Source organism: Canis lupus, chromosome 31, assembly GCF_048164855.1.
Source record: "Canis lupus baileyi chromosome 31, mCanLup2.hap1, whole genome shotgun sequence".
NCBI lineage: Eukaryota > Metazoa > Chordata > Mammalia > Carnivora > Canidae > Canis > Canis lupus.
The window spans coordinates 11751312-11822308 of NC_132868.1; the positions used below are offsets into that span (position 1 = coordinate 11751312).

The 70997-nt window shown below is 48.1% G+C and overlaps 2 protein-coding genes and 1 long non-coding RNA gene across 5 annotated transcripts; 1 reads left to right on the top strand and 2 right to left on the bottom strand.

Moving 5' to 3' along the window:
• Window positions 1-28591: 28591 nt before the first annotated feature.
• LOC140621962 (uncharacterized) lies at window positions 28592-31746 on the bottom strand. The gene is made up of 2 exons (XR_012021704.1): window positions 31499-31746; window positions 28592-31018 (listed from the first exon to the last, which is right to left on the bottom strand). It is a non-coding gene; the product is annotated as an uncharacterized lncRNA (long non-coding RNA).
• Window positions 31747-48560: 16814 nt separating this feature from the next.
• LOC140622030 (uncharacterized) lies at window positions 48561-51379 on the bottom strand. The gene is made up of 5 exons (XM_072807450.1): window positions 51256-51379; window positions 50378-50646; window positions 50069-50205; window positions 49519-49599; window positions 48561-48695 (listed from the first exon to the last, which is right to left on the bottom strand). Exons 1-5 carry the CDS (start codon window positions 51377-51379, stop codon window positions 48683-48685), a joined length of 624 nt encoding a protein of 207 aa, XP_072663551.1. The 3' UTR covers window positions 48561-48682.
• On the top strand, window positions 51324-56432 carry IRX2 (iroquois homeobox 2). Of its 3 annotated transcripts, none has more exons than XM_072807382.1 (5): window positions 51324-51623; window positions 52921-53326; window positions 53566-54279; window positions 55065-55143; window positions 55839-56432. In XM_072807382.1, exons 1-4 carry the CDS (start codon window positions 51378-51380, stop codon window positions 55115-55117), a joined length of 1419 nt encoding a protein of 472 aa, XP_072663483.1. In that variant the 5' UTR covers window positions 51324-51377; the 3' UTR covers window positions 55118-55143; window positions 55839-56432. The 3 variants fall into 3 exon arrangements, with proteins under 3 accessions (XP_072663483.1, XP_072663484.1, XP_072663485.1); XM_072807383.1 differs by lacking the exon at window positions 51324-51623 and adding an exon at window positions 52324-52500; XM_072807384.1 differs by lacking the exon at window positions 51324-51623 and adding an exon at window positions 52601-52757.
• Window positions 56433-70997: the final 14565 nt, after the last annotated feature.

Sequence of the window (70997 nt, forward strand, 5' to 3'; positions counted from 1 at the left end):
GATGATAACAACCACTGTCAGACCCACATCTTCCTTCCCTGGCCCACAAGCCTGCTGAGCTGCCTCCCCTCAGACCTGTGGCCTTGGGGGCTATTGGCGGTGTCACCAAGGAAGACCCACCAAGACGAGACAGTGAAGGCACCCCAACCATGTCACTCACGGCCCCTCTCCACCCCTTTCCACCTGCAGTCCTCAGTGCCAGCCCAGAGCATGCAGGTCGACCAGATGGCCCACCCTTCACTGGCACCTTCTCTGTGCTTCTTGGTTCAGTATTGCATCCTTTCCATCCTGAAGGCCAGAAATGTCAAGACCACTCTTGCTTTCACTGTGCGCTGGGGCCACAGTGCTCTTGCACTGTCCTTCCCCTGCCTTACCTGGCCTCACCATCCCATCCACCCCTGCTCATGACTTCCCCCTCGGTGACTCACCCCAGGCCAGCCCCAGTTTCCTGATAAAATCAAAATGCATTCACATCACTTTCTGCCTAACAGATCCACAAATGAAGTGCACACTCTCTCCCAGGGCATTCAGGGACTCAGTGTCCTGACCCCACCCTTGCTCCTGGCTGTGCCTTCTTACGGACCGCGTATGTCCCCACCCATGGGCCCTGGGGCTCAGCAGAAACCCAGCCTTGCGTGAGAGGCTTCCCTTTCTGCAGGTGTCTCCCAGGCCTCTGGGTTATTCCTTTCTACATCTATAGTAGTGCTGACTTTATGAAAATAATGAGCACAGCACTCTTTAAGTGGAAAATGTGCTTTCACAGCAGATTTATTACTGTCTGCATAAATCCCTTGTCTCCCAGAGGAAAAAATAAAAAAGACAGAAAGCAAGCACCCTGAGGGCAAGAGTTGGATTTTATTTTTATTTTTTTAAAGATTTATTTATTTATTCATGAGAGACACAGAAGAGAGAGGCAGAGACACAGGCAGACGGAGAAACAGGCTCCTCACAGGGAGCCCGATGCAGGACTGGATCCTAGATCCCGGGATCACGATCTGAGCTAAAGTCAGGTGCCCAACCGCTAAGCCACCCAGGCTTGCCTAGAGTCGGATTTTAAACATCATTTTACTCTGCAGCACCTGGCTGTTTTGTTGTCTTGAAACAACATTGACTACATGGTCCTGGTATCTTCTAGGAGCCTCTGATGGGTTCGGCCTCTGGTCACAGGTACTATGGCCCTGACCTCCTCTGGGTCACTCTGAACGTCAAACCTCAGAGAGCTCGGTGATGTGACAAACTCTCCTCTATCTGGAAGCACTGATGTGCTTATCCAAACCCACCCCTGTCCTCCCAGGCAGCCCTCAGGTGCAGAGGGACCCCAGCCAGGAAAAGGGCCAGGGTGGGGAAGTCTCCAAAAGTCCACATTTGATTCCAGGGTTGGCAAGTGACTCAATTCAATGTAGTAGGGAGAGCTATGTTCCCAATATTGGGGCAAGAAGCCAGAGGCCGGGCTTGAGGTCAGGGTGAAAGGCCAAGAGCTCAGCATTGTGGGGAGGTGGGGTCAAAGGGAAGGGGGAGTGGAGTTAGACACATTCTACCCTAAGTGCTCACGACATGCAACACAGGGCCCCTGTGCTGTGAACCAGGGTATGGGCAGGTTCAGGCTGAGGGAAGAGCTGGCAGGTTCTCCTGGGCCTCTTTTCAGAGACTTTTCCATCCCCGTGACCCATTCTTGAAACTTGCAGCAGGATCATCAATGCTATTGGATTACTCTCTGTGCACTAAAGTACATGCATGACAACGATGGCTTCCGTCATCCTTCCAGGGTCTGCTCTGGGGGAAGCAGGTGGTAGTAGCACCTGCAGTGAAGCCCCTGGCAATGGAAGGTCAACGAGTACTCAACCCCATGGTCAGCAGAGCCCTGTGACCCCATTCGGGTGGATGAACCTGGAGAAAACACCTGCTCAGGACCGTACCCTGTCCTCAGGAAAGTACAGAGTAGAAGTTGTTCCTCATTCACCACAATGAGAGAAGTGATTCTGGGCTGACAGCCACTAGCAGACGAGGGCAATTCTAAGACAATCATAGCTAGACCAGCCAGAGGCTTGATCAAGCCATGCCTGATTTCCATACCAACTTCTGGGCTTGTCTATTGTGAGAGCCAGTAAGCTCCTCTTATTAAAGCAAACAAACTAAACCACAGGACAACAAGGGGCAGGGAGAGATCTAAAATGCTATTCTTTGATTAAAAATGAAGCACATTTCTATATACATGGCAGGGCTGATTAGCTGAGGGAAGCCAGCACTGTGGCATTGGGGAATTCTTGGTGGGATGCAGATAATTCCTCACAGAAATGTCGTGGCTAGAGATGCTTCCACAGCACGTGGAAGTGAAAACAAAGTCAACTCCGCTCTCGGGAGCCTGGAGCTTCCCAACAAGTGCTCACTGGCGCGGATGCGTCGGGGTCAGGGTTTCTGCAAAGACCACAGAACCTCCGTAGACCTGAGTCTCTGTTCCGTGTATGAGCTGGAAGGAATCGCAGGAAACAGCAACAGAAACGTCAAAAGGCTTTCTGGGCGTTTAGCTTTATGACTTCCAGAGATAGGAGCTCATTAAGTGTTTGGTGGACACGTCATTCTGGGTTAAATGTTCAAATTTAAAATGTCTGTGTCCACCTTTAAAACCACCCCTGTTGGGGATCCCTGGGTGGCGCAGCGGTTTGGCGCCTGCCTTTGGCCCAGGGTGCGATCCTGGAGACCCGGGATCGAATCCCACGTCGGGCTTCCGGTGCATGGAGCCTGCTTCTCCCTCTGCCTGTGTCTCTGCCTCTCTCTCTCTCTCACTGTGTGCCTATCATAAATAAATAAAAAATTTTAAAAAAAATTAAAAAAATAAAAAAATAAAAAAATAAAACCACCCCTGTTAGGAACCTCCCCCAAGACCATGTATCCTGACTTCACCGGCGCGGTTGCTCCGTAATCCCGCTGGGAAGTTGTCGCTGGGGCCACTGGGCAGAAATCACTGGGAAGGAGCAAAAACCAGCACTTCCTTCCCCTTCTGCTCCCTTGGCTTGTTCCAAATGGATTCACGCAGGGTGGAATGAGGCTCCCACCCATGGGACACAGCGTGACACGGAAGCGAGTTTTCAAAGGGCCAGAGACATTACCCTGAGCAGGGAAGTGACACAGCTCCTGTGTGGGGCCGGGGCGCGGGGCACAGGGTGCAGGGCTGGGCACAGAGAGTGGGGCTCAGGGTGCGTGGCTGGCACACAGGGCACAGGGCTCAGGGCGCTGGGCTGGGGCGCGGGGAGCAGGGCTCAGGGTGCAAGGCTGGGACTCGGGGTGTGGGGCTCAGGGCACTGGGCCAGGGCATAGGGTGCAGGGCACAGGGTGTAGGGCTGGGGTGCAGGGCACAGAGCTGGGATGTGGGGTGCGGGGCTTAGGGTGCTGGGCTGGGGCACGGGGCGCGGGGCACCTGTCCTGCCCATGGCAGCTTGCGCAGGTGCTGTAAGCATCTTCTCATGCAGCGGACGGAACCTGCCAGTCACAGAAGCACTCTGTAAATACGCCAGCACTACAACTACTTTTCCAAGCAAAAGATACAGAAATTTAAAGAGAATATAGAGGGATAAGTCCATGGCATCAAGGGAGACCCGAGGATGGCGGGAGCCTGGTCGGCCACGGGGCTCCAACGGTGACCCCTTCTGGTTTGCGTTAAGTTTTCAATTAGAAAGAGTTTGGTTCATTATCTTTTCTTTCTCATGCCAATATACACTATGAAATAAAATATAAAGATATTCCCTGAATTTGAAATAAAAAATGCCAAGACTCAAACCTGTCCTCAGACCTGCTGTGTGAAATGTAAATACGCCGGCGAGCATGAAGCTAGCACCCCACTTGCCCGCCTGTGAGCAGGCTCTGTCCTTGGGGCCTACGGGTCCCAGGAGACCATTTGCCATCACGTCGGCTGAACCATCACAACCAGAGCTGCTTTCTCCGACAAGTTGGGAAGTCGGCTTGCAATCTGCGTAAAAATATATCAAAATAATAAGCAAGGAAAAATGCTATCTCCGTAGCTGAAGATGTAGTTAGAGTCAGTCAACTTCACTATAGAGAAAGCAGGTCTGGAGGCCGCGGACCTACCATGGTTACCCCTGAAAACATGCCTCCCCCGAGAAACCCGTGTTGTTAAGAGCGGATGGATTAGCCGTCTGGTGGCGCTGCAGCAGCCCTCTCCACCGGAACTCAATGCTCGGGTGACTTCATTTCCCTACAGCATCAGATAGAAATCCACTCATGGGTAGTCAGCCTTGGAGTGATTCCACAGGACAGAGGACATCAGAGGAGATGAACACGGGCAGCAATCACACGGGCCTGCAGGACATGGGCTCACGCAGACACTGAGGAGGTACACGTGAGTGCGCGTGTGCTCACGTGTGCGCCCAAGTCCACGCATGCTGGATGTCTGTGGAGTAGGCGGTGTGTGCATGAGTGTGTGTGCATGTAGGATGCCACCGTGAAGGGTGCCAGGGGCTCCCAGGGACCGACTCAGCCCTGGTGAGCAGCGCGGATGTTTGCCCACTGGTCAAACGTAAAACCATTCTCTGTGTCCTGCTTGTTCCAATCCCAAGGCTGCAGGGGAAAGAATCTTGAGCTGCAAGTAATGGTCTAGAGCCAACACGTCTCCCTGTCTCTTGGTCTGTGTGCTTCCTGTGCCCCCTCAGACCTCTTCCCCATGCACCTGAGCCAGGGCCTTCTAGAACCTACTTCCCCTGAGCTGGCGGTGCCAAGGAATTGACAAGCAACATCCTCCTGGGGCTGGCCCTGAGCAGTCCTCCAGGGGTGGGGGAGGGAGTGTCCCACCTACCCTTACCCCTAAGTCCCACCCCCTCCTGGGGCATCATCCAGGGTTCCCTTCATGGTTTGCTGGACCCTGTGCCCAGCGGGGCTCCTCCCCTTCCAGGCCCTGTGCCTGCCTCCCCGACGGGTCCTTCAGGAATCCCCCCGACGCAGGACGCCTAGGCCCAGAGCCAACTCTGGGAGAACCCAGCCTGAGGCAGCACAGTCTCCTTTCAGGGCTTCCAGGCTTTCCAGACTCTACTGAGGTGCTCCCCAGCCGATGTGGAGACCCCCTCCCATGGGCGAGCCGGCTCCCAGCAGGGCTGCCACCCACTCCGGTGACTGCGGCCTGTGGAATCGCTCTTGGCTTGAACAGCCACCACGGTGCGCAGCCCAAAGTCCTCATCCCGTGGATGAGCGTGTGTGTGCACATCCCGTCTGCCCACGGAAGGCCATGGGTTGTGCCCATCCTGCCTTGATTCTGCACGGCACCACACCTGGGAAGCACCCGCTGAACACTGGAACGAGGGGCTTCCCGTTCTCTCAAGACATGCTTCCCTCGAGGTTGCTTGCACCAGGCTGCGAACGCTGGCGACCAGATGTGCTATTGTGTAGAGGACGGCCGCTTCCTACCGCACTGCGGTCAAGAGTGACCAGTTCTTGCAGTGCATAAAATTCAGGTTTCAAGATCAGATTGCTCACAAAAAAAACAGTTGGTGATACACCGCCCCCCTAAAATTTAAAATATCTCTTATATTTGCTGACCATGATTTGATCTACAAGAAGACAATATAAGATAAGTAAAAATAATAATAATAATAATGTCACTAAACATATGAGATTAGTTTAAAAAGGAAATATTGGGGGCACCTGAGTGGCTCAGTGGTAGAGCATCTGCCTTTGGCTCAGGACCTGATCCCGGGGTCCTGGGATCAAGTCTCACATCGGGTTCCCTGCACGGAGCCTGCTTCTCCCTCTGCCTGTGTCTCTGCCTCTCTCTGTGTCTCTCATGAGAGAGACAGATAAATAAAATATTTTTTATAAAGGGTAAATATTGTAACAAGGCTCCAATCCTAAATATGAAATCGGTTAAAATCAGCATATCAAATGAAAATCTGATGAAATGTTCTCAGTAAGGTTGTTGAATTTTGAGAGGAATGACCCAAAAAATTTTATTCCACCATCATCAAGGTAAAACGTACCTAAGGATCTTTTGGAGCTCAGTTTTTATGGCACAGCTATAGCATGGCGTTTGGGGAAATTGAGGGAAATGCACAACGGCATGTCCATCTGTGTCCCTTACATCCCACAGCAGGTGGCTTGTGATGGGGACAACACCATGCCTCGCAGAGAGCCTCGAGTATGTGCTGGCTCACCTGGCCTCGGGGGGCAGCCTCACCGGGTTCCCCGGGGGTTTCTCCACTTGGAGCCCAGGCCCATCCCTGTCTGGCTCCCTTCCACTAGGTATTGTTTGGCTTTACATAAAACCAGATCCCAAAAGATTTTAGAAACCTTAAGAGATGTTTCAGTGAGTTTTGCCCCAAGAACTTTTTGTCTGCAAATGCGAACCAGTCCGTTAAATGAGACCATTCCCACAGGTGCACCTGACCCTACAGCAGCTGCGGCCCCGGGGAAAGCCTGGAGCTCCGTCAGCCCCCATGACTGAACAGATAACTTCCAACAAACGTTATGTGAAGGGGAACACGTGTGGTCCCAGGACACCTTCTGAGGAACGATTCTAAGGACGCCATGGAGGCCATGAGCCTGTCAGGCCCCCAGTGTGGCACCTTCCCCCACCCCACCCAGGGCCCGGGGATGAGAACAGGGCACGGGGATCATTCCAATGTGGCACAAATCACGGTGCAGAGAGGCGACGAACAATAATCTTCATGGGTATCTATTGGGGTATGTATGTTAAGCCTCATTCTAAGATTTGGGTTGTTTTGTTTTGTTTTTTTTTTTTTTTGTGGACCTGCCATTAATTTTCATTAGATTGTCTTGGATGTACTATTAGTGCTTTTCAAAATAATAAGCATCTATTTACACAGGTCACACAGAATTCCAAGTCCACCATGATTTTGAAAACAAAATGATATTCAGAAAATTCTGAAACAGCCACAAAATCAGCCTACTGAGTCTTCAGATAAATGTGCCTGGCCAGACGACGTCCCCAGCAGTGCAACGGGGCACCATTGGCTGGTTGATGAAGCACAATTGTTATGCCACCCCTGAGATTGACCTTGGGGGGCCTGCTCGCCACTGGGCTGGGGCTCCAGGGGCACCCCACTCCTCAGATGAGCTGTGACCACCTCTTGCGGGAAATTACAGAACAGTCTAGATTTGGTTCTCATTTCTTCAGGAGCATTTGTACAAAAACAAGGACTAAATTAAGCACAGAGTGATTTCCCAGGATCTTTGAAAAGCAATCCATCCCGAGGCTGGCATTCACACAGCCGCGGCGCCTTCCGCGGCAAGTCCGGGATGCTTTCCCCCCATCTGCCAGCCTCATTCTTCTGCAGGCCCAAAATCTCAACCTCGTTTAGAAAGTTAATTATTAAATACTCTCAATTGTTGCTGAGTTGTATAATAGCATGAGTAGAGCACAAGTACATTAGGCTATCTTTCTCCCCATCTACCCGCACATTTAACTACCTTTGATCTTATCTAATAGTAGATATAGAACTGAAATAATCACCATTTAAATATATTAGGTTGTTTGACATAGGTACTACACACAAGGAAAATCAATAATGATTATACAACCACCAGATACAATGTAAATGGCATACCGCAAAGTCTTTACGGGGTCAGATAACATCACAGAAAGCCCAACGAGAGTCAATAGCCATTAGTTTTTAAGAGTGGCCACTTGAACTTGTGTGTGGGGGTGTGTGCCTCGGAGCCAGCTGCCCCTGGGTGTAGGACCTTAAAATCCAAGAGGTTCAAAGAAATAAAGAGAAGTCGGGTTTAGGAAACGCGTCTCAGCGTCAGCGAAGACCTGCTGAACTTCTGTAATCCCAAGTATCACCTGTTTCCATTAGAGCAAGGAGGAGCTGCTTGCGCTTTGCCCGGTTTTAGGAAAATTCTAACAGCTAAGGAGGCTACGTATAATCATAGCTAAATTCAGGGTCTGAAACCCTCATGACAACACCGAGACCTCGGCCTGCAGGCCTTCCATCCAGCAGGATTCCTACTGAAATTTGCTCTGAACACCTAGTACGCCTCCCTCCGCTGGCAGGGGAGGAGAAAAATCCTAAGAACAAGTCTATTCTATACTAGTTTCTTGAGGGCCGTGCAATCCTGACATTCTCACCAACGAATTGTCATCACTGAACATTCAGGAAAGAAAATAGTCTTCATTCAGGGAAATTATCTGTGCAGGTTCCTGGACCCCGAGACCTGTGTTGGCGTCTGAACACTGATACACGTTAAGGATTCTTGGCCAGTGTCGAAGATTTAGGAAACAGATCCAGTACAATGTAAGTGGTTATCAACTTTCTAGATTGTTCTCGGGCAGATAGGAGCCATGATGGTCACTCTGCTGGGAGTCATCAAAGCCAGCCCAAGAATGCATGTGCTGATTCCATTGACACATTGCCCCCCCCCCCACCTCCCGCTGTCCAGACGCCATCCCAATGGGCCACCTTCGCAGGCATCGATCAGGATGGCAGCCAATGTGTCCTCCCTCTGCTGAGACTCACCCAGAGAGGCGTCTCGGAAAAAAGTCAGTGGTACCCCTCCCTTACAGCCGCCAGTACGACAGAACTGGCAAGCCTAACCCCTAGGCAAATACTGCAGGATGAAGACAAAGTCCAGCAAAAAATAGAATGGCGTCACTCCTGTCATCTTAGAAAATTAAAAGCTCCTGGAAGGAATGCAGGCGTCGCTTTATAACCCTTCTCCGCTACCCTCTCCAACCTAGCTGTCAAATTTACTGTTTAAGCTTTTCTTTGTAATCACGCGATTATGCACTTGGTCACCTTCCCCACCCCCATCATTCCATCTAATGGTTTTAAAGGGAGAGGAAATTACTTGTCTTCCCAGCCAGCACTTGACACTTTTATGGGTCGTTTGTAATGAAGCTATTCTTCGGCTTTAATGGAGACCTTGATCCCGACCAGTGTGAATAATTGTCAAAAGGTGATTAATTAAATATTCACCACTCCCCTATAAAATTGATCAACATATTACATTACAGTGCTCCAAAAGTTATTTTATTTCTTCATTCCACTTCAAATTCTATGCATTTAAACAAGCTTTAAACCGGAGCCATATAATTTACTACACATTAATTATACATACACACTGACTAAAGTAAGAAGTGTTTTACACCTTTTTTAACTCTGTAAAACGTGCCACTATCACTTACAACATTGAGAAGTCCTGTCTGGGAAATGAAATACCTTGCATTTGCTTCCTGCACGTCTGTAGTACAGTTACCTTGGTTAGCAGGTTTTAGGTTGTACAAACACATAGCTGCATGTGAAGTAAGTTTCCAAGGCAAAAAATAATATTACCAAATTTAATCAGTATATATATATATACTTTTATATATATATACATATATATACTTTTACTTTATATATATATGTATATATACACACATATATACTTTTATATATATATACTTTTGGCTTTAAAAATACCATCCCAGGACGAGGCCCATCAGGGAATGATCCCCACCCATCCCTTAAAACACTTAAGGTCCAGCTACCAAGGTGAGGACGGGCCCAGAGAAGGGAGCTCTCCAACTAGGAACTTTGCTAAAATAAAAATAAGGCCTAGGTTTCCCTCCTCACCATGCCCCCCCGCCCCGGCCTCAGTTTATTCTGCATTTTGGCGGTCTGCATAAATGAATCCAGGATCTTCCTAGAATATCTGTCCTTTCTACGCAGGTCCCCTCACCCAGCATCTGAGCTGTCCCCAGCTCTGAGTGTGAGGCCAGCAAAGATTAAAAAAAAAAAAATCGAATATCCCAATTCCAAATGTAAACTCCATCTCAAAGATACCCCTGAGGCTCAGCAGTCGAATCAGATTTTATTTTTAACAAGGAATACGTGTGACGTCGTGAATTATGTTTAAAAATCTGCAAAAATAAATAAAGTGGAAAATTAGGAAAACTAAAGCAAAACAGTCCTTTTTTTTTTTTTTTTTTCCCTACTTTCTATAGACAGTTTTTGTGCCTTTGACCAGGGAGCAGTGGATGAGGAATGGAGGGGTACAAGTATGCCCCAGACGGTGCCAGCACATTAAAGGAACACAGGAAAGACAACACTTCACAGGAATACGTGGGTCTCTGCCACGGGCTTGCAGAGATGCTGGAGTCCTGAACCCTGCAGAGTAGCTGTGGTTTAGGGCACACCTCGGTTCCCTTCTGTGGCAGAAGCACCCAGGACTCAGCCTGGTGTGCTGCGGGACCTCTGATCAAAAGGTGCACCGAGTCCAGAACACTCTGGTGTTCTAGAAGGCCCAGGAGGCCACTCTCAATGCAGATTACTGATTTCATTGAAGTAGTCAATCAACCACTTTTTTTTTTCCCAGGTTGTTAAAATGTCGTTGAGTGAGCCCAGCAGATAAAAAAAAAAATGATGGCAAAAAAAATAATATTTCAACTTGAACAAACTTGCTATTTGTTCACTTGATCACATGGATCTGCTGTAGTCAAGATGATTCCGGCAGCAGGCTACAGGAGTGAGCCCCACAAAGGGACTGAGTTTAATCATCCAATCCCAGACTGTATTGATTTTGGGACTACTTGCAATGACTATATAAATAAGCCATTTCTTTGCAACTGTATCTACAGCCGGTCATGAACCCAAAACCTTCACAACCTGGTCCAAAGTGAATTATGCCCCGCAGAAATAAATTAATAAAACTAACACAGCCAGGCTCCTCCACCAACTTATTTTCACGTTTCAAGAGCTTAAAAATATAAAATCAATAATCATTTAGTCATAAGGGTAAATGAAGCGACATAACATCAAAGTATACCCTTTAGCTATTCAAGTCATCCTAGGTAATTTATCTCATCAAAAGGCAGTGGTAATAATCCTTTCCACTCCGAGACAAGCTGCCACACAGCTGCTGTATTATCCTAGGGTAAACATGTTGGGAGAAAATATTAAGAATCAATATCTGTTTCCTTCTATCAGACCAGATGGCATCCATCATAAATCCGTCCCTGTAAAGAGTCCTTGGAGCTGGGTGCCCAGAGTGAGGAAGACAACTGAATTAACAGCATAAAACGAACCTCTGCTCAATGGGGAATGACAGCTGGATTTCTTTAAAATTTCAGTATTTTACAATTGCAAAAAATTTGCTGAAATTATAATTATGAGGAAAAAATCTATTGTAGCCATAGGGCACAGAAAGGAAGCAATTACCAGCACTGTAAAATAAAAATGTGAGCGGCAGTTTTCAATAGTCCCTGCAAGTGATCCCAGTTATTTGATTTATTTACTTGATCATTCATTCGTTCATTCATTCATGTAGCCTCGTGATTTCTAGCCGTGGGATCCAGGCACCAGCCCCTCCGCCTGGAGAATCTATCACAGTGTCACACGGTGGTCATGTGGCTTCTGCTCCCCGAGGACACTTACTAAAAGTTTTGACAAGTGCTTTCCTGACCACAACTGCCCAAGTTAGAAATAGCTGTGTTGCTAAGTCCCTTAGAGGTCTGTTCCCTGAGAGAGGGGAGAGCGTGATCCTAGGAGCCCCAGGAGTGTGGCTCTGCTGGTGACAAATTCACACACTGGACACCCAGGACACGTGAGCCAGGGCCAGAAGCTGCATCCACGCTGTGCCAAAAATGGTAGGGCTGCTGAGCCTCGACATGGGGTGTGTAGGAGAAAGTACCAGAGAAATCCTTTCGAAGAATGGAGAGCTCCCCATTGGTAGGGTCTTCTTGCTTTCAAGACTAGTCAGAATTTTATTATTTCTGGGAAGTGGAATGCTGTTGCTAATCTTAAGGGGTTTTAGCCTCACTTCTGCCGAAGACATCAAGACACACACACAAAAACACGCACACCAATTAAGCACTTGAAAACACAAAATTCCTCAAACGCGATTACTTTCCAGAAGAGCCTACTCAAGTCTTTGGAACTTGCTTACAGACCCCTTCACCCTGATAAACCATTTAGATCTCATATTGTCCCTGAAAGACACGACTGTGTCCCCCCTCCATGCATATGTTGAAATCCTGCCCCCTAGCACTTCCTAGCACAGAATGTGGCTACGGGAAGATGGGGCCCTTGTACAGAGGTAACTAAGGTTAGTCAGGTGGAAGGATGGGCCCTAATCCAGTAGGACTTGTGTCCCAGGAAGAGAAGACACGAGAAAAGCCACCTGCAAGCTTAGGAGACAGCTCTCACCAGACACCATTCCTGCTGGTGCCTTGGTATTAAACTTCCAGCCTCCAAAACTGTGGGAAAATAAAAGTGTGCTGTTTAAATGGCCCAGGCTGGTATTTTGTTACAGCAACCCCAGCAGAGTGACACATCATCCCTAAGTCACCTGTACTTGGAGCTCCAGGTAACCTCAGTGGGATTCCTGGATACACAGGTGACTTCCTAACAAGGTTCCTTGTATACTGGAATAAACAACCCCTTAAAGAAGCCCCCAAATAAATCTCTCTCTCTCTTTTTTTTAAGTTTAGTCATACTTTCAGCCTTTCTTTTTTTTTTTTAAAGATTTTATTTATTTATTTATGAGAGACACACACAGAGAGAGAGGCAGAGACACAGGCAGAGAGAGGAGGCTCCACGCAAGGAGCCCAACGTGGGCCTTGATCCCGGGTCTCCAGGATCATGCCCTGGGCCGAAGGTGGCGCCAAACCACTGAGCCACCCAGGATGACCATAAATCTCTTTTGAAGTAAATCCTACTTGTGTCAGTTTAGAGATGCAATCCCTATATTTTATTCCATAATAAAAGTTTCTTTTCCTCAGTACCAATAACTGAAATGTCCCCCAAGACCCAGATAGTTCCTCTTTCAATATGCACCCCCAAGTTAAGCACACCACTGGAGTAATGTCTGACAAGCATGCACAGCCTCCTGGTCACATCTAGATACCAGGTATTTATGAATAAGAACTAAGATAACATCCGGTTGTGATGGAAACCCATCATTGCTTATGTATTGGGAATTTATATATAATCAAAAGCCCTAAATCATTTTCACATATATTCTTATGTAGAGATTCATGATTCATCATCTATCTGACATCTTGAAGTTGCTTTTGTTTTTTGACTAGGTGCGTGCTCTTAGATTTTTTTCCTAGCAAATATGAACTTAGTTTTCACTCCTTGCCCCATGAGGATCTTGACTCTCTTTCCAGAGGTGGAGAACTTACTACCCTTCCCAGAGGGACTGTCATGGCACAGTTTGCGGCATGGTGGACAGAGCATACAGAACTTCCAGTGCCATCCTGCCAGTTGGCACAGAGTGGTGATGTCCCCATGAGCATATATGTCCCTAGAAACATAGATCCAGAGAACAGGGACTTCCCCATCCCCTGCTGGGTATTTCCATGGCTGCTACACCCCGGTAGCTACACCAACTAAGCACTCGGAGGAACTGGCCAAGCAGATGGGGAAAAAAAAAGAAAAAGAAAAAGACTGCCTTGCATGACATCAGAAAACAACAGAGGGATTCTTTATTATTCCAAGAATGATCCAAACTTGAGCTAAATTACAGATCATATCAAAAGTCTAAAAAATGTCTCATGTTAGAAAAGTTTACTGTGAGGAGAACATTTCAGCTCATTTACTGGGTGTCTTATATTCCCTCTTGGAGACTCTCTTTCAAATTGAGCACTTATTTTTACTAAGTACTGGAAGTACTATAATATTTGTAAAATTATTCCATTCCTTGAATATAACTTTTCTTTCTTAGAAATGACTAACTGAGCTCTTGTTATCTGCTTGGTTCAGAACCCAGAGTATAAATATTTGGATTGTGAAGAATTTGAATATCAATCCTCAGAAATATCACATTTGCTTTCACATAATACTATATATCAAATCATCAAATGGATTACAAATGAGACTTACTCACAGAAAGTCACCAAAAAGCCCACTAACTGCCATCCCAGACTCTGACACACAGCCTCACTTACCAAGATGGCTGTGAAGGTGGACAATACATCAAGACTGCTGCCAAGTGTTATCAGGGGGGTTGGGACTATCAATCACATGAGCCTTCCACAAGACCCTCCCAAGTCGGTGGTGCTCCATATCTTTCTTTTAGGAAACATTTAATCATTGACACACTTCTCAATGGGTATTAAGAAAGTGAACTCTTTAAATCTCTGTGGTTGCTAAGAGACTCATATTTAATGTTTGAAAATTTTCATCTATATCAGATATATTATTTTCTTCCATGGCAGACAGGATGTTGAGATCTGCCAAGAGGCCTAAAAAATGAGTTTTATAAAGAGAAATCACACAATTTCTTAAATATAAGTCTTTCTTTTTTAGAAATGATTCTCAGCAAGTTTCATTTATTAATGAATTTTCAACATGGCATATAAAGCATACTCACTCTGGCTAATGGCAATTACTCACTTGTATTTAGTAACTAAATATTTGACAAAGAAAATATGTATGCACATTTTCCCATTAATGCTTTTTTTTTTTTTTCATTTTCTTGCTTGGGTTAGACTAAACTATTTCCTAAACCAGATTTGAAAACTTGAATGAAATGGACAAAGTAAAAGAATAACATCCATTTCTAAAACTGAGGCCAGAAAGAATATTATAAATAAATGTATATACTTAAAAAAAAAAAAAGATTCAGTGGTCAAATGCAGACCTCAGCTTCATCCTCTTCATCATCTCCATCACCATCACCCAGCTCAGGTGGAATATCTGGTGGAGTTGGGGAAGCCGTGTCTTATACTCTACCATTTCCACTTCATTGTAAACTGTAGAGTTTATGCACATAGGTTCTCATATAAGAAGGTTAATTTTGTCATTATTTATAGTAGTGTTATAGCTTCCTCTCCCTAGGCAATCTAGTATGTATCTTATACTAAATATGTACATATTATTACATAAAAGCACATGCAGGGTTTTGTTTGGTTGGTTTGGGTCATTGATTTATATTGTGCTCAATTTTATGTGTTGTGCTTTCTCATGCTGTACCTTATAAAAATTCAGCCAAGAGCCAAATGGAACTTCTAGAGGTAAAAAGTCAATATCTAAAAAGAAAAATCACTGATGGACTTAGCAGATTAAGTACCACAGAAAAGTATAATTTGGAGGGCAGAGGGAGCAGACATCCAAGCACAGGGGCGGGAGGGAAGGAAGACTGTGCTGAAATAAAATGTATGAAATCATCACATTAACTATTTTTTGTCAACTATATAAGAATATAATCAAACAGATGTGTGAAACAGAATATGTGGAAAGCAGCAACACTTGGCAATACTTTTGAAATGAGAAAAAAAATATTTTTTTACTCAGAAATCTCAGACCTGGTACCCTATCATACAGAAACAAAATTAAATAGGAATATATGCACAAGGATGTTTTTTGTATGATCAGTGAAAATAGCAAACACCTAAAAATAATATAGATGTGTTCTTATTGGGTAAATGGGTGAATAAGTTATGGTAATCCATTTTCATGCCATGGAATATAAAGCCATCATCCAAAAACGAAAGGGCGAGTGAGTGCTATCCACCACAGAAGGAAAGATTAGGGGACTTAAAGATACAGCAATATAATGTATCCAAAAAGAAGCATACAGAGGAGGAGAAAAGACAAAACAACAAGAACAACAACAAAAACTAGAGCCTCAGTGACCTATGGAAATATCAAATAATCTAATATAAATATATTTGGAGTTTCTGAGAAAGGGATCAAGAATATATTTGAATAAATAACAGTGCATACTTTTACAAATTAATGAAAAAACTTGCCAAACCCAACCAAGATAAATACAAAGAAAACCACACAAGACACCTGGGGTTAAAGGGGGTGGAAGTACATGTTTCAAGGGAACACAGATAATAGTGACTACAGACTTCTTCTTAGGCTCAGTGAAAGCCAGAAGACCAAGAATAAAATCTATAAAGTGCTGAAAGGGGAGGGGGAATAAGTCAACCTATAACTCTGTGTCCAGAGGAATATTTTTCAAAAATAAGGTAAAATAAAGGTATTTCCAGATGAATAAAAGAGAAAGAATTTATCACCAAAAGACATTTACTATAGCTATGTTAATTATAAAAACATCTTTATGCTGAAGTTAAATGATGCTGGATAGGAACTTGGGTGCATAGAAAGGAATAAAGAGCTCCAGTACTGGTAAATATGTAGATATATATTACAGTTATTTTTCTCAATTTTGAATGTTTAGTTGACCATTTAAAGCAAAAAATGGATGAAAGATCTAAATGTGAGACAAAATTCCATCAAAATCCTAGAGGAGAACACAGGCAACAGCCTTTTTGAACTTGCCACAGGAACTTCCTGCAAGATACATCCATGAAGGCAAAAGAAACAAAAGCAAAAATGAACTATTGGGACTTCATCAAGATAAGAAGCTTTTGCACGCAAAAGAAACAGTCAACAAAACTAAAAGACAGCCTACAGAATGGGAGGAGATATTTGCAAATGATGTATCAAATAAAAGACTAGTATCCAAGATCTATAAATAACTTATTAAACTCAACACCAAAGAAACAAACAATCCAATCATGAAATGGGCAAAAGACATGAACAGAAATCTCGCAGAAGAAGACATAGACATGGCCAAAAAGCACATGAGAAAATGCTCCGCATCACTTGCCATCAGGGAAATACAAATCAAAACCACAATGAGATGCCATCTCACACCAGTGAGAATGGGGAAAATTAACAAGGCAGGAAACAACAAATGTTGGAGAGGATGTGGAGAAAGGGGAACCCTCTTGCACTGTTGGTGGGAATGGGAACTGGTGCAGCCACTCTGGAAAACTGTGTGGAGATTCCTCAAAGAGTTAAAAATAGACCTGCCCTACCACCCAGCAATTGCACTGCTGGGGATTTACCCCAAAGATACAGATGCAATGAAACGCCGGGGCACCTGCACCCCAATGTTTCTAGCAGCAATGTCCACAATAGCCAAACTGTAGAAGGAGCCTCGGTGTCCATCGAAAGATGAATGGATAAAGAAGATGTGGTTTATGTATACAATGGAATATTACTCAGCTATTAGAAATGACAAATACCCACCATTTGCTTCAACGTGGATGGAACTGGAGGGTATTATGCTGAGTGAAGTAAGTCAATCGGAGAAGGACAAACAGTGTATGTTCTCATTCATTTGGGGAATATAAATAATAGTGAAAGGGAATATAAGGGAAGGGAGAAGAAATGTGTGGGGAATATCAGAAAGGGAGACAGAACGTAAAGACTGCTAACTCTGGGAAACGAACTAGGGGTGGTGGAAGGGGAGGAGGGCGGGGGGTGGGAGTGAATGGGTGACGGGCACTGGGTGTTATTCTGTATGTTAGTAAATTGAACACCAATAAAAAAAAAAAAGATGAATGGATAAAGAAGATGGGGTCTATGTATACAATAGAATATTACTCAGCCATTAGAAACGACAAATACCCACCATTTGCTTCGACGTGGATGGAACTGGAGGGTATTATGCTGAGTGAAATAAGTCACTTGTCCTTCTTCAAACATTATATGGTCTCAGAAGACCATTATATGGACAAACATTATATGGTCTCATTCATTTGGGGAATATAAAGAATAGTGAAAGGGAATAAAGGGGAAAGGAGAGAAAATGAGTGGTAAATATCAGAGAGGGAGACAGAACATGAGAGACTCCTAAGTCTGGGAAACGAACAAGGGGTGGTGTAAAGGGAGGTGGGCGGGTGGTGGGGGTGACTGGGTGACGGGCACTGAGGGGGGCACTTGATGGGATGAGCATTGGGTGTTATGCTATATGTTGGCAAATTGAACTCCAATAAAAAAATAAAAATAAAGCAAAAATTTAATAACATTATGAACTTTACATTATATGTGTAAATAAAAGGTATGACTTGGGGAATTCTTATAAGAGTCTTGCAACATATAATATTGCAACATATATAATATTTAATGATAGATATATAATATTTAATGATAGATTCTATTGAATTAAAGTTGCATATTATAAGCTCTAGAGACCACTAAAAATATAATTGAAATGAGATATAACTAATAAGCCAATAATTGAAATAAAGTACAATAAAGGAAACAATCAATCTAAAAAAGAGAGGGAAAGATAAAGGTAAAGAACAGAAGGGGTAAGTAGCAATATGGCAGACTTACTAAGCAAAACCATAACAAGTGATATTAAATATAAAGAAAATCTAAGACATCAGCTAAAAGGCGGAGATTGTTAGACATGATAAAATTCAAGACACAACTATATACTGTCCATAAGAAATAAGCTTCAAATATTTAAAAATGAGCTTTGTTAAAAAGATGAAAAAAGGTATACAATGAAAACACTACTCATAAAAAACCTGAAATGAACTTAGTATTAGACAACAAAGACTTCAGGACTAGTAATATTAGTATGTCTATATAAGGATATTTCATATTAATAAATTAGTTAATCAAGAAAATAAAACAATATTAAATTTACATGCTCCTAATAATAATGTATTGAAATACATGAGACAAAAAACGTATAGAGTGAAGAAGGAATAGACATGAATGATTGGTGACATTAACACCCTTCTCTCAGCAGCTGATAGAACAAGTAGAAAGAAATCAATATGGACATAGAAGACCTAGATAACACCATCAACCAACTCTAATCAATTGATCTATATAAAATACTCTGCCTTACAACAGCAGAATGCATAGTTTCTCAAGTAAATCTGGAATCTTCCCCAATACAGACCAAATAATTGACTATGATATAAGTTTCAATAAGCTTATTGAAACTTAGGGATGAAATTATACAGAATATATTCTCTGATATAATAGTATTAAATCAGAAATAATAAGAATATACTTATGATAGTCCCAAGTATTTGGAAATTAAGTAAAATATGTTTAAATAACCCAATGAGTCAAAGAAGAGGGCAAGAACAAACAGAAATTAGAAAATAATTTAAATAAAAATGAAAAAAAAAAAAAAAGAAAATAATTTAAATAAAAATGAAAACAGAGCATATAAAATTTTGCAGGCTTCAGCAAAAGCTGTGCTTAGAAGGTAATTTGTAGCTTAATACTAAATATGCTTATGTTAGAAAAGAAGAAAAGTTGAAAATCAGTGGTCTAGGCCTCCACCTTTAGAAGCCAAAAAAAAAAAAATAGAATATCAAAGTAAATAAGGGTAGAGAAATAATAAAGATCAGAGCTGAGATCAATGAATTTAAAAAAATAGACTTACAATAGGAAAAAGTCAATGAAACCAAAAGCTCATTCTTTGAAAATAAATCAATAAAATTCATGAATCCCTAGTTGACTTAAAAAGAAAAAAATGAGAATATATAAATTATTAATATCAAGAATCAAAGAAGGCACATCACTACAGATCCCACAGATATTAAAGAGATAATAAGGCAACATTACAAAGAGTTTTATGCCAATGTACTCAACCACTCAGATGAAAGGGAAATATTTCTTGAAAGACACAAAACATAAATAAGAATAAAAAGTCTAAATAGTTCTGTATTTATCTAAATATTAAATTCATCACGAAAACTTCCTTACAAAGAAAATTCAGTGATCAATTCTAACAACATTTTCAGAAGTAATAATAATAATACATAAAATTTTCCAGAAAATAAGGAAATACTTCTGATCTCATTTTGTAAGGCAGAACAACTTCTTAAAATATTAAGAAAACAGGGCAGTCTGGGTGGCTCAGTGGTTTACTGCTGCCTTCAGCCCAGGGTGTGATCCTGGAGTCCTGGGATTGAGTCCCACATCAGGCTCCCCGCATGGAGCCTGTTTCTCCCTCTGCCTGTGTCTCTGCCTCTCCCTCTCTGTATCTCTCATGAATAAATTAATAAAATATTTTTTTAAAAATTAAGAAAAGAGAACTATTAAAATCCCTCATAAAAAAGGAATGCAAATCCCTTTGCAAAATACCAGCAAATTAAAACTAGCAATACAAATAGAGTTCATTCCAAGAAGTTAACATTCAAAAATCAATCATCTTAATTCCAAGGAATTATCAATTCCTTAATTCCATGATAATTCCACCATTATCAACAAGAAGTGAAGAAGAGCAGAAGGAGAAGGAGAAGAGACATAGTAAAGACATCTATTACTTCAATAGATGGGGGAAAAGCATTTGACAAAATTCTACACCTATTCATGATTAAAATCTCAGCAAACTCACTTGATGGGATGAGCACTGGCTGTGTGTTATACTATATGTTGGCAAATTGAATTTAAATAAAAATGTAAAAAAAAAAACTCAGCAAACTGAAAACATTGATGAAAGAAATTGAGATGAAACAAACAAATAGAAAAATATCCCAAGTTAATCGGTTGGAAGAATTGTTAAAATGTCCATACTACCCAAAACAATCTACAGATTTAATATAATCCCTGTCAAAACATCAACATCATTTTTTCCCAGAGCTAGAACAAATAATCCTAAAATCTGTATGAACCACAGAAGACCCCAAATAGTCAAAGCAACCTCGAGGAAAGAGCAAAGCTGGAGGTATCACAATCAAGGTTTCAAGATAGGCTACAAAGCTGTGGTACAACATTATGGCACTGACACAAAAATTGACACATAGATCAATGGAACAGAATAGAGAACCCAGAGAGAAACCCATACTTATATGGTCAATTGATCTATAACAAAGGAGGCAAGAATATCCAATGGGAAAAGACAGTCTCTTTAACAAGTGGTGTTGGAAAAATTGGACAGCCATATGCAAAGGAATGAAACCAGAGCACTTTTTTACACTGTACATGAAAATAAATTCAAATGGATTAAAGACCTAAATGTGAGACCCAAAACCATAAAACTCCTGAAAGAAAACATAGGCAGTTATTTCTCTGACATCAGCCATAGAAATATTTTTCTAAAAAAGTCTCCTGAGGCAAAGGAAACAAAAGCAAAATTAAACTATTGGAACTTCACCAAAATAAAAAGCTTTTACACAGTGAAGGAAGCTGTCCACAAAACAAAAGGGCAACCTACTGAATGGGAAAACATATTTGCAAATTTTCTATCCAATAGGAGGTTAATGCCCTAACTGTATAATGACTTATACAACTGAACCCAAAAAAACACATGATCCAAATAAAAATGGGCAGAAGACCTGAATAAACATTTTTTCCAAAGAAGATGTACAGATGGCCAACAGACACACAGAAAGATGCTCAATATCACTCACTATTAGAGAAATGCAAATTAAAACTGCAGTAAGATATCACTTTCCACCTGTCAGAGTGGATACAATAAAAAACAGAAGAAATAGCAAGTGTTGGTGAGATCGGAAAGGACAAATACCATTTGCTTCAACATGGATGAAACTGGAGGGTATTTTGCTGAGTGAGGTAAGTCGATTGGAGAAGGACAATCATCATATGGTTTCACTCATATGGGGAATATAAGAAATAGTGAAAGGGATTTTAAGGTAAAAGAGGGGAACTGAGTGGGAAAATTAGAGAGAGAGACAAACCATGAGAGACTCCTAACTCTGGGAAATGAACAAAGGGTTGCAGAGGGGAGGTAGGCAGGGGGTTGGGGTCACTGGGTGATGGTAACGGGCACTGAGGAGGGCACTTGATGGGATGAGCACTGGGTGTTATACTATATGTTGGCAAATCGAGCTTCAGTAAAAACAATTAAAAAAAAAAGTGTTGGTGAGGATGTGGAGAAAAAGGAACCCTTATGCTCTGTTGGTGGGAATGTAAATTGGCACAGCCACTTTGGAGAACACTACAGAGTTTTCTCAAAAAATTAGAAATTGAACTACCCTATGATCCAGTGATTCCACCATCAGGTTATTTACCCAAAGGATATAAAAACGCTAATTCAAAGAGTGAATGCACCCTTACATTTATAGCGGCATTACTTACAATAGCCAAGGTAGAGAAGCAGCCTGAGTGTCCATTAGCTGGTGAACAGATAAAGAAAATGTGGCATATATATACCCAATGGAATATTATTGAGCCATAAAAAATAATGAAATCTTGCCATTTGCAATAACATGGCTGGAGCTAGAGTGTACTATGCTAAGCAAAATTTGTCAGAGAAAGACAAATGATCCACAAATGATCTCACTCATATGTGGAATTTAAGAAACAAAACAAATGAACAGAGAAAGAAGAGATAAGCAAACAACAACAAAGACTCTTAAGAAGAGAGAACAAACCAGCAGTTGCCAGAGGAGAGGTGGGGGATGGTGAGTGCAATAGATAAAGGGGATTAAAAGACTACACTGTCTTTATGAGCACCTAGGGACAAGAAAAAGCCTCAGCAAACTCAAGGAGCAGAGAACATCCCTAAACCAAGAAAGACCATCTGCAGCTAACCTACAATTAGCACCGCATTTAGTGGTGAAAGACTGAATGCCCTCCTCCAGGATCAGCAACAAGGCAAGGGGGTCCACTCCCACCACATTTAGGCAACACTGTACCCGACCCTCTATCTAGTGAGATAAGGCAAGATACAGAACTAACACCATATAGATTCCCAAAGAAGAAATAAAGTTGTCTTTGTGGATTTGTGGGTAACATATTTTGTGAATAATATCACTTTTATGCAGTAAATCCTAAATCCTTAGGAGTCATCAAAAGTTTCTAGGATTAAGAAATGGATTTGGCAAAGTCATATGATGAAAGGTCGACATACAATAATTAATTGTATTTATGCCAGAAACAAGCAACTGGAAAATGAATTTTAAATTCTATTCTTGATAGCATTTAAAAAATTATGTGGAAACAAACATATCACAATATGTGCAGTACTTATATCCTCAGAACTATGGAATATTCCTGAGGAGAATTATTTTCTCCTCAGGAATTTAGTTATTTATTTTAGTTATTTTAGTTATTTATTTTAGTTTTTATTTTAGTTATTTATTCATGAGAGACACAGAGAGAGAGACACACAGACACATAGGCAGAGGGAGAAGTAGACTCCTTGCAGGGAGCTGATGCGAGACTCAATCCCAAGAACCCAGGACCAAGACCTGAGCCAGACAGATGCTCAACCACCAAGCCACCCAGGTGTCCCTGCCAAGGAGAATTAAAGAGACCTAAATACATGACAAAATATATTGTGTTGATCAGAACACGTGATTTGTTACAATATCAATTATCTTTTAATTCATCAATAGATTCATTGGGAATGAAATGGGAATGAAAATCCCAACAGGCTTTTTGTAGAAAATAATTCTAAGTGTACATAAACTGAGACAGTTTTAAAACAGAGCAGAGATGGAGGATTTAGTCTGGTTTCAAATTTTGCTGCAGGAATGAAATCCATGAAGTGTTGACATTGAAACAGACATGCAGACCATGGCATGGGACGAATCACCCGGAGACAGATCACACTTGAGAGAGCGTCTCCTTTTTTTTACAAAGAGGGTAAAGCGTGTTAATGGGGAAAGGACAGTCTTTCTACCAAAAGGCACTAGGGCAACTGACATCAAACACAAATTTTAACTTGAAATGAATCACGGGCCTAAATATAAAACTATAAAAGTTCTTTATGACATTGGTGCAAGCGAAGATCACTTAGGATGCAAAACACAAAAACCTCACAAAAGGGAAACTGACAAATTGAACTTCACCAAATTAAAGCCTTTGTTCTCAGGAGGGTATCGGAGAAATGAAAAGGCCTGCCATGGACTGGAGAAAATATTCCTGATATGTGTGTCATACCAAAGGCTGATGTCCAAAATATGACTCAATTATGACAATACAAACAGCCAATGGAGCACCTGGGTGGCTCAGGAAGTTGAGCATCTGACTCTTGATTTTGGCTCAGGTCATGATCTCAGGGTCATGAGATCAAGCCCTGCACTCAGCTCTGTGCTCAGCGGCAGCGGAGTGTGCGGTGGGAGTTCTGCTTGAGATTCTCTCTCCCCTCCTGTCCTTCCCCCATCCTTGCTCTCTTTCTCTCATTCTTTCTCTCTCTCAAGTAAATAAATAAATCTTTGAAAAACCCAGTTTTAACAGCCAAATGTTTCAAAATGTTGACAAATGTTTCAATATGCCATTTATAGAAATAAAAAATTGGGGAATGATCAATACACATATGGAGAGGTGTTTCTTTAAGTCATCAAAGAAATGCACATTACAATCCCAAGAGATTAATAGTATAAACTCATCAGAATGGTAAAAATCTTAAATCTTGAAAATAATAGGGGTTGGCATGGATGCTGAACAACTGCTATAATTACTGGTGGAAATGCAAAGTGATGTGCCCCTTGGAAGAGCAGTTTGGAAGAGTCTAACAGAGGTGAGCACATGCTCACTTTATGGCCCAGCACTCAAACCCTTAGGTGTTTACACAAGAGAAATGAAAGCATAGTCCAAGCCAACCACCTCATGAGTGTTCCCAGCAGTTATATACTCAACAGCCACTAAATGAGTACATTTAAAATTATATGCTGGGATGCCTGGGTGGCTCAGTGGTTGAGCGTCTGCCTTCAGTTCAGGGCCTAATCCCAGGGTCCTGGGATAGAGTCCCACATTGGGATCCTTGCAGGGAGCCTGCTTCTCCCTCTGCCTATGTCTCTGCCTTTCTCTGTGTCTCATGAGTAAATATATAGATTAAAATAAAATAAAATAAAATAGCTCTAATAATAGGCCTACAAATATAAGTACTGAGAAGCCTAGCAGTAACTAAGAAAGCATGACCAGTTCAGCAAAGTGAAGTTTATAAAGAAAGAGTGAAATAAGAATATACAGTATCTAGGAAAATAGAAACAAATTTATACTGCAAAGAAAAGCTAAGTAGATAGATCGGTACTTGTGATAAATGTAAGTGAGCTCCATACATGTCATTAAAGAGACAATCTCACCAACTGGTAAAAAAAAAAAAAAAAAAAAAAAAATTCCTATGACTAGTCAGTTCTAGAGACCCAGCACACATGAAGTGGGAAAGAAGAAAAAGAAAGGGAAATGATCACTGCATATCACTGCATGGTAACAAAGAGCAGCAAAGGGAGTAACGTGGGTGTAAAATCAGGGAAAACACAGTGGAAGAGTCAGATATTCATAAAATAAAAGGAATAATGCACCAAGAAAATATGCCAATCAGAAACTTTCTGCACCCAAAAACAGAGCTTAAAAACACACATAGCAAATAAATATGAGTAGAAAAATCTGAACCATAATAAGAAAAGAAATAGAAACTAACGAAAGAAATAGAAAAAAAAAGAGTAGAAAAGTTGCGTACTGTATTTAATAAGTTTGGTCTAATTTGCCTTTCACTAACTATCGAAATTGAACAATTAGAAGACACACATTCTTTTAAAATATTCATGAAACTACCACAAAGATTGATCATTGATTATCACACAAGGAGATCTTACCATGTTTTAAATCAATCACTCAATCTTCGAGTACATTATCTCTCTCTCTCTCTTCTTCTTTTCTCTAAGCAGGTTCCATGCTCAGCAGAGCCCAACACAGACTGAACTCATGATCCTGAGATCAAGACCCGAGCTGAGATCGAGTCCATCACTTAATAAATATAAAAGTGGTGCTTTGAGGGGCACCTGGGTGGCTCAGTTGGTCAAGCGTCTGACTTTTTTTTTTTTAAGATTTTATTTATTTATTCATGAGAGACACAGAGAGAGAGAGGCAGAGGGAGAAGCAGGCTCCATGCAGGGAGCCCGACTTGGGACTTGATCCCAGGACTCCAGGATCACACCCTGGGCTGAAGGTGGCACTAAACCACTGAACCACCCAGATTGCCCAAGCGTCTGACTCTTGATTTTGACTCATGATCTCAAGATTGTGAGATCGAGCCCCAAGTCGGGCTCTGCACTGGGCGTGGAGTCTGTTTAAAATTCCCTCTCCCTCTCTCTCTGCTCCATCCTCCCCTTATCTCTAAAAATATTTTTAAGTGATGCTTTGAAAAGAAATCCTATTCAAACCATATATAAAAATGAATAGAAAAAACGAATGTGCAGGCACACACAACCAAAATTAAAATGGAAAGACATTTTAAAACTGAGACGTAATGAAATGATCTTGGGAATATAAGTAGCCAACAGCGTCTCAGGAATAAGAAACTCTAAAGTGGTGGCATACTCTGCAGTCAGTGAAAAGCAAGGATGTTGGTGATGACAGGGAAACTCCTTCAATATACCGTTAGCACAGGAAGCAAGCTTCAGGGCGTGCACGGCGTGTTCTGTAGGACCTGTTACATCACCCATCGTGAGGACGGTTATTCCGTCACACTTCTGTGGTTCAGAAAGTTGAATGGCTGGGTGCCTTGTGAAGTGGGGAGGAGGGCTGCCTTCCAAGCTCATGGTCTGGCCACTGGCACGTGTATACATATGGCTGACGTGACGGCAGGTGCACACGTGTACACATATGCCTTACATGTGTGTAGGTGCATGCACATGCAGAGAGGTGCTTACAGAAAATGCTAGGTGATACACACTGACTCCGAAGAGGGGAAAGGAGATTGAGGTTGTGGTCTGCAGTGGGCTCAGTGGTGAGCCCCAGGGAGATAGGCCCGCATCCTAGTCCCAGAACCTGTGAATGGGATTTTGTTTGGGAAAACATCATCTGCAGATGTAAGTCAAGGACCTTGAGACGACGTCATCCTGGATTTCCTGTGTGTGCCCTACATCCTGGGAGAGGCGGGAGAGAGAGTGTGGGTGCAGGAAGGAGGCTGTGTGGATGGGGGCGGGTGGCCCCCTGCCCAGGTGTGCCCAGGACCATCAGCACCCACCTGTCAGACAGCGGGATGAAACCAGTCTGCCCCAGAGCCTCAGAGGAGCCCACCCTGTGCACACAGGGGACCCAGACCCTGGCCCCCTGAGCTGAGAGAGAAGGTGTCTCTACGGTGTCTGCCGCCCAGTGTGCGGTCATTCTAGCAGCCATGGAATTGTGACGTCTTCAATGATGTGAAAGTTAATAGGGACAGTGCGCTCACGTCTGACGCGTGTCAAGAAGATATCAAGCTCCCTTTGTTTCTGTTTGGACCTGGTTCGTGTGCAAGGGAGGAAAAGCAGAGCACCAGCAGCTGGAGGGCCGTGGCAGGGCGGGGTCTCAGGGCTCCTGTGGACACGGCGCCTCCCGGGCTCTGGCCGCGACAAAGTGGCCCTCCATCCCGCTGGCCAGCACCCCGCAGCACGGTCAGCCCTGGCCGCAGGACCCTCCAAGAACCGCAGGCTTGACTTGTGTGACAGTATCCTCAGCTGCCACCGGGGTGGGACTGTATGCCACCGTGTCTCGGGGGTGGCGCCTCTGCTGCGACATGGGGTCCCAAACCATGCAGTTTCTCCATTATTACAACCAAGTGTACCTTCCGTGGACATCGCTGCTCTGTAGGAGGGGTGGGAGGGAGGGACCCTGGGAGCCCTGGCCACATCGCCCGAGGGCCTGTCCCTGCGGTCACACACACAAGTGCGCACAGCCGCCGCAGGGGGTGGGGGTCCCTGGGGCCACGGGCAAAGCCATAGAAGCCGTTTATTTGGCTTTATTTCTAGATTTTTGTATTACTTATGATTTCCAGGGTTTTATTATTATCACACCTGCCTTATCGCACACATAATCTAGCAAATTATAGCGGCTCTCTTCGCATTTCATTCCGTGTATCTGTGCTTCTTTCTCCTCCAGCGTCTGCTCCGTATGGCACCGCGAGGCTGGAGCAGAGCAAGCGTGTCGCACCAAGGACCTGCTTCCTGCTTCCTCTTCCTTTAATGACAAAATGCTATGTCCTTGTGGTGAGAAGTAAGAATGACAACTGGTAAGTACACAAACCCATCCCAGCCCCTTATCTTATTCCTCAGAAGTTAAGCACCTCTGGGCACGTAGTGTGAATCCTGACCAACAGGTCAGTGTGTGCAGAGCCGGCATGGGCCCGACTTCAGAGGGGCCGGGGGATCCCCGGCAGCACCGACTTACCCGCGCCCCACGCGAGTTTCAGCTGGTTCCCATGTTATGCTATGACAACCACACACTCAAATGTTCTTAGACACATATTTTGGGGTAATTCCATAATTTAAATTTCTGGAAACAGAATTCCTATTCAGAGTCTAGGAAGATTTTAGATTCTGATAAACTTTGAAAAATAGCTTCCAAAACACCTCATTTATATCCATGCCCGTCTTCCCCTGCACCATGAACACATTCTCCCATTTGCTCATCAAACAGTGTGAGCTCTCTTTCTGTCATCGTTGCAAATGTTTGATTCCCATTAGGCTATTTGGGGGTCGTTTTGTTGTTGATTTATATTATTGTTGCCTGGATATTTGTTCTTTGGGCAATTATGCAATAATTTTGCAATGTAAAACTTGCCTCTTTTTATAGATGTTGTGTCCTTAATAACGTATGTATTTTTTGTGGGAAATATGTGAATATCCACACATATTCATGAATTTCTAACACCAACTATGGTTCATGTAACATGTATCAACTAACAACTGGTACGAGAATTCCCCTAAGAGAGAGAGAACTATCTTTGTCAGTGTGAACCCTTCTCAAGGAACTTAACACTGGCCTTGCGGTCGCTGGCAGAGACACACTGTATGTGCTGTGGCCATGCTCCCTTCACAAGGAGTGGGCGCTGTGGGTTTGCTTCCAACAAGGAAGTGCAGGCAGGCAAGCAGGCCTGGGAGAGAGGAACACCAACCATCCAGGAGGAACAGCACAACATCCAATCTGAGGCGCCTTTATCTTGGAGCAAACCCGCCCCACCCTTCCCATCACCTCCCAGGTTCAGTAAAGGCCAGGACTGGGAGGAGGAAGGAGCGGGTCTCCTGCTCCGCCTGCAGAGGTGCAGCAGAGTCAGCTGGCTGGACAGATGGACGTGCAGCCGAGCATCCTGGGGGAGCAGGTGTGCAGACCTGCCTGCTCCTGCTGCCCCCAGGGCCTACATGGCCTGCAGGTTTGCATGTGCACAGGACTGACCTGTAGGCGGCAGGGCTGGAGCCTGCCTGGGAACGGGCTTGTCCTGGGAATGGCCGAGGTGGGAGTCGTCCTTGTGGTGGAGAGTCTGGTGTGGAAACAGGTAGAACCAGTTGTGCTCAGAAGCACCTCTCACCTGCATTGAGGTGTGTGGGACCCGAGGGCACATTCCATCGGCTGGTGGAGTGGAGGGCTGGGGGTGGGGTCAAGAGGAGTCAAAGAGAGTTGGGCCCCTGGGCTGAAGGCAACCCCAAACACAAACAAAGCAAGCTCCTAATTCAGAGGATGCCATCAGTATGGTAATCTGGAGATGAGTGAACCCCCCTGGCCAGCAGGGCTACAGCCTCCTGGGAGGAGGAACAGGTAGGAAGCCCAGGGCAGCCCTAGGGCAGCGCAGGGACCCTGCAAACCCGGGGTAAAAGGACAGAGTCACCAGCGACCAGGGCGAAGGTGAGGCCAAGTCCCCACTGGCTCTGTCCTCTGAGCACATCAGCGTCTTTCTTACTGAGAACAGTCTTGTCCCCTGAGACTGCACCCGCATCCACCTGCCTGGGAACAACAGCTCTCTCCCCCACTTTGAGGAACACTCATTAAATGTTCTCTTTTAAGGTGGTGTACTGGTTCTGAGTTCCTCCTAAAGTCCGTGACCTCTGCGTATATCCTTGTTTGAATAGCGCCCTCCTCCCCCACACACAAAGATAGCATCCACCCAAAACTGGGAATGTGGCCTTATTTAAAAATGGGGTCTTTGCAGACCTGCTTCAGGGAAGGATATGCCTAGGTTGGGGGGCCTAGATCCAATGGCAGGGTCCTTCCAGAAAGAGGAGACTTGAGGGAAGGCAGAGACAGGATCAAGTGACCCCAGGGCGGGGATGCCTGGGGCACCAGGAGCTACGGAGGCAGGATCCACACCTTGCCCACAGCCGGATTTCAAACTTCTGGCCTCCAGTTCTGACACAATAAGTTCCTGTTGTGTTCAGCCACTCTGTTGTGGTCCTTTTTTACATTACCAACAGGTGACAGATGCCACATGGGTCCACATGCAGCTCCCGTTAGGATGTTGGCTGTCTGTGGCCACATCACCCAGATAAAGCATCCGACCTTGAACACCTTCCAGATGGTCACTCTCCCTTCATTCTGGTTTCTGCTCAGACGTTACCTCCTCAATGGGACCAACTCTCGTGGGCATGGATAAAATGGCCCTCAGTTTGCTTGCCCTGTTTCCCTGTTCTTCCCAGTGCTGCCTACTCCCAGAGAAGACAGCAAGAGTCCAGCAGGCCTCTCTCCAAAGCCATCTCTGATACGTGTCCTTGTAAGAGCAGCGCCTTGTGGCTCCTGTTGCTGGAAACAATGGTTAACCAGTGAAATTCCGTCCTCACCCCATATGAAGATACGTCGGGCCCTTCCTTTATGTGTTAGGTGACCTCTCTAAAGAGCCTGGGTCCAACCCGGTCACCACTAACCACACCCACAAGCCCCAGCGTTGTGCTCATGGGTTCAGGGACCCCGCACACAAATGTCTCCTGTGTGCCAGCCAATACCAACAGAGGATCCTTAAAATAGAGACCCAGGTCCTCACTCTACCCCCAGAGCATAAGCCTGATAAACCAAATTGGTTAAGACCAGCCCCCTGAGATGCTAGCCCATGAATATATTATTGCTTCTGACAGCAAATGTGATCGAGGTGCCGGTGAGAAACTGTGCTTAGTTCACGGTTGATTAAAAAACACAACGATAATGGATGCAGGTGAGGGGGAGGCTCATTGGAGAGCACATTGTAATACTTACAAAAATTTAAAAAAAAAATTGAGCATGCTCTAAGCCCAACAAAGATGAGCATGTCCTGCAGCAAACATGAGACTGAGAAGGGACTCAAAGGGACGTGAGTGATGAGGCTGAGAATAAACTCAGGCACGCATCTGAACGCCCAGACACATGCCCGTGGACAGTCGGTGATGTGATGAGAGCCGGCATAAAGTGGCTGAAGTCACTCAGGACACTAGCAACGGATTTGCAACCCCTGCTTTGAAATCTCACTGCTCTCTGTGCTGCATCATTTTATTCACGGTGCGACCTGGTGCAGGCTGGTGTTCACGTCCCTCCCCACCTGCTAGTGGGCGGAGGAGGAAACTCTCTGCTTGATGACTTCTCTCTGCTGCACAGGGCTATGTTCTCTCCTGCAAAGTGAGGGTGCAATAAAAATGTGAATAAATAATCAAAATATTCCAGTGTCCACACTCATCCTCACTTCTGGGTACATAAACTCCCAAAGGACATAGGATCAAGTCTCCTGGAGCCCCTTCCTATCCAACATGCACAAAATTCCAGCCACAGCCCTCCGCGTGTGCATAGCCAGCAGCGTGATGTGCCCAGAGGTGCCCAGAGTGCTCGTTGGCTCCGATCGCTGGCCATCACCTCCCACCCTCAAGGAGTCTGCCAAGTATTGCTGCCAACATAAAGCCCTGGCCTGTATTTTGAGCACCATCTCAGGAGACGTGTAAACAGCCTATCACATTCTCCCAGCACTTGATTAAGAGCTTGGGCGTCGTGGGCAGGAGCGTGTGGTGACGCATGGAAGGAAGGAGCCACCATCAGGGGAGGTCGTGGAGGCTCCTGCTGCTGGAGCCAATGGTTAACCAGTGAAATTCCGTCCTCACCTCACATGAGGATACGTCGGGCCCCCTCCTTTATGTGTTAGATGATGGTGGCAGGCCCCGTGGCTGTTACTGTGCAGATGCTTGTCATCACCAAGTGCCAAGGCTGAGAGGCTTGAATGACAGATATGTGTTCTGGAGGCCAAAGTCCAAAATGGGTATGTGCACGGCTGGTTCCTTCCGAGGCCCTTCTCCTTGGCATGGAGAAGTGCTCTTCCCCATGTCCCTCACCTGGCTGCCCCTTGGTTGTATGTGTGTGTCCTCAACAACTTCAAGGATGCCGGTCATGTGGGCTCGGGCCATCCTTTGTGGCCTCACTTAGGTTGGTGACCTCTCTAAAGAGCTTGTGTCCAAAGCCAGTGACACACAGAGGTACTCAGATCAGGGCTTTCACAGATGAGTCAGGGGGGATGGAGTCACCCCACAGCAGTTCTCAGTAACTATTTGCTGGCATATTTGACTAACAAATGAACAAACACACAGGAGAATGAGGGCAAGGAAAAGCTGCTGTCGGACTCTCTCGCAGCGTCAATCATGAGGATGGAAGGTGCCTGGGCAGGTGCTCTCCCAGTCAGGCAGTGAGATTGAAGCAGGAGATGGGGACCTAGATGCAACCCCAAAGCCTTGCAGGGTGTCACAGGGGTGGCGCAGGTGCAGAGTGGATGCTACTTGTGGCTGCAGAGCTTGCACCCACAGCTGTGAAGATGTGTCATGTAACCATGTTGTGCTCCTCTGAAAGCCCGGCGTCCAAGCCTGTGTTTATCCTCACTGTCCCTTACGATCCTGCTGAATTCCCGCTGCCAGCCTGCTGGCTTTTAACTTCCAGGCCAGCCCAGCAAACCCAGAAGCTTCTTTCCTCTCCCAGAGAAGACTTGGTGTTCATCCGCCCCCCACCTTCCCTGCCATCCACTTGGTCTTCCTTTCCCTTCTGCCCTCCTGCCCTGACCGCCACAGCCTCTGAGCTCATTTCCAAAGGGCTCCAGCCTCCGATTCCCTGGGACAGAGGGGTTTTGCTGAGAGCACCCCAAGCTCCCCTTCTGGCCTCCACTGTCTACTGGCAGCCCTCACGTCCACGGCCAAGCTAAACCCGAAACCACACCATGACCACAGCTCTCTCCCACTGTGGCTGAAAAGTCAAACTTTGGAAACACCCCTCTTGCCCTTTGCAGAAGCCACATGAAGTCTACCGTGAGTTCCTAAGCAGCTCCATTCAAAAGAAGCTGCCTCGATTTTACTAACTCTGTCCTTACGGAAAAATCCTTCCAATGCTGGTGGAACCACCTCAGCCCCCTCCTGCCAATAGGGGGTGAGCACATCCTGCGAGCTTTCCCCAAGAGAACGCTTCCATCCTTCCCACGGAAAGCTGCCTCCCACTGCACACAGAGTCCTGGGGTGACTTCCATGCACCCCCACCTCTGCTGCTACCGTTTCCACCTGGCATTCTAGTGATGGCTCAGGTGTGAAGCAAAAAGAGACCATCATGTCCCCTTTGTGTCACACGGGGCTGTGGTTATTCACCTATTTTTGCTCATGGACTGTGGCTGAATTTAGTCTAAAACAAGGATTTGTCTCCATCATCCCTGTTAGAGGAAGGGAATGCACGAGGTCAGCATGACAAGATGGATTTCCATGCCTCTGTCAACCAAAAAAAGAATTAAAAACACTGAAAGAAGTGTTAAACCCAAATTATAGCTAAAGAGAAAGTAGGAGGTAAGCATATTGTCTAAGGCTCTCCCTGCAGCTCTTGGCCTACACGTATGGCGTATGTGCAAGGTGCCCTGCTAGGTCCCCGGGGTCTTTTCCTCTTAAAGAATAGCCTTCTAAGGAAGGCATTGTAGCTCTGTTTTACAGACGAGATGTTGAAGGTCACAGACACCAGGTAAGCTGCCCGAGGTTGGCGTAATAGTTACCTATTGTTACAAACAAATTGTCTCAAATTTAGTGGCTTAAACCAAAACCATTCTCATTCTTCATGATTCTGTGAGTTGGTGGCACTCAGCTGGAGGCCCCTTCCGTTAGCCCACACGGGGGCATCCTCATGCTGCATCCCGCGGGGAGCTCACAGAGCATCCAGGATTCCCTTTCTCTGACAGAGCATCTGTCCTCGAGGGGTGGCCTCCTCCACCCCTCCACATGGCCTCTCTCCATCAAGGGGTCCAACCTGAGCTTCCTTATAATGTGGCAGCTGAGGCGCAGGAGTTAAGCTCCCATCCCCTTCTGGAGCTGGAAGCTGCTAGAAGTTGCTTCTATTGCATTCTGTTGATGAAAAACTGTCACTGGCCAGCGCATGTCCAAGGGGCAGGGACACAAGTGTAGAAGGCTGCGAGGAGCACAGTCCACACACAGAACCAATGATGAAAATTGTTGCTTCCTGGGGAGCCTGGGTGGCTCAGTCGGTTAGGTGTCTGCCTTGGGCTCAGGTCGTGTTTCCAGGGTCCGGGGATCGAGTCCCACAATGACCCCCATGAGGAGCCTACTTTTCCCTCTTGCTCTGCCCCTCCCACCCACTCGTGCTCTCGCTCTCTCTCTCTCAAATAAATAAATAACATATTTCAAAAAAAATCATCTCTGGACGTTGGGAAATAGGGAAGATGGGGGAAGGGTCTGCTGTAGAAATGTCTGAGTTTTCAAAATATAAGGATATATAACTTTGGTGAAAATAAAGACAAAAGTAGAAAACATGACAGATGGGGCACCTGGGTGGCTCAGCTGTTGAGCATCTGCCTTCAGCTCAGGGCATGATCCCAGGATCCTGGGATCGAGTTCCACATTGGGCTTCCAGTAGGGAACCTGCTTCTCCGTCTGCCTGTGTCTCTGCCTTTCTCTCTGTGTCTCTCATGAATAAGTAAATAAAATGTTTTTTTAAGAAAAGAAAAGAAGACAGACTAGATAAGACCCACAGATTTGCGAAGATCTAACATGAAATCACAGGGCGTGTTTCAAACAAGCAATTTATAGAAGAAACAAATTTGAGGCTTGGGAAAATCTGCTATCCATGGAATAAATGTGACCTCACACCATTAAAAACCAATTCAAATGACTAGAAGATGCTATTTTGAAAGTCCTACTGTTATAAGAAGGAACATATTTTGTATTCTAGGTTTTTTAAAAAATGGCTTCAATCAACCAAAAGGTCACAACTTATAAAACACTAACGGATTATACTATTAAAGATCAAGGACTTATTTAAGTTAAGAAATACTTTAAATTGACTTGAAAGACCAAAAAGCTAGGAAGATAATCTTAATTTACATGGATGTAAAAGATTTAATATAATAAATTATTAAGATCACTTATTAATAACAAAAAGATCAACAATCAAATAGACAAAAAAGCAAAGAAACTGAGAAAACGATTCACAGCAGTGGAGAGATAACTGGCCAGAAAACACGTGATGATGGTGCCAGCCTCCAAAACAACACAAGATGAAGGAGCACACAAATAAAATCTCCGGTCAGATAGACAAAGACAGAAATGATGGAGCGCATCCAGATCTGACGAGGGTTTGATAAACAGGCAGAGTGATGGAAACATAAACTCTTTAGGAGTGTTTTGAACATTAATTTATAATTTTAGGAAAATATAAGATGCTTATTAATTGAGACACTATATATGATCATTGAGTTTATTAATTGAGACACTATGATAAAAAGCTCAGAGGATAAATATAAAATGTGGTGGTTTTGTAAACACCTATAACACCGTAAATCATGACACCCATCAGCATATGAAGTGGAGTCTTCCCATGTCCCATGCTGGTCCTCTGCCATCCTAGGTCCCATGTGACTTCCCCTGCTATACTTATTAATATTAAAACATTACTGTTCTAGAATGCCATACGAATGCAGTTATATGCTCTACACTCTTTTGTATCTATTTCCTGTTTCGGCATAATGTTTTTGAGATTCATCCATGTTGTGTGTGGTACATCATGCCTTTTTATGGGACCATATGTTACATTCAGTAAATAGACCACAATTTAACTCCTCTATCGATAACTATTTGGGTTGTTTCCAGTTTGGGGCTATTATAAATAATACCACAATAAACATTTGGGTCAAATAGTTTGCAGGGTGTGTGTTCTCATTTCTCTTGCATAATCACCTAAGAATAGAATTTCTTGGACAAGCGATAAGTATGTTTTTAACTATATATGAAACTGCCAGCAGTTTTCCAAAGTGCTCCTGCAATTTTATACTTCCGCCAGTGGTAGTTAAGAATCTCAGTTATTCCTCATCATTGCTAACACTTGACATTATCAGTCTTTTTAAATTTAGCCTGATTTTAATGGGTTTGTAGTAATATCTTGTGCTTTACATTTGCATTTCTTTCATGACAAACAATGTGGACCATTTTTGAAAGGCTTATTGGCCATTTATATATCTTCTTTTGGCAAGTATCCATTCAAGACTTTTCCCAGTTTTTATTAGATTCTTTCTCTTCTTATCAAAATGTGTGATGTGCTTAAAGATAGATAGATATCTTTTTGGCAAATTATGCACTATAAACAATATACCCTCTATCACAAATTATATGCTATATACAATATCATCTACATCACTAATTACACACTGTGGCTTGCCCTTTCATTATATTGTCTTTGTCACCTGCAGACAGTTTGAAGTCCAATTAATCCTTTTTTTTTTCTTTTAAGGATATTCTTGTGTATGACTTACCTAAGGAATATTTTATCCCCCAAGTTGTAAAGATTTATTCAAATGTTTTTTTCCAGATGGGTCAGCTTTTGCATTTAAACTTATGATCCATTTCAAATAACTTGGTATATGATGTGAAGTGGAAGCCATAGTTATTTTTCTTCATGTGGATATTGAGTTGCTCTTGTACATTCATATGAGGACTAAGTGAACACATATATATATCGATCTATGTTGGGACTCCCTATCTTGTTCTGTGGGTCTATAGGTCTATCCTTCACCAGTATCAAGTTGGCTTAATTATTGTAATTTTATAGTAAGGCTTGAAGCCAAGGAACTTAAGCTTTTCAGGTTGGTTCTTCTTCAAAACTGTTAGACTAATCTTATTCTTTTCAATTTCACACAAACTCTAGAATCAATCTATCAGTTTCTACAAAAAAAAATCCTACTGATATTTTGATTGGTGCTGTATTGAATCCACATATAAATTTTGGGAGAATGAACATCTTAACAGCATATAGTTTGTAATCCTCTTTTTATTTACATCTCCCTCACTTACTCTCAGCACTATTTTATGTGTCTCGTGTAGAATTTTTCTGTAATAAATTTGTTGTAATTAACTTATATTTGTTTAAGTTGAAATTCTTATTTGTTAAAAATTAAGTTTTCTGGAGCATCTGGGTGGCACAGTCAGTTAAGCATTCAACTCTTAATTTCAGCTCAGGTCATGATCTCAGGGTCATGAGATCTAGCCCTACATTGGGCTCCACTGCACTCAGTGAAGTCTACTTCTCTCCCTCTCCCTCTGACTCCCATGACCTTCCTCTAAAACAAATAAATCTTTAAGAAAATAAATTTCCTATAATTTGTATGCTACATTGTAGAAATATAATTGATTATTTGACGAAAATGTCAATACTACCCAAGCAGTCTACAGATTAAATGCAATCTCTATAAAATACCAACAGCTTTTATTACAAAACTAGAATAAATTTGGTCAATTGGACATCTGCCTTTGTCTCAGGTCATGATCCCAAGGTCCTAGGATAGGACTTCTGTCTCTCCCTTTGTCCCTCCCCCTACTGGTGGCCTCTTGCTGTCTCTCTCTCAAATAAATAAATAAAATCTTAAAAAAAAAAAAAAACAAACAAAAACTGAACACATCACAATTCCAAATTTTAAGTTATATTACAAAGCTATAGTAATTAAAACAGTATGGTACTGTTGGTACTGTTTTATGTACCAGTATGGTACATAAAAATAGATATATATTTCAATGGAATTGAACTGAATATCCATAAGTGAACTCACAACTATATGGTCAATTAATCTTCGACAAAGCAAGAAAGAATACTCAATGGAGAAAAGACAGTCTCTTCAACAAATGGTGTTGGGAAAATTGGACAGCCACAAACAAAAAAAAATGAAACTGGACCCCTGTCTTACACCATACACAAAAATAAACTCAGAATGGATTAATGAGCTAAATCTGAGACCTAAAACCATAAAAACCCTAGAAGACAGTACAGGCAGTAATTTCTGTGACATCAGCCATACCAGCATTTTTCTAGATATGTCTCAGCCATGCCAGCATTTTTCTAGATATGTCTCCTGAGGCAAGGGAAATAAAAGCAAAAATAAACTACTAGGCCTACATCAAAACAAAAAGCTTCCACACATCAAAGAAAACAATCAACAAAACTAAAAGATAATGAGAGAAGATATTTGCAAATGACAAAACCCATAAAAGGCTAGTATCCAAAATATATGAAGAATTGACACAACCCAACTGCCCCAAAACAAATAATCCAATTAAAAAAATAGGCAGAAGACAGGCACAGACATTTCTCCAGAGAAGACATACAGATGGCCAACAAAGACATAGATAGATGATCAACACAACTCATCATCAGGGAGATGGAAATCAAAACCACAAGGAGGTACCACCTCACACCCGTCACAATGGCTGAAATCAAAAACATGATGAGATGACTAGCTGGCTCAGTTGGTAGAACAGGTGACTCTTGATCTTGGGATTGTAAGTTCAAAAGCCACGTTGGGTATAGAAATTACTTAAAAGTAAAATTTAAAAAAATACCCATTAAAAAAAATACCCACAAGAAATAACAAGTGCTGGTGAGTGTGTGTAGAAAGGGGAATCCTCGTGCACTGTTGGGAATGCAAACTGCTGAAGCCACTGTGGAAAACAGTATGGAGGGTCCTCAAAAAAGTTAAAAATAGAACTACCATAAGATCCAGAAATCATACTATTGAGTATTTACCCCCCAAAATATTTAAAAAAACACTAATTCAAAGGATACATGCACTCCTATTTTATAGCAGCATTATTTACAATAGTCAAGATAGGAAAGCAGCCGAAGTGTCCATTGATAGGTGAATGGATAAATAGGATGTGAGATATACGCACAACAGAAAGTTACTCAGCCATAAAAAAAGAATGAAATCTTGCCATTTACAATGACATGGATGGAGCTAGAGAGTATAATGCTAAGTGAAATAAGTTACTCAGAGAAAGACAAATACCATATGATTTCACTCATATGTGGAATTTAAGAAATAGAACAAATGAGCAAAGGGAAACAAAAAGACACAAACCAAGAAACAGACTTATAACTCCAGAGAACCCACTGATGATCACTAGAGGGCAGGGGTGTGGGGGGATGAGGGAAATAGATGATGGCATTAAAGAGTACACTCATCATGATGAAAATAAATAAATAAATAAAAAGAAATATAATTGATTATTTTAACATGGATTTTGTATCCTATGACCTTGTTAAATTCACACATTAATTCTAATAGATATTTTGTTTTTCACAATCATGCTAAGGAATCTTTGCAAATCTTATCTTGTGTCTTTGTTTGCTTGCTTGTTTGTTTCCTTGCTGTGTGGTTACACTGGCTAAGACCTCCAGGGTAATGCTCAGTCCACCTGGACATCCTTACCTTGCTTCCATCCTGAAAAGCATTTACTCTTCCATAATTAACAGTAATGTCATCTCTGGTGTGTGTGTGGATGTACTTTGTCAGGTGAGAGATTCTGTCCATGGTTTTCTGAGGGTTCTTAATAAGGGAGTGTAAATTTTGCCACAATTCTTTTCTGCCCATCTACTGATGTGACTTTTCTCCTTTATTCTGTTAATATAGTGAATTGTATTGATTTTTCCCAAGTTGAGGTGATCCTAAATTCCTGGGAGGAACTCCATTTGTGCATGGTGATTTACCCTCCAATGTGTTGTGGAACTGGATTCACTGATAAACTGGGGGACTCATTTCGATGTTCACACGACATCTAAGAGAGCACAGGACACATTTCATAGCCACCAGAGTGGCTAAGTGGACACCAGTGACCATGCCAAGTGTTGGCAGGAGTGTGAAGCACCCAGCATCCTCCCACATTGCTGAGAGATGTAAACAGGACAGTCATTTTCCATCCCTGGAAAAAATGCTCCTTCATTCACCCTGTGACCCGGTCACCTCACTTCTCAGACTGTCTCTCCTGATTCTGTGCCTTCCCAAATATGGACTGCCTTTGTGGAAGGCTGCACCCTGCAGGACTGTTTCTAAAAGCAAAAGCTTATAGCAGCACAAATGTCTTTCCTAGGGGTCTGGTAGAATAGGCACAATGCATTCCCCAAATGAATGCTATGTAGGTAATTTTGAAAAAACGACAAAAATCTCTATAAAATAACTGGTTGTGATTTCCTTGATTTAATGTTCAGAGAAGTAGCAGGATACGATAGGAGCATATAGAATAGGCTATTTGTCTTTAAGAATGGGAAGGGGATGCCTGGGTGGCTCAGGGGTTAAGTATCTGCCTTCGACTCAAGGCATGAACCTGGGTCCTGAGATCGAGTCCCACATCAGGTTCCCCACAGGGAGCCTGCTTCTCCCTTTGCCTGTGTCTCTGCCTCTCTGTGTGTGTGTGTGTCTCTCATGAATAAATAAATAAATAAAATATTTTAAAAAAAAGAATGGGAGGGGATTTACTTATTCTCATGAATGCATGCATATCCTTGCTTACATGAGCAAAAAGAGTCGAGAAGACCTGCGAGAAGGTAATGGGGATGGACAAATGGAGGGTGGAGACAAATAAAGGGAAAGGAAAGAATCCCGGCTTTGCTGAGTATACTGCTCACGACTTTTAAACTGTGGAAGTTACTTTGCAAAATGGAATCCAATCCCAAATGGGAAAAGCTACAAAATTAATATACAGAGAAATATATAAATCTGTGTATAAAATTGACAGAAAAATATGATATTTTCAAGTAATTTTGAACACAATACTTTGTGCATCCTGAATGTGATATCTTCCAGATACAAAAAGATTTGCCAAAAGAAAAAGAACACAAACTCTACTCTGAATTTGTTATTAGTAATGTTGATATAGCTTTGAAACTTTTATGTATATTTTAAGATAAATCAAATAAATAAATATACAATGCTGAAGGAAACAAGACTTTCAATATATGGAGAGAGATATGAATAAAAATATTTTGATGCTAAATATAAATTAGATATATGTGTGTGCTTATCTGAGATATAATTGATTATCTACTTTACTTCAAACTCTATATATAAAAGTTGACCATAAATATGTTTCTCAGACTCATACAAAAATCTGGAAGAGTCAGAGATTTCATGAGATAACAAATACAAAGACTTGCTCTCCTTCTCATTCCATTATAGTCCCTACTCAATTCATCATTTTCATACATAACTTTAAAATTACCAAATATGTAAGAAAAGTTAAAAAAATACATAAGTGACAAAATGTACATTTTCCCCTATTCATGCTGCAGATTTCATTCCTCATAAATAACCACTTGGAATTATGTTTGTCTGTATCCTCACAAATCTTTCTGCACACAATAATAGTATAGTATTTTTTTTAAATGAGCAAAAATCCTGCCAAATTTAGCAGTTGTTCACAGATCAGACTTTTACCCATGAGTAACTTTACAAATCTTCCCCACTAGGCCTCCCTTAAAGCGAAAGAACAATGCACAATGTCCCCTCTTCCAGTTACCATGATCACTGGGTCTGCCGGGCACTTCTGCAGCGTCCCAGAGCGTGGACACTGATGCAGCTCCTGGCTCTGCATCCTCAGAAGGGTGTGGTTGTGGCGTGTCAGCAGTGCGCTCAGAAGGGACAGCATGTAAAATCGACCTCACGCTTTCAGCTGCCAGGATCTGTGTGTCCCTTAACAGTCTCTGAAATGCACAGGGTCAAGGTCTGAACACTCCCATCACTCAAGGGCGCCTCCTTGTCATTTTTATAAACACTCCCCCTGTCCTCACCTCTCCCAACTCCCCACCCTTGACCCCAAATGCTAGCAGCCACCAACTGATCCCCACTTCCAAACTCTCCTATTTCATATATATATATATATATATATATATATATATATACACATTTTATTTATTTATTCATGAGAGACGCAGAGAGAGAGGGAGAGAGAGAGAGAGAGAGGCAGAGACACAGGCAGAGGGAGAAGCAGACTCCATGCAGGGAGCCCGACGTGGGACTCGATCCCGGGTCTCCAGGATCACACCCTGGGCTGAAGGTGGCACTAAACCGCTGAGCCACCCAGGCTGCCCTAAACTCTATTTCAAAAACATTCGATACATTTTTTTTAATTTAAATTCTACGTATCATGCAGTATATAGTCGTTGGGATTGGCTTTTGTCCCTCTGCCTAATTCTCTGGAGATCACCCAGGTTGCCAAGTGGACCAACAGCTCACTTTGTGCACTGCGGAGGAATACCTCAATCACTCGGCCGTGGAAGGACATATGGGCTGTTTCCAGGTTCTATTACAAATAAAGCTGCTATGAACATCCATGTGCAGAAGTTCGTGTGAACCTACATTTCTGTTTCTCTGGGACCAACGCCCAAGAATGCAATTGCTAGACTTTGTGGTAGTTTCAAGTTTAGTTTTATAAGAACCTGCCAAACAGTTTCCCAGAGTGAAAGTACCATTTTATATCCCCACCAGCAATGTGTGAATAATCCAGTTTCTCCACATAGTCACCAGCATTTGAAGCTGCCACTCTTATTTATTTCAGGCATTCTGATGGGTGCCTGTATTCTCCTTGTGATTTTAATTCGCACTTCTTTGATGGCTAATGATGACAAGCATCTTTTCATGTGCTTATTTGTCATCTGCATATCCTCTTTGGTGAAGTGTCTTTTTATATCTTTTGTCCAATTTCTAATTGTTTGTCTTCTGTCATTGTTTTCTTTTCTTTTCTTTTTAGTATTCTTTATATATTCTAGATACTAGTCCTTTGTTGGATATATGGTTTGCAATTATTCCCCTCAGTTTGTACCTCATATTTGCATTCTTTTAAAAGGAACTTTCACAAAAATAAGTGAATGAATAAATGAATAAATAAATAAATAAATATATCTTTCACACAACAAGAAGTTTCAATTTGGGTGAAGTTTTCAATTAATCACATTTTCCTTTTATGGATGTGCTTCTGGTGTCTGGTCTAAGATTTCATTGCCTAGTCCTAGATCTTAAAGATTTTCTTCTATGTTTTCCTAAAACTCTTACAATTACATTTAAGTCGCTGACCCATCTTTAGTTAATTACCATATAAGGTATGTTTTCTGTTGGTGTTTTCCTAGGGATGTCCAATTACTCCCACCATTTGTCGGAGAGACTAACTTTCTTCCATTGAATTGCTTTGCATCTTCATCAAAATAAGTCAGGCATATTTGTGCAGGTCTGTCTCCGGGTTATCTATTCTGCTCCAATGATACCTGTGTTTGTTCCTCCACCACTAGACTCTTGACTCCTGTAGCCTGTAATGTCTTGAAATCAAGTAGATGGATTCCCCCTACTTTATTCTTTGTCAAAATCATTTTAGTGATACTAATGACCATGCCTTTAAAAATACACTTTAGAATTAGCCCGCTTGCATCTACAAAAATCTCATGGGGTCACATTGTTAAAATGCTATAATTCTTTCCCACTCAGAATATTTTATGTAAAATATTGCCAACTTTCAGTTTGCATATGTGCAAGTTTCCTTTCCCCAAATGTCAACACGCATTCATTCTGTCACCCAAGTAATCGCTGTGAGCACCTGCTATGCGCTGGGGACCGCACAGATCATTTGGGATGGAAAATTAAGAATGTATGCCCACTTTCCTCAAAGAACGCAAGATTTGGAGCTGATTGCTAACTCAAGAATTTTTGTAAAACTCAATGTTATTTTCAATGTGCAGGTCTTCTAGGTCCTCAAGTTTAACATCCAAAATTGATCATGTCTTATATCAGAGAGCCAGGGCTCCTGGAAGTCCTTTGATCTGCCTGGATTGCCTGTGCTCCACCATGCTCAGGTACAGTGGAATCTCTAAAGGGTTAGCAGGTCAATTCTGTTTATTTCCCTCAACCCCTTGCTGTGCCTTTTAGAAGTAAAAATGGATAACCAGGAGTGAGCCATTCATTCATTCATTCATTCACTCATTCATTCATTCATTTCATCAATACTTGTTTCCTGCTCAAGATTATCCCAGGCTTAGAGTGGGGAATGGGGGAATGAGGTCAGAGACCCAACATACCTGAACACCAGCAGCTCCCAGGGAGAAGTGGTGAATGAGAACCATGGGGAAGAGACTTATGGAGTAAAGCAATCTGTAGAGACCTGACATGGGAGGAAGTGTAGCTGCAGGCAGAAAGGTGAGTGGGCCAAGCTGCTTGGAGCAGGGCTTTAAGCAGACTTGTAGTTGAAGATCCAGATCCCTCTGGTTGCAGTGGTAAGAGGGTATCCTTTCTAGAAAGAGCTAAGGGTGGGCTAGAAAGGGGGGAGCTCTCCTCAAGGAGGGAGGAGGTGTGTGACAGGCCACAGTCTGCCAGAGCAAGGACCTTCTCCCATGCACTGGCTCTCTTCCCTTTCCTTGGTAGGCTGCACTCTGCCCTTCCCTAACGTGCTGTCCCCAAGCCCCTCTCTCTAATCTGGATTTGGATTTCTAAAATATGTGCACAGTGACATCAAGACAAGATATAGAATTCTGCACACTATAAAGGTATGTGTCTCCCATAGGGACATGCAGGTGGCCAGTGGGCAGCCGGGCTACAGTGGGCGCTGTCTTTACCTTCAGGAGAGGCCTCGATGCCTGTGGCCATGAGCAGGCAAGGGCCAGGCCTTGCCTCCCACAGAGTGAGGTGGTGGTTCCCCAGATCCCAGACGGAGGGCACAGAGCCCCCGGGGAGCCTGTTGCCCAGGAAGCCTGTCCCCCAGCCATGCTTTGGATAACTGCTCAAAGACATACACACAGGGTCTAAAGGTCCATTTAAAGGTCTAAACTGCAAACCCAAGACACTGTCTTCTTGTTGTTTTGTTTTGTTTTCTGGAGAGTACAGAAATGGAAAGAGGCAGAAACACATGAATGATGTAAATTTTTAAGATTTTTTTTTAAGAAATGACTCCCAAATTAGCAAAATATACTTCTGTGCTATAACACTTTTTAGAATGCTAATTCGCTTTAACTTTCAAAACAAAATATTTTCACACAATAAAAATGTACAGAGTAATACAAGTGCATACAACCATCATTCCAAGTTAATAATCACTAACATTTTGTGACATTCACAAGAGATATATTTTTCAGAAATAAACCCTCACTAAAGGTGCTGGAGCCGGCCTCCCAATCCCACTGCCCCTCTTCAAAGGTGCTGGGCCTGCCCCACAGTGGAGTGGACCCTTTCCTTCCCACGCTGCTCTTGCAGCCGCTGGACTGCCCCCCAGCCCCACCTGTCAACAGCACAGAATATCATTGGCTGTAGAATCCACGCTTACCGTCATCTTGCCCGTATCCTTTTGCTTTTTAATTATTTTTTTCCTCGCCCTCGAAAGTTTTATACTTTCAGTACTTATTCCTCTTGATACGAGAACTACCTTCATTCACATTCATCTCCAGTGATCATTTTATCTCCATGAAATATGCCACAAATTCTATATTCAGGCCTGTACCGATTGCAACGTGGGGGTTTCCAGTCCTGCACTGCAGGGCTGTGCTTGGCCGGCCTGCCAAGCCTCGCTGGACATTCTCTCAGTGGACGAGGAAGCAAGGGGTTGCAGGTGAGAGGGGAGTGGGCATCTTCTGTTCTCCCAGATGCTGCCCAACATCTCCTAAGTTTCTTTGTAGCAATTTAAACTAGCACAGCAATGAGAGAGAGCTAGCTCCCTGTCTCTTCACCTCCTGGGCCTAGTTTGGTGTCATCCAGTGGATGGAAAAGTCACATCACCTCCACTGTCTGATTTCCCCATCTCTGGGCAACTGGGGCACCTTCTCGCTTTTTTGAATCTTCTCTGTGCTGAGTCTGTTCATATCTCTGGCCCATTTTTCCACCGAATGGCTTGCCTCCCCCATTGGCTGTCAAAATTCTTCATGATTCTGTATGGCAGTGTTTGTCATATTCACAGGTGCTCTAAACATCTTCTCCCTGGTGGGTGTCGGCCATTAATGTGCTGCCCACCTGAAGTTGATTTTGTTTTTATTTTTAATGCAATTTGTTAAACTGTTGTTTCTGCATTCTCTCCAGTGCTTAAAAAGGGAAAACAAAATAAAACCCTCCTCCCTTCCCTGCCTAAGCAACACCAGGTGTGTCACAGCCTGCAGGAGATCCTGGGAGCGGACAGGCACGCCTGTGCGCGGGACATGTGCCCCCCGAATTAGCGGGCTGGTCGGGCTGTCTGGGGGTGCACACACTGAAGTAAGATCTTCTCAAAGATACGCAACATGGCCCCAGACAAACACTCTTCAGTGCTTCTCTTTCTTGTTGGCTAAAAGTAATTGTCAAGAGACTGCAGAAAACCTTCCTTCGCCAGTGCATTCTGGCGAGCGAGGAGTCGGGGTGCCTCCCGCGGGTGGGCCCCGGCCGGGGCGCGCTCCCCGCCGCACGCGCGGACACCACGGAGGAGCGCTCTGCCGGGAACGCGGCCGCCACAAAGCCGGGAGCAGCTGCCGCAGGGGCGGGAGGAGGGGAGCTAAGTTCTTCCACATGCTGTTTGTCTAGCAGAAACACTTAAAAAAAAAAAAAAAAATCTAAAACCAAAACCAAAAGCACAACAAAACAAAACCCAAACCCAACAACCGCTCGTCTGTTTCCAGAGGCGCAGAGGAGCGCGCGCTGGGCGGCGCGGCCTCTCGGGAGGCGCGCGTGTGCGCGTGCGTGTGCCCGCCGTGGGGCGCAGGGCGCGGGATGCGGGGTGCGGGCCGCCTGCGAGCTCGGGGACCGGCGCGGAGGCGGACTTCCCCACCTCTCTCCTTCCAGCGGTCGCTGGCCACCCCGGGCTGCTCCCGACACGGGTCTCCAGGCGTGGAACTCGGGCCGTGCATCATCGCGCGTCGCCTCCCCTCTCCTCCCGGGCTGGGCGCGGGGCTCCCCGGCCGGCCCCTCCCGGACCCCAGGAGCTGCGCCCCGGGGCGGGGAGCGGCGGGAGAGGCGTGGGGAGAGCTGGCGGGGGGCTGGGCCGAGACCCGGGCTGCGAGCTGCGGAGACGCGGGGAGAGACACCCGCGAGCGCGTCGGAGGCGGGGCATCGTGGAGACGGTGGACACTTTGCCACCCACTGAGGGACACCACGAGGGACCGAGCGGCGGCGGAGACCTCGCGGTCACTAAGAGCCCCGGAGTCGGAGTCGGTGACGTGCCAGGGAACCCAAGCCTCGGTTTGAGGAAGTCAGAGGAGCGTGCCCTGAGCCCTCACCCTGGGGGCCCGACCCCAGGGGCTGCCCCTGGTCTCTGGGTGCTGCCACCTTGGCGCTTCCCGCTCGAGGCCCCGGGCGGCCGCAGGCCTGGGCGGCGGGGACCTCTCGGCAGCGAGGGATCGTCCAGGGCGCCTGCTTTGCGGGGATCTGGCCCAGCCTCGGAGACGCGCCTTGGAACCGCAGAACACCGGTGCATCTGGAATCGGGGGACCCGCTCGCAGCCAACCGAGAGCGCTGGAGACCGCGCTGCGGAGACCTCTACGTTTCATCGGGACCTCGCGCTGGGTACAAGATATGGCGGCACATGTGGGTTTGCAAAAACAAACCAAACAGAAACAAAACAAAACAGGGGCAGAGAGAAACAAAGCGAGTTGCAGAACCCGAACTTAGTGCCCCTTCACCCTTTCTGGCTGGCCTCCGTCCAGGACGCAGGGAGCGCTGGGACCAGAGGCGTCCTGGATGGGAAGGTGCTCCGGTGCACGGGGCTGCTTACGGCGTAAAGGTCACTGCATTACGGGAACCCCTGCAAACGGTGCACATTTAATCCTGAGCCCCCCTCCCCCAATTGCGCATTCCAAAATGGTGGCTCTCTTCCCTCCAAACTCTTACAGACTCCGCCGACCGCCAGGGTAATAAAGCAAACAGGTTCCTGCGTGACTTCGGATCTACTGGAGCGCCCGGCATAATTTTCCTGCCCCCCCGCCCCCCGATGAAACCGACGCGGGAAGAGGGAGGTCGGGCGGGGCCAGGGCGCGCACCGCCACCGGCGGCCGGGGACAGCACTGGGGCCACCGCGCAGGGGCCGAGTCCGCAGCCGCGGGCCACAGCGCCCCCTCGCCGCCCGCACGCACGGCTTGTGGGCCTCCCCGCGCCCAGAGCCCAGGGCCAACCCTGTGCGCCAGGGCCTGGGCCTGCGCGGCCGCCGCCTCCCGGAGAGACCTCTCGGGCCGCGCCGCGTTCCAGGCGCTTCTTGCCGCGCGGCCTCGCAGGAGCCCCGGCTCGCGGAGACGTGCAGTGCTGCGCCAACGCGTTTCCAACGCGTGAGGACGAGAACGAACGCTGTGACAGTGCTAACTTATTTTTACAAGCGCGCGGATGGGAGGAGGGGGTCGACCCTGCCCCTGCCACTGTGACAAAGTGACCGCGACTTCCAAGCAGGTCTCCGGTGTTCAGCGTGCCTGCCCATCCTCTGCCGTGCAGCTCGGACGGCATCCGAACACGCGGGCCGCCAAGGGCCTGACCGGTGCGCGGTGCACCGCCGGCCTGTCCACCCCGAGCCTCCCGGGGTCCGCTCTCCTGCAGCGGCGGCCCCGGGCGCGCGGTGCAGCAGCTGGCTCCCCGCTCGGCCTGCGCTCTCCGCGGCCACCGCAGCCCGAGCGCGCGCCAAGCCGGGCCACCCTCGCAGGCGGCCGCGTGCCGAGCCACCGCGTCCAGCCTCCACACTCGCAGCCTGTTTTTCCCATTGGTTTCTTGTAAAAGAAGACCAAGCCAACTTTCATCTAAGAAAAGGGAAAGTGGTTTTAAAAAATCAGGGAGCTTTAAAGTGAAACGGAGTTTATATATTCCAATAACAATGCAGAGTGTAAGTTTTAATGTCTCTGCGTAGGCATTTTAATTTGCTACAGTCACTACCAATAAAAACGGCATGTAGCGCGATTCGACTGTTTAATAGTGCAAGGTAGACGGTTTTTATTAGTAGCAGGCAGCAGTATGGAAAATTTAGATTTCAGTGGAGGAGTGTAATTGCTGGGGGAAAATACACTCGAGGAAGAGGCTGTCTGTAGAATCAGCAGCAAGAGCTAAAGAGAGGGAAGAGGAGACAGCGTTGGTGGAGATGCACCCAGGGCGACTGAGCCCCTCCAAAGCCACGTGTGCTTGTCTGCTTATATACTTAATTGATGTCAAAATCGAGTGTATCCGGAGCATACGCTCCTGCTCCAAACTGGGGATGTTTTTGTAATAATTCAATGTTTTCTTTTCTGCCCCTGGCAGAGATCAGGCCCAAGGGGGGTGGAGGGAGAAGGAGGGAGGGCGAGGGGGCGAGCCCCAAATGCTAATGAAACACAGCAGGAACTGGCCTTTAGAAATGGAAATACTGCAGGCCAATCATCCTCGGAGATAAAAATTAGACCTGATTTTTTTTTTTTTTCACTTAACCGGTCTCATTGGAAACGAATCCAAAAGCCTGCAAATCTGATCTGTTGCTGTTTATGTTTGTCATCCAACGTGTGTGACTCTCATTTATGGCCTCTACCTGGCCCAGTCCTCTCTCAGGAAGACCAAAAATCTCATAGATCCTGTCGAGGGTGTGCTGGGAGGGCTGCTGGAGCAACCCCCACACCCGCCCTTCTCTGTCCTTTTCCTGTAATAATAATTTCCTGTAATAATTGCTGTAAAGTATCTGCCCCGCACTGAATTTGGACAGCCTGCCTGGGGTGGCAGCATCGTTAAAACCGCTCCAGAGAGGTCCCCGCAAGTGGCCCAGCGTGTGGGAAGGGCTGTTTGGGGGTGATATGGAGGTCGGTCGAAGTGTAGAAGGTGCAGGAACTGGTTTTCAGGAAGGGGGAGCACTGGGGAAGAAGAAGTGGGAAGGCATGGGGGCTGGTGATAAGGTGCACCTACTAGGAGTCACAGGCCTGCAGGCCAAGGACGATGGGTTCTTCCCAAGCCCAACACTCTGGTTTGCAACTGGCTTCCTGGGACCTAGGAAAAGAAACACAGCTTAACTGTGTCTTGAAGGTTCTGCTGTGGGCAGGCCTGGGCTGCAGGCTCTCCGTCCCCCCACTGCAGCCTGGCCAGGCCAGGGCCTGCTGGACCCCCGCAGAAGTCCATAACAGGGTTGGTGGGGCAGGTGCCGCAGGCCGCAGCAGCTCCCACCTGCAGCAATTCTACCGCACAGGTAACCCACCCCAGAGAGGGCCTCCGAGGAAAAGGCACCTGTTGGGTGGGTGCCCTGCCCAGGATAGTGCACACTGACACCCCGTGTGCCTTTTGGGCACCCCCCCATCCGTGACACCCCAGGAACCAGGTGCCTTCATCCTCCCGCCCCAGGTGCAGAAGGGGTGCAGAAGGGCTGGGGAGTGAAGGGTCTCTGGGGCTGGGGTCCCGGGGGGCCCCTGGCTAAGCACCTGCCTCTGGGCCCGAGAGGGAGCTCCGGAGCCCCCCGTTTTACCTGAGCCACCTGTGCTGCTGACAGCGCTCGCTCCCGCAGCCCTCCTTCTTCCTCCCGAGCGACAGCGACAGCGAGTCTTCACGTCGTGCAGAGGCGGTCTGTCCGGTGACAGTCATTCTCCGGAGCGCTTTACGACACTTGTCCCAAAGAAGAGTCAACTTATCAAAATACAATCAAGTACAGCGTTTCAGGGGTGACATCTTCCCGAGAGAAACACTGGCGGCGAGCGTCTACACCTTCCCAAGAGCGCAAAGTCCTGGCACGCAGAGCCCCGGGTGTCCCCCTAGGGACTGGGGAGCAGAAGCTCACCTCAGGGCCCTCCCCGATCCGGGGTCGCAGGCACGCGCTGGGCGGCGCGGGGCAGGCCACCGGACTCGAGGCCACGCGGGGAGGCTCCCCGGGCAGGCCCAGGAGCCCGGGGAGGGAGGGGGCGACAGCGGCGCACGCCACCCCGAGGAGGGCCCGGCTCCCTCCGCCCCGGATCCTGGCCCCGAGCCCGGGGTCACGCGCGCCGTCACCTGGGCCGGCCTCCTCGCGGCGCAGAAGGGTCCCCGACTGCGGGCGGCCCCCGCCCAGTCCTCGCGGGCCGAACGGGGAGGGGTGCAGGGGGCGGCGGGGGGCGCGATGGGGAAGGGGACGGGGGCGGCGGGAGGAGCCGGCCGGGGAGGACCGGGCTCCCCGCGGGCCGCGGGGGGAGGCCGGAGGGCGTGCGAGGGGGAGGGGTGTGAGCCGGGGCGAGCGGCTCGGCCGGGCCGGGCTGCGGGGCCGCGGGCCGCGGGCTGGCGTCTGCGCCACAAAAGCCTGCGCGTCCCTCCCTCCTCCTCCTCCCCCGCCCTCCCGCCTCCTCCTCCGCCCTCCCCCCCCCCTCCCCGCCCCTCCCCCGGCCGCGGCCCAGCAGCCGGGGCGGGCGGAGCGGGCGGAGCGGGCGGAGCAGGGGAGGGGGCGGGCGCCCGAATATGCAGATGAGCGCGTGACGGACAGCTCCGCGTTCCAATGTCCCTCGGAAACTCGAGCGCTCCTTCCTCAACTCCTCACTCCCGACTCCAGACTCCCCCAAACCCCGACCGCCGGCCTGGCGCGCGGCTGCGCCCACCGGCTCCGCGCCGCCGCCGCCCCGCCGCCCCGCCGCCCCGCCGCCCCGCCGCGTCCCCGGCCCGCGGGCCTCCCGGGCTAGTGCGCGGGCCGGCCTGCCTCGGCCCGGGGCCCCCGCGCCCGCCGCCGCGCCGCGCCCCGGCCGGGCGTGGATGGAGGGCGCCGCGCGCCTGGCCGGCTGCTCGGCGTGAGGCGGGCCCCGCGCCCCGCGCCCACCATGTCCTACCCGCAGGGCTACCTGTACCAGGCGCCCGGCTCGCTGGCGCTCTACTCGTGCCCGGCGTACGGCGCCTCGGCGCTGGCGGCGCCGCGCAGCGAGGAGCTGGCTCGCTCGGCGTCGGGCTCGGCGTTCAGCCCGTACCCGGGCTCCGCGGCCTTCACGGCACAGGCGGCCACCGGCTTCGGCAGCCCGCTGCAGTACTCGGCCGACGCCGCCGCCGCCGCCGGCTTCCCGTCCTACATGGTAACGGCGCGCGGGCGGGTGGGGGGACGCGGAGCGGCGGGCGCGGGGGCCGCGAGCGGGGCGCGGGGGCGCGGGGGCGCGGGGGCGCGGATTCGGGAGGCCGGAGCGGGAGGCAGCGCGGCCCGCCGGCGACGTCCGTCACACCGGGGGTCCGTCCCCCCCTCGACCCTCGGGGTCCTGGGTGCTGCTCCCAAAGAGCTTGCAAAGTGCGACACCGCCGGGGTCGGGAATGTGCCCTGGGTCGTCCTGCCTTCGCGCGCCCAAGCCAGGCGCAGGGTGCAGGGCCGGCCGGGGACTCCGGGAGCGGGGCTCGGCGCCCCTGGGGCCTCCCGGGCTAGGCCGGGCGCTTAAGCTTGACTTTCGGGGTTTGGGGGCGGGGGGGGGGCTCACCGGGAGGGGGAGGGAGCGGAGGGTCCGGCGGCAGCTCGCGGCCCTGCCCGGCGCGCCGCGATCTCGGCCTTCATCCGTCCCACAGGCCGTGCTTCCGAAAGACGCGGCGGCGGGCGTGTGGCAACCCTAATGCCGCTTCGGTCCCCCGAGTACCCAGGGCCGCTGCCGCTTGCCGGGCCTGGGGTCGTCCCGCTGGCCTCCGGGTCCGCAGCTGGGCCCGGCCCCGGTGCTGCTTACGCCCGTTTCGGACGATCGAGGCTGGGACGGAGGGGGGGGGGGAGTGGGGCGCGGGGGGACTGTCGCCGCTGCCCGCCCTCGGTGGAATTCCAGGGCAGCGACAGTGGAACTGGGGCCTTGGCGGAGGCTGCAAATGTCTCGAATTTAAACGTTAAAGGCTGAATTAAAATGCTAATTACCGCGTATTTGAAGAATTCGAAACGGTGACTGGCTTCTGAGTTGCAAATTGGATTTGCCGAGCTTTAGAGCGGTGAATAGCGGAGCGGGGGCTCCGGGGTGGTTTTTTAACCGTAGAAGGGCGGGGACGGGGGAGTAGGGGGAGCCAGCCAGAGAAATTTAGATATCAAGGAAGTACCTGTGGGTCTCTGTGTGTGTATGATTGCGTACCTCTGTGCCCGCAGCTCGGGGACTTTTGGGGGAAGATGTGTCATTTTAGGAAAGTGAAATAGTTCAAAAATTCTAGATTAGAACGGCAGCGTTTTCGCAATCTGCAGCCTGTCTCGCCCTGTGCGCTGCGTTTTTTCCGCTCTTTTGCCGCGGGGAAGGAGGCTCCAGTGCGGGGCTCACCCTGGGAAGGGAGGCGTGGGGGGGGGGGGGGCGGAGGGGTCAGCTTTGGGCTGATGCGGGCCAGGCCCTCGCACACCCCTCACCAGGCTCTCCTTGGTTCCAGGGCGCGCCCTACGACGCCCATACGACCGGGATGACGGGCGCCATCAGCTACCACCCGTACGGCAGCGCGGCCTACCCGTACCAGCTCAACGACCCCGCGTACCGCAAGAACGCCACGCGGGACGCCACGGCCACGCTCAAGGCCTGGCTCAACGAGCACCGCAAGAACCCCTACCCCACCAAGGGCGAGAAGATCATGCTGGCCATCATCACCAAGATGACCCTCACGCAGGTGTCCACCTGGTTCGCCAACGCGCGCCGGCGCCTCAAGAAGGAGAACAAGATGACATGGGCGCCCAGGAACAAAAGCGAGGACGAGGACGAGGACGAGGGCGACGCCGCCAGGAGCAAGGGAGAGAGCCCGGACAAGGCGCAGGAGGGCACCGAGACGTCAGCGGAGGACGAAGGTGAGCAGGCCCGTGGCCGGCGCGTGGTCGCGGAGCCTTCTTCCCAGGCGGGCGCGGAGCCGCGGGCGGGACGGCGCTGCCCGCCCCACCCGGGTGCGCGCGGGGCCCAGCGAATCCTCGGGAGCTCTCCGGGGAGGCCGTGCTCCCGCCTGGGATCGGGGTGGGAGGTCCCGTGGGGCGCAGGGTGCCCAGGCCCCCGGCCGTCCCTGCGGACCACAGCCCTGCCCGCGCCCCCGCAGGGATCAGCCTGCACGTCGACTCGCTCACGGATCACTCGTGCTCCGCCGAGTCGGACGGGGAGAAGCTGCCGTGTCGGCCCGGGGACCCCCTGTGCGAGTCGGGCTCCGAGTGCAAGGACAAATACGACGACCTGGAGGACGACGAGGACGACGACGAGGAGGGCGAGCGGGACCTGGCGCCGCCCAAGCCCGTGACCTCGTCGCCGCTCACCGGCGTGGAGGCGCCGCTGCTGAGCCCCCCGCCCGAGGCCGCGCCCCGCGGCGGCGGCGGCGGCAAGATGCCCCTGGGCAGCCGGACGTCGCCGGGCGCGCCGCAGCCCGCCAGCAAGCCCAAGCTGTGGTCTCTGGCCGAGATCGCCACGTCGGACCTCAAGCAGCCGAGCCTGGGCCCGGGCTGCGCACCGCCGGGGCTGCCCGCGGCCGCCGCGCCCGCCTCCTCCGGGGCGCCGCCGGGCGGCTCGCCCTACCCCGCGTCGCCGCTGCTCGGCCGCCACCTGTACTACACATCGCCCTTCTACGGCAACTATACAAACTACGGGAACTTGAACGCGGCGCTGCAGGGCCAGGGGCTCCTGCGCTACAACTCGGCGGCCGCGGCCCCCGGAGAGGCGCTGCACTCCGCGCCCAAGGCGGCCAGCGACGCGGGCAAGGCGGGCGCGCACCCGCTGGAGCCGCACTACCGGCCTCCGGGCGGCGGCTACGAGCCCAAGAAAGGTAGGCTGCCCGCGGCGCGCGGGGCCTCCGGGGAGGGCGAGCCGGCGGGCCCCCTCCCGGGACACCGTGGGGAGGGGGCCCGGGAGACCCTGGGGCGGGGCGCGGGCGCCTTTGTTGGGACTGGAGAGACGGAGGGGAGGGAATGCGCCTGGAGCTTTGGGAAGGGAAGCGGCGGTAGCAGCAGGAAAGGGCAGGGGACGGTGAGGGCCCCTTGCCTTGCAATAAGCCTCACGCCTTTATTCTTTACATTTTATTGAATTTACCGTTATCGTTACAGAATGTCATTATCACGACAGGTTTATTTCTCCCCCCCCCCCAAAAAAAACTGTCACAAAATGTAAATTACGGCCTGTCTCCCGGGTTGACTGGGCTGAAGTTTCAGTGCGGTTCTGGTTTGAGAGTCTCAGCTGAGTCTCCTCTTCTGCTTCTGGCTGGAAGGAAACAAAACGTTCTAGTAACTCTGAGAGGCACTAATTCTTCCAAATAGAAAACCAGAGTCTTTGCCGCTTCCCCAGCCCTCTCTGGGTTGCCTCCCATCGCTCATAATTCAGGCCAGAGTTGATAAGACCTGCAGAAGGAGCTCAAGGGGATGAGAAAAGAAAATGAGAAAGGGAAACATGCCCCAAATCTGTCTGCCGAGAGTGGCCGCACAGACAGTTTCCCTAACTGTTGTGTGCGTTCAGGGAGCGGGCGTGCGTGGGAGTGCGGGCTGGTGGGTGTGCAGCTGTCTGGGAGACAGATGGCTCTGGGGTCAGGTTCTGACTAACTGCCCCCTCCCCTGACAGATGCCAGTGAGGGCTGCACCGTGGTTGGTGGGGGCGTCCAGCCCTACCTATAGAAGGCCCCGCGCGCACAGCAATGCAAGTAAGTGGGCACCCTGGTGCCGCCTCCCACCCTGGGGGAGCCTCCCATCACCGATTGTGCTGTAAACTTGCTCAATGTCTATTTCTCGCTTCTCGCCATGGAGTCTGAGGACAGAGCAGTTGCAGTGGTCTTCGGTCTTTTTTTTTTTTTTCCCCTTTAATTGGGAAAGTAGCTGTTCTGTTTTATAGAGTCCCTCTTACTCACTCCAGCTCAGCTGTCAAGAATCACTCCTTTAATGGGAGGGAGTGTATATATTGCACCAGTGCTGTTGTTTTCTCTTTGGAAATTAGATGATTAAAATTTGGGTGTTTGTAAGCAGTTTGGAAGCATTTTTACCATGCTAGGCATGTACTAGACGCTGGCTTTGATGAGCTAGGGCTGCTGAAGCCTGGGGCACCAGAACCCTTTAGAGGTGATGTTTGCAGAGTAAGCCCGAAGAGACGTGAGCAGCCCAGCCGTTTATCAGGCCTGCCCCTGTGTCCAGATGGGCTCTAGATAGGACCTCGCCGATCGCCCTGCTCCCAGCAGTCTCTCAAAAAATACCTACTTTACAATTAGGCAAAATTAGTAATCACAGATCTTGAAGATGTTGGGAAAAAGGCAGAAGCATTTCAGATCGACTCGTTTCTGTGATGTGATGATGTTGGTGTGGACTGAAGGATTTGGGATGATTTGGTTTTTTCCTTGGTCCACAGGTAGGTGTCACAATTGCTTTGGAAAAAAAAAAAAGTCAGCAGGCCATTCTCTCTCCCCAAGTTCAGAAATACACAGATATAAAAAAACACATCTCTAAGCCCGGACCGCATCTCGTGCCACTATAAAGGAGAAGGCGCCACAGACTCTATCGGAACAGACTTTTATTGGACATGACGTGAATTTGTTGGCATAGTATAGCTTCCCCAACGTATGTGTGACTTTTGAAAACAATCTTTTTTCTCAGGATATCTTGAATTGATCACTTCATTGCCACGGTATATATTCTCTAGGTGTGATAGGACTTACTGTAAAATTTATTTGTAAAAGATGTACACAGTAGAAATAAAATGTGATTGAGAAACTTGAGTACTTAAGAAGTGGAAACAAATTTGATATTTATTTTTATAATGATATAAAGCTTCTAGTAATTTATGCAAGTTGTATTGCAATGGAATCTAAACTTTTTGTAAATAAATTCTGCCTGGTTTTTATTTGAACATTGCTGGTTATACAATCTTTGTTGGTTGTTTAACAAGAATTCTTTACTAATTTATATCTTAAATTGTAAATAAAAACAGACTAGTCTACGACAATCTGGTGTTTGGGGCTCCTTTTTCCTAGGAGAGTGGTTTGGGTAGGCAGTAGGGAGCCCCCCATTGGTAGCAGCCCCTCCCTCCAGGTGATCTGACCTCAGGCTTTTTTAATGAAAATGTGTAAAATAACCTCTCCCTTCTCCTGCTCTTAAAAAAAAGGAAAAAAAGGGAGAAACACAGATGGAAGAGAAAGACAGTAGGGCAATAACATCCAGTTTTGGATTATTTACATGCACGTGTTTTGCAAGAAAATTCAGATCTTGTGCTCTGAATATGCAAATTAGTTGTTAATGACAATTTTGTTAAACTTGGCAAAATAAAATGACCTGACATCCTTATGCATCAGGATCCATTTTATAGTTATTTCTGTGCCGGCTTATTGAACCTTCTCGGTAAGCTGGAGAATTGTGATAGCACCGGGGATAGAGTCACACTTCTGACCGTAAATTACTGGTGGAAGTCATTGTTTACTTTAAAGCCTGAAATATCCACATTGGCATAGATTATTCAGATTAAAGGGCCTTACCTCCCCTTTTCATACATCTCAACGTTGAACGCAAGGCGAAAATCTGGAAGGAGAGATTTATTTTCCTTTCGGTGGCTCTTACCCTTACCCTGGGGGAAAAGAAAAGTTTAAACAACCTTAGACTGTGGCGTGGTTATTGTGCTGCTCGCTATCTAATTATAGGACAAGTCTAGAATTTGTAGTCAAGTAGCGTATTCCCTTTGATTAGTATCATAAAAGCAGCAAACCTGTCACTTTAATTTTCAGCAAAATTATATGGATATCCATATAATATGATTTCAGAGAAGAAATGAACAATCATTTATTTCCTTTCCAAAGATAAATTGAGTGAATATAACTTACGGTTATAAAACAAGAATAATAGCTTCTTAGATTGCCCTTTAATCAATCATACACTTACTTTTCAAGAGGTTCATCTGTTTTATTCCATGATTAATAATGCTGCAGCATGAGCGCATTATTGGATCCCAGCGGGGGACGTCCCGGATGCTTTTAGCTGCTTTGGAATGGTCAGTTGGGGTTCATTATGGGCTGATATTGAACAATTTATAAAATCTTGTCTAAACATCTGCCAGCTCCGATAGGCCGACGTGTCTGAGGATGGGAAATTGCTAGACCAGTTGATATTGACAAACGGATCTCTCTCCAGTGGCTTTTTGTGCCTTAGAAATTAGTGGCCTCTTGCTGGGGTCTTGTTAGAAAGGGTATTTGAAAGTAATCTTGGGTACTTGAGGCAAAGCCAGGGGGCTGTTAACTGGACACCGAGCCAGGGCAGTGGGGAGGAGCAGTTGTGGTTTGTCTCCCGAGAAAAGGAGTAGATCGAGATTTAGGTTTTCTGCTACTTCTTAGGCATTTTGTTGGTTTTGAGTATAAAAGCATTTGGAGGCTGGACATAAAGCCAACCTTTAGGGTACAGAGCTGCTTCCCCCCCCCCACCCCCAGCTCCTTCCTGCCTCCGCAAGTAAGAAACATGGAAATGTTTGGAGCTGAGCTATTTCTTGGTGACAGGGAAGATTTTTCACATGGGAAACTGTGCCACTCTGTGGCAGCGAGTCTGGAAGAAAACAAATGTGAGGTCTGCTAACGGAAAAGTGAGCTGTGAGCTCTTTTGCTCATTTTTGTTTCAGATGTGAAACCTTCATAGGATTTCCATGAAGATAATGATTCCCCCCCTCCAGATAGCATTTTTGAGGGCAACATGAAGGGATGAAGTAGTTTGCTTTTAATAATAGCCATACAATGCACAGCAGAGAACACAATGCACATGGCAGCAGTATCCTATCCGTTAGATGTAATATTATAATTTGAGTATTTGGAAGGCTTTGCTGCAAAGTATGGAAGTGAATGATCTCTAGCAAATTAAACACTTCAAGACCACACACCCTAATGAACATGCAACAGTTAAGGCACTCTGTCTGAGAGGAGTATGGAGTATGGAAGTGGAAAACCCAAACAAAAATTGATCTTTGTGCATATGTTCAGAAATTGAAGCCTGGATAAAAGCTGCCTCCCTTTGGAACAGCAGATTGTTTTACCTGGACATGTGATCCTTCCCGCAAGCGCGCACCCCCACCCCCACCCCCACCCCCACTCCATCCCCGACCCGGTTCTCCGGACAACCGCACCTTTCAGACAGTGAAAACTCAAAGCAGCTCAGGAGATTAGCTCAGGCTAACGAATCTTCTTTGATGTTTATATGCCCAACAAATTATCAAAGATTTCCATAACTTACTCACCCTGCCTCCTGACCTGAATTTCATTCTGGAGAACTTGATTTTTAAATGTGTGCTAAGAACATAAAACCTGCAGGTGTTTAGAGGGATCTTTCTAAAGAGAAATGCAGAGTGATTTATGAGCTCTCCTCCATGAAGATCATTAGGAAAGACGGAGGAGGAAGAAGGGAGAGGGGGAAGGGAGGGAGGAGGGAGAGAGGGAGAGGAGAGGGAAACAGAGAGGAGAGGGAGAAAGAGGGCAGACGGGGTGGAGAGAGAGCCTCCACTGGGGAGGGAGGCTGGTGTGGGTTCTGATTTTTATTTGTGCTGGAGAAGCCGGGGACGGGAGCGGTCGCCGGCGGCCGGAGCTCGCAGCTCCCGGTGGCGGCGGCCAGGCGCGCGGGGCGCTGGCGAGCGGGGCGCGGAGCCGCGGGCCGGGCCTGGCGCCGCAGCCCGACCCCGCGCTCGCGGCCCTCGGCCCGGCCCCGGCCCCGGCCCCGGCCCCGGCCCCTGCCCTCCGCCGCCCCGGCTCGGCCGCGCCGCCCGCCCGATCGAAGCCGCGCTCCCATCTCCGGGGGCCCCGGGGGCCGGGCGCTGCGGAGAGTCCCGGGGGCGCTGGCCCGGCGGCCGCGGCCTCCCGCGCCCGTCAAATGTCAACATTTGTTCCCAATAAAAGAGTTATTGTTTCTGCAAAGCTGCCCAGCAACTGCCTTTGAAACTTGCAAAGAACTTCATCCACCTTTGTCTGCCGCGAGGCGAGAGGGCGGGAGCGCGGGGAGGACGGGGCTGCGGCGGGCCGCGGGGGCGCCCCCCGTCCGCACCCTGGGCGCCCCGCCCGCGCTGGGGTGCGGGGCGCCGCGGGCCCGGGACGCCGACTCCCCGCCGCCGCTCCCGGGACACCTGCGGGCGCGGCCCGGCGCCCCGACGCGCGCCCTCCGGCCCGCCAGAGTCTTGGGGTCCGGGAACGCTGCACCCAAATAAGTACTTAGCACAGACGCCGACACGAACCTGGCTTGTTTTTTGTTTTTATCGTTACAGAATAAATGTGCCCTAAACTCGCACTGCTAGTGTCCAGAAAACACACATCAGTTTGAAAATATCATTCCAAACCGATTTATTTGTTGCGTCGGAGGAAACCCTTTCAAATCTAAGCAGTAGTACACTGAATTATTAGGAAGTTTCCTCCAAATAACTCTATACCACGATGAACAGATGATTTTTCCTTAGTGCTTTGAGAATCCCGAGAACAGCATTTATTTTAACCCCCCAAATTAAGGATATACGTGAAATAAGTGTTTTTACACAGCATTTACAAAAATAACATTTTAAACGTTTTAAAAAAATGCGTTAACCCAAGGGGCAACCATGGGGACAATACACAACAGTCTGTGATATGTGGATATTATGATTAACATCATTTGAATTTCTACAAATCGCAAAGGGGACATGTCCCTTTGATGTATTTTCAAACCTTTATGCAAGTGACAAATCCCTACAGATATTTTAAAGGCTTATTATGAGAAGAAGTAATCTATGACAATATAATTTTTCAGTTGCTGAAAATTACTTTCTATGGGCCGTAATGACAGCACATGCCGGCCCTCCCCTTTGCTTTGGCTGGAGCTCCATCAGACCAGCTTTTCATGATGTGCATATGGACCCGCAGTTCGGTAGGCAAGGAGGAAACACTTGTTTTAGGGTGCACACCCCCCCACTTGTATGCTTCACTACTTTTTCACCTGTATCTCCTGCAAACAGAGGGCTACAGACTCACTGGTGCCTCCACCCTCCAGCCCCCACCCTCCTAGCAGAGAATAGGCTTGTGTTCTCTCTACTGAGGGCAGAGCGTTCTCTCTCTTTCTAAGAAAGATAAAAATTGAAGATGTTATTAAGGAGGACTATACTGGCAATATAATAAAAAAGGAATGAGTTATGAAATCTCCCTCTTCTGTTCTTCTGCAATCCCAGGTAAAAGGAAAGAGGAAGAATGTGTTTTTTTTTTCTTTTTTTGTTTACTGAAGTCTGGCCCCAAGATAATAAGGGAGAGTCTTTTTAAAAAGGTGTCCCAGTGTTACTTTGTTCTATATGGAACTGATCACAAATTAAATCTGATATTCTCAAAGAAGCAAACTGTGAAGTTTGGGGCTGCCTCCAAATGGTAAAGCAGTGGATCTTGGTAGGAAATGCCCAGAGGGCAGAAACGAAACACAACACTACACAAGCACTGGCATTTTTTGTGAGGAGATAAATTGACAATTTATTGTGTGTAACTCCTGATCAATTATTAATCCTTAGTGTCAACAACAGGGTTATAATTACCTTTGGTTGTTTAAAGGAGGTGTGGTGTTTTGTTTTGTTTTTGTTTTTGTTTTTTTATTTCTCTCATCCCTAATTAGTTAATGCTCTCTAGCAAGGACCCTGAGAGGAACTGGGCTGACCAGGCCCCTGCCCTCCCCTCCTTTTGGTGACCTTTAGGGAAAACACCTGCAGTCACCTTCCTGCCCTCAGTAACTGCCCCCAGCCTCCATTCCAGCGGAGGGCACCTTGCCCCCTACGCTCCCCAGCCATAAATAATGATTCCAGGGGAAAAGGTGGAAATGACAAACAAATAGAGCACAGCTGGAATTAATAAGGCTGATCAAAGTTAGCGACAGTGTGACTGCTCGCAGGGATGAAGGTCTGAGGCCCACAAAGATGCCATCATAGCTCCTGCCTTCTCCTCTGAGATCAAGAAAAAGGGCAAAGCGAATATTTGAACTCTGGCATCTTCTGACAGAGGGGGGACCTGGGTTCCCAGGCCTGGCGGATCCCAGGGGAACTTGCTTACCTGGCCTGGGGTTTGGAGGGCGCAGTGCATGTGCCCCTGCCTGCGCAGTCCCCGTGCACTCCACTCTGGTCCGGGCCACCGCGGGGTGGGTGATCTTCGGCCCTGAGAGGTTGGGCTGGGAGTTGGCAGGTTGGATGGGCACAGGCAGGAGGCTGGGGTCAGTGGGGGCTGACGGCGACTGGTGTCTCCAGGAGCCGGGGAGGGGGAGGCAACGTCAGCCAGGGGAAGCCGCCCCCCAGCGCCTGAGGAGGAGCGCCAGGAGCATTGGCTGTGGGCGCTGTCGCCCTGAGTCCCAGCCCCCAGAGGACCTGGTTCAGGTGAGCGGGCTGTGGGGATGCCCCTGCGTTTCCCTGAGGGAGGGCCCCAAGCTCCTTCTGTCCTTAGAGCCCCGCGGGGGTCTGGGCTGAGTGCAGGTGCCTTGCTCTGGCACAGCTACAATCATTTCTTCAGGGCTTTTGTGCAAGCTCTCCAGACGCCTGCGCTGTCCGAGATGGGGGCGCCTTTCCGTGGACGCCCCAGGCCCTTTCTGCCTTGCGGGCCCCCAGTGCGGCACCGCCACGCGTCTGCTGCCTGGGTCACATCGAGGCTCCAAGAGCAGCCACCCGACTTGCAGAGCAGCAGCCGGTGGAGCCAGCGTGTGGATGCGGTGAACCACCTGGGCCCCCCTGCCAGGGACACTGATGGAGTCACTGCGGGGGTCACTGCCGGGAGCCTGCGGCCCCGGGCTGGGGCGGGAGGGGGCTGAGGGGGGCGCACTCAGAAGTGTGGGGCTGAGGAACCCGAGGGGGGCTGAGCTGGAACTCTGGATCCCCGAGGCAGAATGCGCCCCACGCCCCTGCGGCCTGAGAGCCCGAGTCCAGCTGCCCGCCCAGTTCTTGCATTGGCCCCCTCCCCTTGGGATGGGGGGGCGGTATCTGGCCCTGGAGCCTCCTTCGGAGGGGCTGCAGCCGGGCTCCCTGGGCCTTGGACCGCCCGCAGGAACGCTCGACGGCAACGGCGGCCGCTCCCGAGGCCCACCGGACTCCCCCGGACTTCGGCAGGTGCCTTGCCCTGGGGCCCTCCAGCCCGGCTCGGGCTCCCTTCCGAGGATGGTGCCCGGGTCCGCGTCCCCCGCCCCAGCGCCTCGGGAGGCCGCCGCCGCCCAGCGCTGCCCCACGGTGAGGAGTGCGGCGCGGCCGCCGGGGGCGCGGGGACCCTGCGCTCCAGCCGCCGCACCTTCCGGGCCCCCTTCCTCTCCTCCCTGCGCGGGCGCCGCACCTCTGTGGGCGGCGGAGGACCGCGGCCTCCGAAGCTGCGGGAGCGAGGGCTCGTGGCGCGCCCGGTGGTCCCCGGAGCCCCGACCCCCGGCAGGTGGGACGGACCCCGCGCGCCCCGCACGGCCTCCCCCTGCGCCGCCCGCCCGGCAGGTGGCCCTCCAGGGACGGCCGCGGCGGGCGGCGAGGGGCAGGGCGCTGGAGGGAGCCTCTGGCGTCTCGGCACCGCCGCCCGCAGCCCAGTGGCCCGCAAAGCTGCTGCTTCTCTCCTTCAGGGAATTTACTAGACCAAGTCAGGGCTTTACAGGCCCAATAAAGTCAATGTGCCGCCTCCACATGCTGCCCGAAGCCCTGGCCGCGCTCCTCCTGAAGAACTAGCTGGTGGGCTGCCTGGAGGTGGTGACCGACGCTGCGTAGGCAGCGCAGCCTGTGGCCCGGATGGGGGCGCCCGCGAGCGCGCTCGGTCGCCGGGTTTCGTTTGTGCTGAACCAGGGAGGTTCTCCAGTCCATCCTCTCCCTCACCGCTTCCTTTTGGGCCCCTTGGGGGAGCTTTGACTGCAAAGCTCAGACCTGGTAGCCCGAGGGCGGGGCCTTGGAACCGTGTTCTGCCTCCCGCAGCGGGGAGAGGGGCCCTAGCAAGTGCAGGACCTAAGGTAGGCAGCAGAGGCAGCTGGGGTGGGGGGAGCACTGGGGGATGGAGGGGCTGGGAGGTGAGGGTCAGGTCAGGGGAGGTGCTGTGCTCCTAACCTTTGGTGCTCAGGGCCTTGTTCATCTGCCCCCCAGCCCCCCGCCCCCGCAGAGGCCTAAGCTGGGTCCTTCCTCACCATTCACACCTGGGGGGTTACTGGAGAGTGGACGTCTGCCCCCACCGGCATGAGGAAATGGTGGTGGGCCGGTGTGGGGTCAGGCCTCCAAGGCTTGGAGACCAGGATCCCCCCTGGGCCAGAGTGGGGTGGACAGGGGTGGGCCCCAGGGGTTGCAGATCAGGTTCTGGGCGGTACCCAATGATGATGACTTAGCTCCTTTAAATCTGAGGCCCAGACCAGCTCCAGGCTTCTTCTTCCTGACTCTCAAGCGGTGGAAAAACAATTTGTTTCGGAATGATGATGTGATACTCAGCCCCTCAAGTAAAGGTGCCCTTGGTGGTAACCGGGCCCAGAAGTAAACAGGAGTTACCCGGCCCAGTCCTGGTGACCCTGCGTCCTGCAGGGGGTCCAATCTGGGGTGGGCAGGGCAAGGTTGAGCCCGAGCCTGAGTGGCGAGACAGTGTGTTGAACATTCTGTGGGGCTGGGCTTTTCATAAAGGCAGAGGCTGACTTGAGGCTGTGCTTTAAAGAAGATAAAGCCGGCCTGCCGGGAGACAGAACCACAAATGAGTTATATTGTAAACAACTCCACTGACTTCACCATGTTAAGGAGAAGCAGGTAATGTATTCAGGTGCACACCCCTCCCCTCCTGCCTTTCCAGTGCAAACAAGGCACAGCGAGGGGGAAGAAGGCCTAGATGCAGGTGGGCTGGGGGCCGGGGAGGGGAGAGGGGTGGGCTGACTCTCAGGCCAGGTGCACTTTTGCCCCAACTCTTTGAGGTCAGGAGAGGCCACCAGTAGATAACGTCTGACAAGGGAAGGGAACAGGATGGTTCTAAGTCACCTCAGCGCTGGGGGGTCTTGCAAAGCACGTCTCCGTGGGACTGCGGCACTTCACGTGAGCGCTGGCAGTTTGGGGCAGAGTGCTTGGGGGCAGGTGCTGACCGTCATCATCCGGACAGTGTCCCACGGGAGACGGAGGATAAGCTCTGTGTAGGGTGGGTGGCCGCCTTGGTGCGGCCCCATTCCTGGCTCTGAACAACGGTCCTACAGAAGGGGCAGTGTCTGCACTCGGGAGATGGGCGCTGCTTGCAGGGGAATCCCAGGTGATGCCATGCAGGATGGCCCCTCCACAGCCTGGAGGGGAAGGGAGCGGCATTACAGACTGTCCTCCTGTGACACACTAAGGGGCCCAAATGGCCCTTCCCCAGCCCCTAGCTCCTCCCACTCAGGAGGCTGGGCAGGGGGCCCCTCATGGGGTTAGGCTGGTCCCAGCAGCACCACTGTCCGTCCGAGGGGGTCACTCCTAGATCTCATCCTGGCCAAAGGCCCCATGGTATCCACGGATCAGGGTCACTAACGAGGCCCACGTTGCGTGTCTGGATCCTGAATGTGGGTAAACCAGGCTTCCTGACTGCTCCAAACAAGGCACTTTAGCCATCCACCATGAGAAATACACCTCCAAGTGACAGCATCACAAAATCTGGGCAAGGCACAATTAGCTGGGAGTTAGGGACATTACAAAGAGGGCTGGATTTAATTGTCACTGTCTTGCCTGGGTGCTGTGCTCTGGGGGCGGCAGTGCGTGGACTCATCAAAGCAGAAAGAGTGACGTTCCCATTGACTTGTCCTTAGCATGATGAACCCTTATAACAATTAAGATTTTCATATAATTTGTGTCCCACTGACAAGATATGATTTAACAATTTTGTCTTAAAAGTGTAGACTTAGATATATCTTCAGAGGAAACGATGCAGTAAACCAGATGTGAGAAATAAAAATAGCCAACTTGTGTGTTTTCCCAAAAGAGTTTTTTCTTCTATAATATTCTGTTATCTCTTGAGATTTGAAGGCAAAATAGACATTATAATTTATAAATATCCAAATTTTAAATAAAAACAAAAAAATAAAGCTGCACTGTTTTAATGTTTGAACAGCCATTGCTGACAGGGGTGGGGGGACATCTGAGGAGGGATCCCCGTGGAGGGAGTGGGGAGTTTTGAAGGTTGGGGGGGTGCCTTTCTGGGCCCAGCACAGACGGAGCAGGGGTGGACTCATCTCACTGAGCCTCCTTCTCCCCTTCTGTATGTGGGAAGCCATGTCACACGCAGAGCAGCAGGTTAAATGCCAAGGTGTGGAGGGGACGTTGGGGCAGGACTGGGAAGGTGCTTTCAAGGACACCAGGGTGGCATAAGGAGGTGTGCACCGTGGGCAACGGGTGACCTCAGATGGTACGACGAGGGAGAGAGACCCCAGTCGTGCCCTAAAAGGGGAAAGGTGGGGCAGAGAAAGGTTGAGTATGCTTCTCTCTGGGGGTCCAGGGCTCGGCCCCACCCAAGCCCAGAGCACAGAGCAGCCCTCCTCTGGGCGGCTGCCCCTTGGCCAACTTCGTTTCCCACTAAGTTTGCTCGCAGGAAGCTGGTCCCCACTCACACATGTCCCTGCTTGCATCACAGAGAAAGTTGGAGCACAGTTAGGGTCGCAGAAACATCACCCAGCGAGTGCAGAGAGCCCCCTGGGCACACTCCTCACCACGCAGCCTCCACGCAGCCTCCCCGCAGCCTCCCCAGCTCTTAGCAGCCAGGTTGCCGCGACTACATTTGTTTCAATGGGTGATTGAGTATCGATACATTTTGAACTGAAGTCCACAGTTTAAGTCTGGGCTCACTCTGTGTCCCACATTCTGAGGGTTTTGACAAATGCACAACGTCATGAGGTTTGATTTTATGCAGCACAAATATAGACCTCTTCCTGACCTTAGACGTGTCCCTTAGATTTTTGTGAGAAATAATAGATACAATCAATAAATAGGTATGATATAAATAGAATACAATGTACACATGAATATAGAAAAGAGTCACACATGAATATACAAATATATATATAAATCCCAGAGGTGCTAAATAAAATACAAGACATCCAGTTACATCTTTTTTTTTTTTTTTTATAAACAGTGGATACTTTTGTAGTATAAGCAAAGTATGCCCCCTGCAGTGTTTAGGGCTAAAATTTTGTTGATTTTCTGTACTTTGAATTTAACTGTATTTATTTTTATTTTATTTTTATTTGCTAAACCTGGCCATCTTAATATTGATGAGGCACAGTAAAAAATATTTGTCAAGTGGCACTTTTTTAAAACATAGGCTTTGAAACAGAGGAGTGGAAGGAGGGAGGCAGAGTACACACAACTAAATTTACTGTGTGCTTGTGGATGGAGCTGGGGTGGCAGGTGGCCCTCGTCACAGCCGGAATCACCTTTGGCAAGAGCAGAAGTACACAAAGTGGACGTCTTTGAACGCAGCAGCCCCAACACTGACCAGCTCTCCACACCTTCCCTTCCTTCTTTTCTGCCATGAAAATCTATTCTCAAATCACATACTCTTCTCATGAGTAAATGCTATGACTTAAAAATGGTCACTTTAATTCAGCATAACATACTGACCCTCACTAGCATTCACAGTGTTTACACCCTACATGAAGTGACTTCATGTCCTAATGTCCTAAAGCAGAAAGGCATCAGAAGCACCTGGACAGAGGTTCGGGGTCACTTGGTTCGGCATGGACCCAGGCACTGGTATTTCTTTAAAGGGTGATGGCCTGAGGCTAAGAAAATGAGAAAATAAGAAATAAATGCCCACAGTAGAAATTCAGACACCGTTCAGGTGGTGGATCCATGTGGGACAGAGCTGGGGTGTGAAATTCTCTTCGGTGGATCTGGGCTATAGTGACCCGCACACTCCCGAAAGAACCAAGAGATTCCACAGATGACGGAGATCCTGCAAACAGAGCTGTCTGGAGACAGTAGGGACTGGGTGACTTCGCTTGGCCATCAGTGGTGGTCAGAGAGCTCTTGGGTTTCCATCAGAAGCTGGTACGTGTCTGCAAGTTATAGGTAGTGATCCCCAGTGTTAGAAACCAGCCTTAGCCCTGACTCAGCTGTGGGTCCACACACCACTCCCCCATGTTTGGCAGGAAGGAGGGGTACTGGCATTTGGATCGGGGCCCGGGCCTCTGTTCTGCGGACTGCTTGGTGTACAAAGCTGCATGCCCCAGCTTCAGCCAGCACCGCGGTTCACGAATGCAACAGGCTGGAGATTTGTTGGGTTTGCACTGACCTGAGGTCCATGCAGTGAATATGTATGGGCTTCTGGGTTTGCAGGTGGAGAAGGAGCGAAACAAAGTGATTTGATCACAAGAAAAGCTCCAGTCATGAGGCTTTTCCTGGAGGTTTGGGTCCTGAGGCAGGTAGATGCCTGCACAAGAGACGTCAAATCTGTTCACACTGGATTGCCAGGCTATTAGTGCAGGGTTGGTGCCTCGGGAGAGCCCCCGCCTGTCGGGCCAGTGGTAACGTAAGCTGGAGATGGTCACTTGAGTTTTCAATAATTTCTGGTTGGGTTTCACTGTGCTGCTGTGCAGTCCCCCTAATGAATCTAGATGTGTTATCAATGAGCCCATTGAAATCCACTGTAAACCTGCAGGGGACATAGATTTCTTAGGACTTTCCTGTTGGTTTCAGAGGCCGTCCGTCCCTGCGCATCTGTGAGTGTGTCTTCCCCACACCACTGCTCTCTGGTCTTTGGTCCCAAGGTTGGGACACAGCTCAGAGCAGGACCTGCATCCAGCACCTGCCCCTTCACTGCCGCTGCATCGCATGTCTGTGGATGGACACCAGAGTTTTACAAGAAAACTGTGACTCTCAGGCCATCCTTTAGGCTCTGAGCAGAGAGAACGACACTGACAAGAACCAACCAGAGCTGCGTTGTGCACTAAGCCCTGGACTCCTGTGAAACCTGTGAAACGGAACATTTCGTTTCAACTGTTTTCATGGGAAGACACATGATAATTGAAAGAGCCGTGCCTGCAGGTGTGCCTCCCATGTCCTATTACCCTGCTTCTCTGGTCTTCCCATAGCAGCACCCAAACCCTGGTTTCCTGCCTCAAAGCCTTTTTCTAGCCTTGCCATCCCACACCAGCCTCCAAAATACCTGCTTCAAGTAGATCACTGACCTCCTACTCACCAGGTCAAGGCCTTTGCCAATAGGACCTGGGTCTCACAGGCCTTCTGCATGATCCTCGGAGGTTCCCCTTGCTTGCTCACATCTTTGGGCACAAGCCTGTTTGAAAACACATCTTTGTGCTGGGACTGTGTGCACACTGCCAGCTGTAGGCATCCTGTGTAAGACAGTCAGCTACAAGGGGCTTATGCAGACAGTATTAAGAAATTTGTGTAGACAGTAACCTGCAGGAGCTTTGTGTAAACAGTCAGGTGCAGGAGGCTGTATAAATAGGAGGAAGCTGTGTGCACAGTTGTGTGCAAGAGGCTGTTGCATAGTCTGGTGCAGGAGGCAGGGTGCACAGTGGGGCAGGAGGTGGGGTGCATAGTGGGTGCAGGAGGTGGGGTGCATAGTAGGTGCAGGAGGTGGGGTGCATAGTCGAGAGGAGGAGGCAAAGTGCACAGTGGGGGCAGGAGACGGGGTACACAGTCGAAAGGAGGAGGCAGAGTACACAAGGGGGGGCAGGAGGTGGGGTGCACAGTGGGGCAGGAGGCGGGGTGCACAGTGGGTGCAGGAGGCGGGGTGCATAGTCGAGAGGAGGAGGCGGGGTGCACAGTGGGTGCAGGAGGCGGGGTGCATAGTCGAGAGGAGGATGCAGGCACACAGTGGATGCAGAAGCCTGGAACCTCAGACACATTCTCAGACGCACCCTGTGCCTTGTTTTCTTTCTTTTCTTTCTTTCTTTTTTTTTTTTTTTTTATGCCTTGTTTTCTTCACAAGAATCCTCTTCTCCCTCTTGAACTACTGGTTAAGACTCTGTTCATGTGAAGCTGCTTCCACACCCCTGGAGAACAGTCTGAGTTAAACACAGATGAGTAGGACTTATTTTAAGTATAGGCCCTTATTAAATGTTTGTTAAATGATCACAATGTTTTGAAAAGCCACAGCCTGGCTAAAGTATTGCAGGGTGAGAAGTGGAGGGGGACTCATTGAGGAAAGAGCCGCGGGTGCCGGGCCCGGCGCTTGCGGGCAGCTCCTGGGTCACTCACTACCTTGCTCCAAACTCAGCTGAGCAGGAGGTGAGAGAAATGGCACCTTCTCATGTTTTCCTGACTGAAACTTGTAGTAACTGTCTCTGCAAGGTGGCCGAACCCTTTCAGGTATGAATGCAAAGGGGACTCAAGTTTAATTTCGATGTCATTGAAGTCTTTGCTGCCACAGAAGAAGAGTGGCTTCTTAGCAATGACATCAGTCCAGTTCATAACTCTGTGTATAAATGCGTTCTATAAACAGGCAGGCCTCATTTCATTGTACTTGACTTTATTGCACTTCGGAGATACTGCATTTTTTATTACAAACAAGATTTGTGGCAACGCCGCATGGAGCATATCTACTGGTGCCATTTTTCCAACAGCATTTGCTGTGTGTTTTTGTGTCACGTTTTGGCAATTTTCACAATATTTGAATGATGGTAATTTCATTATTATTATATCTGTCTTGGTGATCTGTGATCGGTGATGTTACGGTTGTAATTGCTTGGGGTCTGTGTCCACGGGGCGCCTTCACATCCAGTATCTCATTGAAGAATCGTGCAGACCTCACAGTGTCCCTGGGTTGATGTTACTGGCCTCATATGTAAGGAGGAGGGGGCCAAAGCCCAGTGGTCAGGACATGCAGCCAATTATAAAGGCAGAGAGTGTCAGCATTGATTTCAGGCTTCCTCTGAGCTTACTGTGGACTCACTCATCCAGACCTCACCACAACAGCACAGCATAGGACTGTCATCTCTATCGACAGTGGGAAACTTGTTGCAGGTCACAGGGATTACAGTACAGATTCTAACTCTGCCCACAACAGCCCAAGGAATATGCTCTGGATCCCGTACCTGGCAAAGTGCGGGCCCCCTGCTCCTGTCCTGGCTACATCTCCACCCAGTCTGCTCTCCCAGGCTGATCTGTCCTTCCCTCCACCACATGCTCTCCTTGCCCATCCTCAGCTGTCCCTGCTACAAACTGGCTTTTGTGCAAATAAGGACTATGGGCAAGAATGCAGCCCAGGGTTGTGTGGATGGCATAGTCCCTAAACCTCCATCATAAATGTCCATCGGGACCTGTAGGTCTGTGTAAACACAGTGCAAAGCACAATGAACAGAGACTCAACACAGACTTTGTCTGCCCCAGTGGAGGACCGTGGAAAGCCCTTCCAGATTAAACAGAGCAGCAGGTAGCGTCAGTCGTTCTCCTTAAATTGTTCTATAGCGAGTTCACAAAAAGGGCTTCAGTATCTGCAAAAACAAATGGACAACCCGTACTATCCCAACTGCTGCCACCCAAAGTGGTGGTAATGACAGTGGTCTCGGCTCTTGGGCCGGCCTCCGTCATCTTCGGGGCCACTCGCTTTTGGGTCCAACCCCACGATCTGCTGGCCTCCACCCCTGGCTTCCT

Excerpts from the sequence above, each read along its gene's own strand:
- IRX2 (XM_072807382.1), top strand. The coding sequence starts at position 51,378 with ATGTCCTACCCGCAGGGCTACCTGTACCAGGCGCCCGGCTCGCTGGCG. Across the intron at positions 53,327-53,565 it reads GACGTCAGCGGAGGACGAAG|GGATCAGCCTGCACGTCGAC; the intron begins GTGAGCAGGCCC and ends GCGCCCCCGCAG. Across the intron at positions 54,280-55,064 it reads CGGCTACGAGCCCAAGAAAG|ATGCCAGTGAGGGCTGCACC; the intron begins GTAGGCTGCCCG and ends CTCCCCTGACAG.
- LOC140622030 (XM_072807450.1), bottom strand. The coding sequence starts at position 51,379 with ATGGTGGGCGCGGGGCGCGGGGCCCGCCTCACGCCGAGCAGCCGGCCA. Across the intron at positions 50,647-51,255 it reads GGGGCCCCGGGCCGAGGCAG|GACTGGGCGGGGGCCGCCCG; the intron begins GCCGGCCCGCGC and ends TCGGCCCGCGAG. Across the intron at positions 49,600-50,068 it reads CAGCAGCACAGGTGGCTCAG|GTCCCAGGAAGCCAGTTGCA; the intron begins GTAAAACGGGGG and ends TTCTTTTCCTAG.